The sequence below is a fragment of the Cryptomeria japonica genome, chromosome 1, assembly GCF_030272615.1.
Source record: "Cryptomeria japonica chromosome 1, Sugi_1.0, whole genome shotgun sequence".
Lineage (NCBI taxonomy): Eukaryota > Viridiplantae > Streptophyta > Pinopsida > Cupressales > Cupressaceae > Cryptomeria > Cryptomeria japonica.
The window spans coordinates 507,770,236-507,835,108 of NC_081405.1; the positions used below are offsets into that span (position 1 = coordinate 507,770,236).

The 64,873-nt window shown below is 37.0% G+C and overlaps 1 protein-coding gene across 6 annotated transcripts; it reads right to left on the bottom strand.

The window, feature by feature from the left end:
• Window positions 1-20,764: 20,764 nt before the first annotated feature.
• LOC131052235 (chromatin modification-related protein EAF1 B) lies at window positions 20,765-58,685 on the bottom strand. Of its 6 annotated transcripts, XM_057986853.2 has the most exons (24): window positions 58,368-58,685; window positions 49,915-50,166; window positions 49,758-49,812; window positions 49,565-49,659; window positions 47,772-49,194; window positions 47,509-47,631; window positions 47,069-47,335; window positions 37,264-37,449; window positions 36,943-37,026; window positions 36,734-36,776; window positions 36,051-36,652; window positions 35,890-35,943; window positions 31,812-31,869; window positions 31,477-31,703; window positions 31,129-31,182; window positions 30,933-31,013; window positions 30,561-30,698; window positions 30,155-30,271; window positions 24,703-24,785; window positions 24,326-24,547; window positions 23,820-24,237; window positions 21,682-23,655; window positions 21,310-21,537; window positions 20,765-21,112 (listed from the first exon to the last, which is right to left on the bottom strand). In XM_057986853.2, the coding sequence occupies exons 2-22, from the start codon at window positions 50,001-50,003 to the stop codon at window positions 21,790-21,792; spliced, it is 6,285 nt and encodes a 2,094-aa protein (XP_057842836.2). In that variant the 5' UTR covers window positions 50,004-50,166; window positions 58,368-58,685; the 3' UTR covers window positions 20,765-21,112; window positions 21,310-21,537; window positions 21,682-21,789. The 6 variants fall into 6 exon arrangements, with proteins under 6 accessions (XP_057842836.2, XP_057842839.2, XP_057842838.2 ...); XM_057986856.2 differs by lacking the exon at window positions 20,765-21,112 and having other exon boundaries at window positions 21,149-21,537; window positions 36,946-37,026; window positions 47,772-49,173; XM_057986855.2 differs by lacking the exon at window positions 20,765-21,112 and having other exon boundaries at window positions 21,149-21,537; window positions 47,772-49,173.
• Between the last annotated feature and the right edge of the window lie 6,188 nt (window positions 58,686-64,873).

Sequence of the window (64,873 nt, forward strand, 5' to 3'; positions counted from 1 at the left end):
TAGTAAGAGGCACATGAATCAAACTGACTAGAAGAAGAAATAAAGACAGGTCTCAAGGCCACGAAGATCCTGAGGGAAGACTTCAAAGAGCCTCAAAGAGATTTAATCATTATGCTTAGCAGGGCCTTTGGCAAGCCTGATTGCAAGCATTTTCATATGTGGATGTTCCAATTCATGACCACCATTTTAATAGGGAAACAATACTTTGACTGGCTGCAGATCCTCTCCAACAATATCTGCAAACAGATGAAGGAAGTCCAGCATACTCAAAAGTTCTTTTTTACTTCATATGTCATCAAGGTAGCTGCTAGGGCTAGAAAATTTCCAGGGTTGTAGGTAGAAGGTCAATTGGGAGAGGAGGAAGGACAGAAGAAGATATGGGGGTGTTATCTTCAACTCACTCTAGCCAAAGCTAAGACTCACTTCAAGAGAGTGAATGATGCTTTCATTTTTTCGATAATAATCAAATTGAACAGAGATGCGGGATATCAGACTAGCCCGGAGGCCATGGCTATCATTCGAGAGTGGGCATGTTGGTTTATCCAAAACCAACGCTCTACTTACATCCGGGCTTGCCGATTCATAGGTAACCCAATGCTCCTACCCCGGTATTGTAATGATAGGATAATCTTGCTGGAGTATGTGAGGCAACTGGTGGGCCTCCAATCACTGTTGTCCTCAAAACATAAAATAGGTATCGATTTCTCAGTATCTATTGGATACTTTGCATGCTCTAAAATACAAGTGGAAAAGTTAGCACAACAAGAACTCCAAGATTTGAACTTAAAGGAGTATGACCATGCTAGGGAGTTCTATGATCCCTACGGGAAACTTAAGCAGGCTATGCCTAAGGCATACGAGGGGCACAGGCCCAGCTTGGAAGACTTTTGGGCCAACTTGCAAGATAGTTTTGAGGTCAAGAGAAAGAACTATAATAGATTATATGTCCAATAGGTGAGATATTTTGGTATCGAGACTAACCTCCCTAAAGACCTGAGGGATGATGGAGAGTTACTTGATCCAGTTTATAGGGAATCAGGGATAGATAAGAGACCCCTTTCCCCAATAAAATGGTTTGCAAGCGAGAAAACTAATATGGAAAAGGTCTCCCAAGTAGTCATCGATAGGACCAAGCAATGGTTATGCCAGAGGGTAAGGCCCAGCGTCTCAAAGAAAAAACAAGAGGAATCCACCTCAAGGGTACCTCAATCAAGGGGCCATAAGGAGTACACTCGAAAGACAAAATCAGCCTCGAGGTAAAACACGTCCACGGACCCAAGTGAAGAAGACAAGCATCAAGAAAGTACTGAGGATTTACTAAAGAAACTCCAAGAGAAGATGAGGGAGTCTGAACTGTTGAAAAAGGCTGCAGACCTGGGAGTGACCGACGGATTAGGAACGGTACCACTAGCCAAAGTTCTTCCACCTAGGACGACTATAGGGAGCACTGAAGGAGAGGGTACCCAAGAACAAGAAGAGAATGTACAAGCTACTGAGGAGATACCCGCTCAGCCACCTTCAATAGTGCCACAAATGCTCTAGGCACCACTGCTACCACACCACCATTAGTCAATATATTTGTAGGGCAGCCCGGAGTGCAAGGCTTCACATCTACCACTGAAGGAATGAAAGTTAGAAACATCGAGTCTGATTATAATCGGGAAGAAGAGGATCTTGAGCAACAACGGTCGTTGGAAGGAGAGAAAGAGGGGGATGAGACTGAAGATATATTGAATGAAAGACATATCCTAACCCCTCAAGATCAAGAAGACCTCTTCAAAGATATAGCCGCTAGGAAAGGAGAAACAAAGGCAGGCGAGGAAGAAATGGTGTTCAATGAGGAGGTCAGTAGCAAACTAGGAGAGTTGCACAAACAACAAGCTCTCCAAGCCAATTTAGCTCGTCAAGTTATACCACCTCAAGACACTGGGCAAATGGAAGCAGAAGAGAAGATAGGGGTTCATGTCATAACTTCAGATATAGTGTCACATCAGGTTGATAAAGATGTAGATATACCACAATGGCTAGAGTTTACCTTCAGGAAGAAAAAGAGAAAAGCAGAACTCCCAAAGGTCACTCTACAGCAAGTAATCACTGAGGAACCACCAAAGGATAAAAAGCTAAAAACCATCCATCATTTGTCAAAAATAGATTATGGTAAGGTGATTGCAGATGTGGCAGTTCCACACAAAGTTGAAGGATGGGTTTCTCCCAAGTATCAAATATCCCAGGTAAATTTGGGTAACCAAACCAAGTGGGGAGAGCTAGATACTTTGGAACTAGCCACAAGTGCTGTCAGAAGGCGCGTTGAAAAGGAGCACACCTCGAATATGGAGATTAAGGGGCAACTTGGGCAATATAAATAGCTCCTGATTGAAATGAGTAAACCTCTAGACTCTTATAGAGCTGATGACCTACCTTCAACCTCATCACTTCCAGAGGGAGAAGTAAAGGCACTAGTAGAGGTGAGACAAGTGGTTGCTGCCACCAAATCTTGGACCCAGGTAAATGCAGCTAAGATTAGGTTGTTCTTGCAAAATATAGTAGAAATATACTGTAAGGCGGTATAGGTAGGTGGAGCTTTGGAAACCAGTTCCACATAATGGGAGCGGAAGGCAAACACTTTCAATAAATAGTTCCGAGTTTTGAAAAAGATATTGCGGCTGGGAGAAGAGATGGTAATAAAAGAAGATCTCTTAGGAGGTGACAGCTATAAAAACTTACAGTCCTATGTATACTTTTTGGAGCTGAAAATTGAAATGTTTCAGCAGTATATCAAGGATATGACTGAGATTCGGGACCCTCTCCTTAGGGAAATTTTGTCATACGATAATTTTGTAACGAATGTGCTAGGACCTTTTGGTCTCACAATGGCTGATATGGGAATAATGGACCAGCAGCAAGTTTTGAATCAGTGGGATGCATACGAGGAACAACACCTAAGACCTACGGCCCAGTTTGATGTCGCCCTTATGGACAAATACACACATCTGATTACTCAGTGTCAAGAGGTGGCAGACACGGTGAAGGAGTTAGAGGAACAGGGGACACATGCAGATGAGGTTTTGAAGAAGTATAAATTTAGAATCAAGCATGTAGCTAATTCTCCAATCTAAGTGGTTGCATGTATAATTAAAAATTATAAAGCTTTTACCAATAAATAAGGAAAAGCTTTAATTTCGTATTTTTTAGCTGCAGCTCCTACTCGAGTTCCAATTTTGAGAGAAATTCTGCATGATTATGAAAACGTGGCTCACCTAGTAGGGTCTTCATAGTGCTCATGCAATCCCCATTTTGTAATTTTTAAGTGGAGTGTCAAGGCAGAAACTTGCAAGTTAACTGCGACTCCTAGGGTCAGTTCTTAATTTAGAATAGAGTTATTTCCTAGAAAGTAGGACAAGAAACTCTATAAATTGGAGATTTTGATTCATTGTTAAGGGTCCGCGAATTGATTATTTGAGGTCCAATTAGAGATTCCATTTAGAGGGTCCCAAATTGATGATTTGTGGCCTACTTAGAGATTTTAGAATATTTTGCAGATTGATTAAGAAGTTTGAGTTATTTTGTTACACATTCATGGAGATTAATATGAAAAGCAGCTTGTAGATTGCCTGGTCTACGTTTATATTCTACCAAATTGTTCTGTGTAATCTGGTAACGTCTATTATTTTGAGTTAGCAACGTGGTTTAATCTTTTTTGTCTATCACTTTATGAATCATATTGCACACGTCAGTGGTGTATGAGAACTATTGTGATAGGCCATATTGTTGATGATTTTTATTTTCATAGACTTGCGAAATTGATGATTTTGCAGGTTTTCTGAAGGTCTGTTGTTGAATGCTAACTTGGATAATATTTGATAATTGCTTGGATTGTAGGGAACTAATTGAGTAGTTCATTAAGTTGACATTATATTGGTCTTTATTGTTATTTTCTTGTTCCCCTTTACGCTTCGTATTTTATTTCCTAGAGAATCTTAAACGATAAAAATACAAAAAGAGAGGAAGTGCAGTTATCCATAACCAGCGAGATTTAGTTCTAACCAACAGGCCCCTTTACAGGTATAACCACATCAACCACTGAGCTACCCATCACCGTCGAGACCCGACTATAGAGACCTTGGAGTAGTGAGTTCTTCCGGACTCGTTACTTTTTAGGAGAGGTGGTGAGTGTTTTCATAAACTACCTGACTGTTGGTGAGTGTTTGCATAAACTACCTAACTGTTGGTGAGTGTGTCAAAACACCCATCAACAGAAACTGGTGCTAGAAGTAGGGCCAAGAGTAATCCCCTCGTTGGTGAGCCACATATGGTACTCCCAGGAGACAGATTGATGCCCTTTACCCAACCTAACCTCAACAACGAGCAAGACGATATTCTTACCCAACTATACGACTTTGCTTGGGATAGTACAAGAAATTACAACCATTGGTTACAAGTACAACAAGTCTTAGACAACGAGAGACAAAAGGCTATACGTATAGAAGTAGAGGCACAAAGACAACTCAATCCTCATGTGAACCCATGAGAAAATCCACAACCACCTCCTCAACCAGAAAATTGAGGTACTAAGCTAGATCGTATATCATCTTTCTCTCCCAAGAGATTCCACCGAGTTCTTAGGAGTGGTTCTTCACCATCTGACTTAGTTGAATTAGGGCCTTCCACTAGGAGGAAGAAGAACAAAGCTAAGAAACAACCCTCAACATCCTCACCAATACAGTCATCCATACCCAACATAGGAGATCAACTGATTCCTAGTCCTCAGCCTATTGCTACACCTTTTGTGACTCAACGTCCACCGTCACCACCTTCGATGGCCTACTTCAACCAAGATACCACACCATTAGGAACCATACCAAGAGGTATACATGACCTACCTAGAAACCTAGATAAATTTTGCAGCAAATTTTACAATTTAGGGGGACGAACGGTTGATGAACATATTGAAGCATTCAAAGATGTGGTTGTTCGTAATCATATTGAACACCAAGATGTAGTATATAGACTCTTCCCATATTCACTTCCCAAGTGAATACAATTGGTACTTAACCTTACCTGCTAACTCCATCACAAGTTGGGACCTCTTGGAGAAGGCCTTCATTGATCAATTTCGAGTGTACGTAGACCCCAAGACACTATACCATCAGTTCGCTTCTCTTAAGAAATTGCCAAATGAGCCATTAACGACTTTTAATACTAGATTCCAAAGGGCATTCAAGAGGCTACAAGCCCCTTACCAAGTAGTGCCTAACTTAGCCATCAACTCATATCTAAGAGCTATTGACCCTTGGACTACTATGTTTATTAAGAAGAGTGTTCCTCAAGATCAAAGGGACACCTTGGCGAAAGTCTTCACATTAGCAATTAGCATGAATCATGAGCTGAATCAAACCCCGGGAGGGATCGGATATAATTTACCTACAAGGGTGAATCAAGGAAACTATAATCAACTCCCAGGTGTACCCTCGTCTCTCCCTATAGGTGCCCCAACGATGAACCCCGTGCCAATCTATGCACCCCAACCTCAGCCGAATCAGCAGTTTGTTGCTCAAGCGTCGACTTGGTAAAATGGTACCGATACCGCCCCCACTCAAACACAATAGGTTGGTCAAGCGCAAGTTGAAAATCAACAATTTGATAACATTAATCCAGTGAACCAACCTCCAACTATGGCTCCTGAGAATCAAGGATCCCATATATCCGTTGAAGTAGAAGCCTTAAAGAAAATGATCTCACAGGTTACTTCAGACTTGAGCCAGCTAAAGATAAATCCTCCAGGAGGGTATAATCAATCCCAACCATATAATAATCAGCGGAACTACAATAACCAGAACCAAAATCAAAGGTACAATAACAAACCTTATAATAGGCAGTGGAATACGGGTCCGAATAACGGTGGGGTGAACCATGATCACCCGAACGCACGATATAACCCAAACCACACACAAAGTGTTAACCTTGCTGATATGAATTTGCTAACAAATTGGTGCAGGTTGCATGACACAGCTGCCCATTCTGAGGTTAATTGTGCTCAGTTTGAGAAAATCATAAGAATTGCTCAAGCTGACTCTCAGCCCAAAGATTGTTCCAATGATGAACCTGATAAAGTTAATACTACCATGCTGGTCGATACTTTCCTGTGTAAAGAATTTCAGGCTGAAGTTGAAGGTAAACCATGTGTATACGATGCTCGGGCCTTTCAGACCAGGAACAATTACAATCTTAGGATTCAAGGCAAGGCTCCATTAACAGAGCCACCTCCCCCGACGGGCAGGTTTGTACCTCCTGATGCTAATGCAAGCAACAACCCTCGTCCTCCTTGGGATTTCCAAGGAACACGCCCTAGACAAGCTCAGGGGCAAGATTATGTTCTGAAAGGATCATTTGATGTTACTAAAGAGATGGAAAGGACTGCCACCACTATGTCCTTAATGGAATTATTGAGATATTGCCCTGAATAGAAGAGGGCTCTCCTTAGGAAATTGGAATTATTAGAATCACAGAGCAATGAGGTTAAGATGGCAGATTTTAATGAAGTCAACACCAACATCAGTAGTGATGCAATAGAAAATCTACCATTTTTACTGAGTTTGAAGATATGTGGGAAGAATTTACATAACTGTTTGGTAGATTCAGGAGCTTTAGGAAATGTAATGCCCTACTCTATATGTCAGCAGCTCGGACTTCAACCAATACATGCAAATAGTAAGGTGGTGCAACTGGACAAAATAGAGGTTAACGTCATCAGAGAATTGAAAGATGTATACATCCAGTTAGGTGTTGATCCCCGAATATCTCATTATATTGACATTCAGGTAGTGGATATTCCAGAAGTATATGGGATGCTCCTTAGCAGGGATTGGTCCAAGACGTTGGGAGGATATTTCTCAACTTGTTTTACGTACTTATGGCTTCCATGGAAGGGGGTAAGCAACCAGATCCGAATTGATAGTGAGCCTAAATTGAAGAAATTAGTAACGGATTATGGTGCTCTCAATGAAGTGGTGTTTGCTGAAGTGAGACCAGGAGTTTACAGGGTCAATGAGATTCTTACTTTCTCTGCACCAGCTCCTCTTCAACTATTTCAAGCCGACAAGACCGCATGTAGAAGGCGGGTCAAAGAGTTTGCTACAGCAGTACAACAAGGAATGTGTTTATTGGGAAACACTATGAAGATACAAGAGTTGTTGCTTCCGAAGTGGTGTCGAATACACCATGAGGAGCACTCAGAAGTTTCATGTATCCCATGTCAGAATGAGATTACAAAATTGATGAGTCCAGTTCCATACGAAGAGGATGATCATATCATCAATATGGAGGAAGTTCAAGGTTTAACTTGTGAAAAATTAGAGCCCTAGATAGTTGACCCTGTAAACAAGACTACCTCACCTAAAGAATACAGACAGGATATTCTTGTAGTCGAGATTCTTAAAAACGAAGAGGAAGATATTCCTGTGGAGCCTAAGAAGGAAGAAACACAATCCAAACTTCAACCTCAATCGGAAGAGGTTGTTCCTAATATTGTTGAAGTGTTTACGCAACCAGAAATTGAACAACCTCAATTATCACAAGGTCTCGAGCTTGAGAAGCAGCAATCCTCTCTGAACACTAACTTGATCATTGACCCAAAGGTGAAAAATATGAAGAGACCAAAAGATGAAATATGGTTTTTAAAGTTTGATGGGTCAAGATCCAAGCAAGGCAGTGGAGCCGGCGTAGAGTTAACCAACCCAAAAGGGAAAACCCTTTTAGCTTCTTACCTACTCCAATTCCCCTGTACTAATAACATGACGGAGTATGAGGCCTTAATTAGAGGATTACTTTTTGCTCATAAGAAGGGGGCAAAATGTTTGAAAGTGCAAGGAGATTCTGAGTTAGTGGTTAAACAAGTGCGAAGCCAATATGCATGCCACGATAAAAGGTTAGCAGCATATTGAAATAGAGTGTGGGATCTGACTGAGGATTTTGATGCTTTTGATATTCAACTAGTATCTAGGAAAATCAACGGAATACCTGAGGCGTTGGCCGTAGCTGCCAGTACATTAGAACCAGTAAGCCAATCCCCTTTAAAGAAGTTCTCGGTGGAATTAATCTTTGTACCTGCTATACCTGACAATATCAAACATTTCCAAGTCTTTCGAGATGATGCCCACATTCTAGCCTCTCTCGCCAATTCAGGGGCTTTTGAAGATTAAATTATTGATGAGGAAGACAAATCGGATCATCTTAACAACGCAGGTAATGTGGATATTTTGGATTTACCGACTAACGTTATTCCTAAAGGGATGATCACCCTGGAAAGACTTTTTGATTCAAAACCTAGAGTAAAAGAGAGACTAACAACAGATTCAGATGCCAGAAAATACAAGCCCCATAATATTGGTCTGGAAGGACAAGAGAGAATTGTCTATATTGGGAAGATTTGCACTCAAAATGAAAGAGAAAAACTGATACAGATCTTGAAAGAGTTCATCGATGTGATAGCATGGGGGTATGAAGATTTAAAGACATTCGATACAATGATTATCACCCATGTGATTCCCCTAAAACCTAACATAAATTCGTTTCGGCAAAAGCAACGTCTGGTCAATGCACTAATAGAACCCTTGATTTTCAAGGAAGTACAAAAGTTACTTTTCGTTAAGATTATTTTTCCAATACGACATTCTACTTGGGTTGCTAATTTGGTACCAGTGCAGAAAAATAATGGCAAAATACGACTTTCCGTGGACTTTCGCAATCTCAACAAAGCCTCTGAGAAAGATAATTACCTGCTCCCTTCTTTGGATGAAGTATTACAAATAGTGAATGGTTCGCAAATGATGTCGTTTTTAGATGGTTATTCAGGATATAATCAGGTATTGGTAAACTATGAATATTGTATGAAGACCGCATTTATGACGAAGTGGGGAACGTATGCGTACAAAAGAATGCCATTCGGGTTGAATAATGTTGGGGCAACCTTCCAGCGAGCGATGGATACAACCTTCAAAGAACTGATTGGAAAATACATTATTATTTATATGGATGATTTGACGATATTTTCCAAGGTCAGAGAAGATCACCCAGACCACCTCCAAAAGGTATTGGAGAGATGTCGGAGATATGGGATTTCCCTTAACCCCAAGAAATGTGTGTTTGGAGTGGCTGAAGGAAAGCTACTTGGCCACGTAATCTCTGAAAGGGGGATATCTATAGACCCAGATCGGGTAGAAGCATTATTGAAGTTACAAATGCCCGGCAGTAAAAAGGAGATGAGATCTTTCTTTGGGAAGATCAATTTTGTTAGAAAGTTTATTATTGGGTTTGCAGAAATAGTTAAGCCATTAAATGAAATGATGAAGAAGGATGCTAAGGTTGAATGGACAATTGAAGCAAAAGAGGATTTTGCCTAGATCAATATATCCATCACCAAAGCTCCTGTACTAACTAGCCCTGATTACACACTGTCGTTTTACATATATTCTTTTGCTTCGCTACACTGAGGAGCGACTGTTTTGACACAGAGGCAAGCAGGAGACGAGAAGCCTATTGCATTTATGAGCTCCCCTTTCAAAAGTGCAGAGGTTAGATATTTTGCTCTTGAAAAACAGGCCTTTGCATTGGTAAGAGAAGTCAAAAAGTTTAGGCATTACATCCTGAGGAGTAAAATTTATGCGATTGTCCCTAACCAAGCAGTGAAGTCACTACTCATGCAGTTCGACCTGGGAGAACATCAAGGGAAATGGATGGCAATATTACAAGAATTTGACTTAGAGATGCATCCAATGAAGTTGGTTTGAGGCCAAGGATTATCTCAGGCTATGGCAACCGACATCCCTCAAATCTAGTGCCAACAGTATACATTGAAGTCATTCACTCAGGACCCTTGGTACACGGACTTGGTATTTATATTGCTGAATAATAGGTGTCCTAAGGGATTGACAACCACGCAAAGACAAGCATTAAGGCTCAAAAGTGTTAATTATATGATCAAGGATTCAGCACTCTATAGGAAAAATTATGAGGGTATCTACCTTTGATGTCTTGATCATCGAGAAGCCCATAATATGATTGAGGAATTTCACGGGAAATATGGTACAGGTCATGGATCAGCAGATGTCACTACACATCAATTCTTAAAGGCTAGATATTATTGGCTTAGCATATTTAAGGATACTCATGATCATGTTCAACATTGCCATACGTGCCAAACTGCAGCCTCCAGAGAAAGAAATCCTGCTATGCCTCTCCAACCGGTGTTTGAGGTAAGACCTTTTGCTCAAGGGGCACTGGATTTCGTAGGTGTTATTAACCCTAACTCATCTGCAGGACATAAGTTTATTCTTACAGCAACAGATTATTGTACTCGGTGAACAGAATCCATTGCATGCCGAAATGCTACTGCTGAGGTGGTCTTGAAATTTATTGAAGAACATATCGTCACCAAGTTTGGTATGTCGTTCGCTCTAGTATGTGACAATGCTTTTACTTCTGCACAGTTGATGCAATGGTTATACGAATATAAAGTGATATTAAAATTTGCATCCAACTATTACCCACAAGGTAATGGGGTAGTTGAATCCATGAACAAGAACATCCTACATGTCATCAAGAAGCTACTTGAGAAAAACCCCAAGGATTGGCATAATCAACTGAGATACACCTTATGGGCTGATCAAACCAGACTAAAGGTCGCCTTGGGAACTTCTCCATATTACCTTGTCTATGGCCAGACCCCTGTTTCCCCAATCAACTTGCAAATACCGGTCCTCCAATTAATGAAAGAACTTGACATTAATGATCAGGTAGAGGTTCGCCTCTTAAATTTATTAAGACTTGATGAAAAAAGGATTAATATGCTACAACACTTTGCCAAGTACCAAGTCGTTGTTAAGCGATGATTTGATAAAAGGGCCAAGGTGAAGGCTTTTCAGATCTCTAACCTAGTCCTGTTATGGGACAAGGCCAAGGAAAAGAAAGGTGATCATCACGAGTTTGAAATGTTGTGGTTAGGTCCTTACCAAATAGTTGAAATTCTAGGCGAGAACACTTTTAGGTTGAGCTCTTTGACTGGAGAACTAGTACCATTGCCTGTCAATGGCCAGTTCCTCAAGTACTACTTTGAATAAATCTTCAATGAAGCTTGACTTGTTGTATATAGTAGTTAGTTGTTTTCTTTTTGGTGGTGCTTCGTGTTTTTGGGCCTTGTTGTGTGTTTTCTTGTTTGTTTTGTTTTTGCTTGTTTGTTCTTTTGTTTGTTGAGTCAGGGTATGCATGTTTTATTCTCATAGATTTTAAAAGGAAATAGGTATCCTTTGCATGACATCTTGCCAAATTTTGAGAGACTTCGACTCTCTGTTATTTATGACTTCATTGTCATTTGGTTAAGTTTGAAACTTTTGTCTATACTTGTTCAAAGTGGTATATAATCATTTAAATATGATGTGAGATTTGACCTTCAATTGGAAAAGGCTAGCTTGATAAACTCAGCACTAACATCACATTGAGATACATCAGAAAGTTTTATGCGATATCACATAAACTGGTTTTCAAGTGAAAAATCCGAAGTCAAGGCGTTTCATGTTATCCATCGTGGCTCCCAACCCAGTTATCGAACTTCAATGTTTGAAAGTTGCTTAAGAGATTATTGAAGAAAGAAGTCATTCTTTATATCCTGTAATGTTATATTCAAAAGAGAAAGAAAAAAAAAAGAGAAGAAATGATCCTCTTAAGAAACTCAAGTGGGTGTTTCAAGTAATCTCCACCGGGGCTGGACGCCTGGCTGGCAATGGAGCATTGTTTGACGGGAACCAGAGGTATCTCTGTCGAGGCTATAGACACCTGACTGGCAGCAGAGCTATGCCCAGGATAACCTTGCGCGAAACACGGTTAATGACTTCACCTATGTAGCTTGCACCTAGTTTCCTCTGATTATCTGCATTATTGAAATGATGGAGTAACAAATCATACACACATACTTAAGAGTTAATCATGCCTATTTCTCTTCTTGGTTGTTTGATTCATTGCTTCACTCATCTTTTTCTCTTATACATCCTTTTGAATGATAATAGCCTTAGGTGTCAGGTTAACCAAAGGTTCTGAAGTTCTAAATTGCCTATAGTCATTTTTCCCAAATAGTCGCCATTTGTTATGCCTAGCATATCTATTTCCCCATTAGTCTCCTTAAGTCAAAATGCGGGCCCCCTTTTTCTTTTTTTGGGTCCTTTTGGTTTTTACCTCGGAACTCCGGAGTCCCGGAGTCCCGAGGTCCCTTTTTTGGTTTTTACCTAGAAACTCTGGAACCTCGGAGTCCCGAGGTCTTTTTCGGTTTTTACCTCGGAACTCCGGAGTCCCGAAGTCCCGAGGTCCGTTTTGTTAACGACCTCAGTGTTTCGGAGTCACGTAGTCCCGAGGTCGTTTTGTTTTTTACCTCAATATTCCAAAGTCCCAAAGTTCAGAGGTCGTATTTTGCTTGCCTGCTTCAAAACCCCAGACCCTCGGAGTTCCGGGGTAGGGTGTTTTCTTTTGAGCTTGGAATCTCAGGACCCCGGAGTCCCGAGGTTGTGTTTAGGGCTTTCGTACAGACGGGTTCGGGGAGCTATAAATAAGATAATGGACTTTTTAAAAATTCATTTTGTGCATTCAGAGCTCCTCCTCCCTAGCTCCAAGTTGTGAACTTTTGGACCTCCGAGCTTTCCTTGGCATTTTTAGGCGTTTCGATTCACTAGGATGGTGAATTTTCTTGCCCTTGTTGTGATTTCTAGGTTAGATTTCCTTTCCTTTCTTTTTTGTTTGTTTTTCTTTCGTTTTTGTGTGCCTTCATTTTTGTTGCATGCCCTGGTTTTGAGCCTGGAACCCCGGATCCCCGGAGTTCTGGGTGGCCCCATTCCATGAGCCCGGAACCTCAGAGTTTTGGGATTACCTTTTGCATACACATAACCTCGGAACCCCGGAGTTTCAAGGCTTTTCCAATTGTGCCTAGCCCGGGACCCCAAGACCCCGAAGTCCCGAAATAAATCAAAGTTTATGCCTAATATTGAAGACTAAAGATTTGTGTTTTGCTTGCAGGTGCGAGTGGTTAGATGGACTTATCCTCTAGCAAAAGAGGCCAAGAAATTGATAGACTCCCAGCCACCATGAAGTATCATTATCAGGGACAAGTATATGTTTCAAAGCTGGAAGATCAAGTCAGATGGGTCACAGATACTAAAATAAGCCACATAGAAATTGAGGATATTAAGACTCGGTTGGACAAACCTAATCTGGAGGCCCTCCATCGAAGAATCAAGAGGTCCGGCCTAGTTGAAGCCACTGTTTTCCCACAGTCAGTACAGGCACCAGAGTTCATGATGGCCATTGCCCCATTCTCTAACCCAAAAACTAGAAAGTGCACAGATGCACAAGGAAAGACAGTCATAGACTTGTCTCCAAATATGCTTGGATTCGTCTTTGGAATCCCAACCAGAGAGGAAGTATTTCTATTGACCGAAGAAGAGGCGTTGAAGGCATGGAATGACAAGACATCAACTAGTAAGAGACACATGAATACAAACTGGCTAGAAGAAGAAAGAAAGACAGGTCTCAAGGCCATGGAGATCCTGAGGGCAGACTTCAAAGAGCCTCAAAGAGATTTAATCATTATGCTTAGCAGGGCCTTTGGCAAGCCGGACTGCAAGCATTTTCATCTGGGGATGTTCCAATCCATGACCACCATTTTAATAGGGAAATAATACTTTGACTGGCCGCAGATCCTCTCCAACAATATCTGCAAACAGATGAAGGAAGTCCAGCAAACTCAAAAGTTCTTTTTCACTTCATATGGCATCTGGGTAGCTGCTAGGGCTGGAAAATTTCCAAGGTTGCAGGTAGAAGGTCAATTGGGAGAGGAGGAAGGACAGAAGAAGATATGGGGGTGTTATCCTCAACTCACTCTAGTCAATGCTAAGACTCACTTCAAGTTAGTGAATGATGCTTTCATTTTTCCAATAATAATCAAATTGACAGGAGATGTGGGATATCGGATTAGCCCAGAGGCCATGGCTATCATCTAAGAGTGGGCATATTGGTTTATCCAAAACCCACGCTCTACTTATATCTGGGTTAGCAGATTCACAGGTAACCTAATGCTCCTGCCCCGGTACTGTAATGATAGGATAATCTTGCTGGAGTATGTGAGGCAACTAGTGCGCCTCCAGTCACTGTTGTCCTCAAAACATAAAAGAAGTATCAATTTCTCGGTATCTATTGGATACTTTGCATGCTCTAAAATACAAGTGGCAAAGTTAGCAAAACAAGAGCTCCAAGATTTGAACTTAAAGGAGTATGACCATGCTAGGGAGTTCTATGATCCCTATGGGAAACTTAAGCAGGCTATGCCTAAGGCATACGAGGGGCACAGGCCCAGCTTGGAAGACTTTTGGGCCAACTTGCAAGATAGTTTTGAGGTCACGGAAAAGAACTATAACATGTTATCTGTCCCACAGGTGAGAGATTTTGGTATCGAGACTAACCTCCCTAAAGACCTGAGGGATGATGGAGAGTTACTTGATCCAGTTTATAGGGAATCGGGGATAGATAAGAGACCCCTTTCCCCATTAAAATGGTCTGCAAGCGAAGACACTAATATGGAAAAGGTCTCCCAAGTAGTCATCAACAGGACCAAGCAATGGTTACGCCAGAGGGCAAGGCCCAGCGTCTCGAAGACAAAACAAAAGGAATCCAGCTCAGGGGTACCTCAATCAAGGGGCCATAAGGAGTACACTCGAAAGACAAGATCAGCCTCGAGGTAAAACACGTCCACTGACCCGAGTGAAGAAGACAAGCCTCAAGAAAGCACTGAGGATTTACTAAAGAAACTCCAAGAGAATATGAGAGAGTCTGAACTATTGAAAAAGGTTGCAGACCTGGGAGTGACCGACGGATTAGGAGCGGTACCACTGGCCAAAGTTCTTCCAGCTAGGACGGCTATAGGGAGCACTGAAGGAGAGGGTACCCAATAACAAGAAGAGAATGTAGAAGCTACTGAGGAGATGCCCGCTCAGCCACCTTCAACGGATGCCACAAATGCTCCAGGCACCACTTCTCCTACACCACCATTAGTCAATATATCTGTAGGGCAGCCCGGAGTGAAAGGCTTCACATCTACCACTGAAAGAATGAAAGTTAGAAACATCGAGTCTGATTCCGATCAGGAAGAAGAGGATCTTGAGCAACAACGGTCATTGGAAGGCGAGCAAGAGGGGGATGAGACCGAAGATATATTGAATGAAAGACTGATCCTAACCCTTCAAGATCAAGAAGACCTCTTCAAAGATATAGCCGCTAGGAAAGGAGAAACAGAGGCAGGCGAGGAAGAAATGGCGTTCAACGAGGAGGTCAGTAGCAAACTAGGAGAGTTGCACAAACAACAAGCTCTCCAAGCCAATTTAGCTCGTCAAGTTATACCACCTCAAGACCCTGGGCAAATGAAAGCAGAAGAGCAGGCAGGGGTTCATGTCATAACTGCAGATATAGTGTCACATCAGGGTGATAAAGATGTAGATATACCACAATAGCTAGAGTTTACCTTCGGGAAGAAAAAGAGAAAAGAAGAACTCCCAAAGGTCACTCTACAGCAAGTAATCACTGAGGAACCACCAAAGGATAAAAAGCTAAAAACCATCCATCATTTGTCAAAAACAGAATCTGGTGAGGTGATTGCAGATGTGGCAGTTCCACACGAAGTTGAAGGACAGGTTTCTCCCAAGTATCAAATATCCCAAGTAAATTTGGGTAAGCAAACCAAGTGGGGAGAGCTAGATACTTTGGAACTAGCCACAAGTGTTGTCAGAGGGCGCGTTGAAAAGGAGTACACCTCGAATATGGAGCTTAAGGTGCAACTTGAGCATTATAAACAACTCCTGATCGAAATGAGTAAACCTTTAGACTCTTATAGAGCTGATGACCTACCTTTAACCTCATCACTGCCAGAGGGAGAAGTAAAGGCACTAGTAGAGGTGAGACGATTGGTTGTTGCCTCCAAATCTTGGACCCAGGTAAATGCGGCTAAGATTAGGTTGTTCTTGCAAAATGCAGTAGAAATATATCGTAAGGTGGTACAGGCAGGTGGAGCTTTGGCAACCTATTCCACACAATGGGAGCAGAAGGCAAACACTTTCAATAAACAGTTCTGAGTTTTGAAAAAGATATTGCGGCTGGGAGAAGAGATGGTAATAAAAGAAGACCTCTTAGGAGGTGACAGCTATAAAAACTTATAGTCCTATGTATACATTTTGGAGCTGAAAATTGAAATGTTTCAGCAGTATGTCAAGGATATGACTGAGATCTGGGAGCCTCTCCTCAGGGAAATTTTGTCATACGAGAATTTTGTAACGAATGTGCTAGGACCTTTTGGCCTCACAATAGCTGATACGAGAATAATGGACCAGCAGCAAGTTTTGAATCAGTGGGATGCATATGAGGCACAACACCTAGGACCTGCGGCCCAGTTTGATGTCACCCTTATGGACAGATACACACATCTGATTGCTCAGTATCAAGAGGTGGCGGACACGGTGAAGGAGTTAGAGGAACAAGGGACACATGCGGATGAGGTTTTGAAGAAGTATAAATTTAGAATTAAGCATGTAGCTCATCCTCCAGTCTAAGCAGTTGCATGTATAATTGAAAATTATAAAGCTTTTACCAAGAAATAAGGCAAAGCTTTAATTTTGTATTTTTTAGCTGCAGCTCCTACTCGAGTTCCAATTTTGAGAGAAATTCTGCATGATTATGAAAGCGTGGCTCACCTAGTAGGGTCTTTGTAGTGCTCATGCAATCCCCATTTTGTAATTGTTAAGTGGAGTGTCAAGGCAAAAACTTGCAAGTTAACTGTGACTCCTAGGATCAATTCTTAATTTAGAATAGAGTTATTTCCTAGAAAGTAGGACAAGAAACTCTATAAATTGGAGATTTTGATTCATTGTTAAGGGTCCGCGAATTGATTATTTGAGGTCCAATTAGAGATTCCATTTAGAAGGTCCCAAATTGATGATTTGTGGCCTACTTAGAGATTTTAGAATATTTTGCAGATTGATTAAGAAGTTTGAGTTATTTTGTTACACATTCATGGAGATTAATATGAAAAGCAACTTGTAGATTGTCTAGTATACGTTTATATTCTACCAAATTGTTTTGTGTAATCTGGTAACGTCTATTATTTTGAGTTAGCAACGTGGTTTAATCTTTTTTGTCTATCACTATGAATCATATTGCGCACGTCAGTGGTGTATGAGAACTATTGTGATAGGCCATATTGTTGATAATTTTTATTTCCATAGACCGTAAATTGATGATTTTGCAGGTTTTCTGGAGGTCCATTGTTGAATGCTAACTTGGATAATATTTGATAATTGCTTGGATTGCAGGAAACTAATTGAGTAGTTCATTAAGTTGTCATTATATTGGTCTTTATTGTTATTTTCTTGTTCCCCTTTAGGCTTCACATTTTATTTCCCAGAGAATCTTAAACCATAAAAATACAAAAAGAGAGGAAGTGCAGTTATCCATAACCAACGAGATTTAGTTCTAACGAGTGGGCCCCTTTACAGGTATAGCCACATCAACCATTGAGCTACCCATCACCGTCGAGACCCGACTATAGAGACCTTGGAGTAGTGAGTTCTTCCGGACTCGTTACTTTTGAAGAGAGGTGGTGAGTTTTTGCATAAACTACCTGACTGTTGGTGAGAGTGTCAAAACACCCGTCAACAATTCCTATGCACTTATTCAGAGATATGTTTTGATATATTCATCTATAATATGCATATATTGGGCCTATTCATGCACCTATACCTAAACATTATGTTACCCACTTGAATTGATTGCTTCGATGTCTCAGATCATTTCCACAAAAAGTAGGGTTGACTACACATATTGATTTGACACCTAAATTTCAAAAATCAAATATAAATTGGTCAACTTTCCATCCATGCTTTTCCTATAAAGGGCCAATTAAACACATTTTACATAATTTGTTACTATGTCCTTATATTTAAAAGCATTCAAGTGGATGCATGTATCATTTACATTATATGAGCATGTTAAGAACACTTCCCTCGGTGCACTAAAGCAAATCTAGATCGACACTTCCATCTTGCAACATTTGAACAGCTAAGATCTACTATTTTCAATCTTTTACATACCTTTTTAAAGATTGACCTAGGAAAACATGTCCTCTAGCAACATATTAGTAGCCCTCCAAAAGTACCTTCAAATTCTATCAATCCAAAATAGAAAAGAAAGCATAGATGAATCAAGTACAACAAGAATCAAAGTCGTGCATTGTGTCAAACCATTTCTACAAATCTAAGTGACTTTTGTAGGCAAAGATTTGACCTTAATCCGTAGACTCAATCCACCAAAGTGTAGATTTATTGTTCAAAGTCCAAGACAAGTTTGTCACAAATTTAATATTTTCAACCATAAGGCTTATTGAACCACATTTAAAATAATTTTTTGGACATCATCTTCATATCTAAAATGAAGTGTCTTATCTTTTGCATTTAATTTCGTAATTTGACATTTAATCTTCCAATTTTGTGGCATTCGCTACCCACAACTTTACTCTCTAGAATAGTCATGTTTTTTATTGTTTGCATTTAATTGAGTGGTTTATATAATAATGTTTAGTATATAAGGGAAAGGACCCAGTAGTTGAGCACCCTAACTTTGCGCTTCTCAAAATCCTACATGAAAATTTCAAATCACACTCATTTTTTTACAGCAGCTTACTTGGCAAGTCCCCTTCTTATAACTAAGGTTTCGGGGCCACATCAACATACTTTTTGTCAGTGCCCAAAACAGCCCAAGAGAAAGGTGAGACCAATAGTCGTGCATAAGGGTCCCCATACTTGTGCAGCTGACATGGCATCACACGATTGATTGTTTTTTACAACTAAGGGTACATTTCATTCAATTATGGGTATTAAGTCACAACTATTGGTGCAATATTGTCAAAAAATTAGACATTAAATCAACAAGTATGGGTACTAAATCAACAACTATATCACAACATTTGAAACACGCTCAACTATTGAGTCCTCCCCCCTAGGTGAAGTGGTTCTTCTCCTTGAAAGTATTCTAATTTTTTAATTTCGAAAGTGAAATGAAACTAAGGAGAAGAAAATAGAATACCTAGATGCACAATGATTACACGGTAATGACAAATTCTGTAAATCAATATCAATATTCCTGCAAACAAAATTCGAACATGGAATACTGGTTGACATATATTGACCTTCATTTCTTTCACTATTTTTGACCAGTGGATGACTTTAGATGGACGAGTTTAGATGTATGAGTTTAGAAGAGATTAAAAAATTAAAATGTAAATGTTGACCAAAACGCCATTGATCAACTGACTGAAGACATCATGGATCTCTCACAAATTAGCTAGTTTGTGTTCTTTAAAGGGCTTTTTGGCTAATGATATATATGCAATTTCTCTATCATGTGGACGGTTTCAATTTATGAAATTGAATATGTTATTTGTTCATTATCATTAAAAATAAAAGATTTATGAATATAAGAAGATTGATTTAAATCCTGATAAAACATCACCTAGTATGAAGATATCACTAAAATAAGTCTATCCATCCAATAATAACGGACGTACATTCAGCTAAAAGAAATGTCTTCTACTGCATCTCTGATGACGTGATGTGAATGGACCAAGATCGTAATGGCAAACTGAAATGTAAGGTGACTAGCTTACGAGCAAGACGTTCATTTCATTCAAAAATACAAAGCATGCAAGAGCAAACAAAATATTCTTAAATAGGTGGGTAATTTTGAAATTAATCAGAAATTTAACTGTTTGGACACCTAAGAAAAAACCACAAGTAATACGTGGAAATGTTATTTATGAATAGGGATTGACATTGTATATGTCAAGTTTAAAAATTTTAAGGTCACTTCAGGTTTTAAAGCCATAAAAATCTTCGCAAATTTTTAGCATGCATATAATAGATGTAGACAATCAAGGAGCATATTATTGCATGCACAATTACTGCATGATGCCACTTCATAATTATTTACCCGAACAAAGCTACGAAGGGCAGAAGGCCGAGATGAGATGATTATGTAGACCCTGGAAAACATATTGTTTATTAAATTGAAGTTCCCGCCATTTTCCGGGAACTGATGCATTCTACAAATCCCTACTTATAAGCCTCAGCTAATCAGTGTCATAATGTGAATAGATGATATATTGTTTAACTAAGCCAATTTGTATATAAATTTTTCATAAATCAGTGTCATAATGTGGACATGGAGCATTATTAAACTAGGCCAATTTGTGCATCAATGTCACAAATCAGTCTTATAATGTAGTTACGGAAAATTGAATACCGTCTTATATATAGCAATCTTGGAAAAGCAGGTGCAATGATCTTTAACAGATTTGCAAAATAATTATTCCCCACAGTACATTGGATTGGTGGGATGATAAAATATATGCTCGTTTGTCTATTCTGTTAACATGGCTTGATAAAATAATTAAATATAGGCATTAAAAATGGTTGACATTTATGAAGTAAACCCTTAAGAGCAACGTGATCTGTAAGACTTATCCAAAGTGTGCTTTCTTCTTTTAACATCCAATGATTGCTGAATGCAAGGCTAGAGCCTTTTTGCTCTCAAAGATAATTTGCCAAATGTACAGCAGCTATTAGGAGAAAAAAACATATGCAGAATGAAGTGAATTATAACATTTATAAACATTAGACAGGATTAAAGAAGTTAAGAATAAGAAAGCGTTACTTTCAAGTCTTGTTATGCAAAAATCAAACATCTTGCCACTCTCTGCATTGTCGTTATGTTGTTATGTTAGTTTTGCACCAATGTCTCAATTTTTGGGACAAAGATGTTACATTCGTCGGTAATTAAAATTGTTTTCTAGATAGAAGTATAATACTACCTACGGACAAATACGCTTGAAATGATATGTTAAAATCACGTAAAACCAGAAACTTGTATGCAGAAAACTATTTAGCAAATCATAACTTCGGAGAGACAAACAACAGGTAAAACCCAACTGCCAAGGACTCTTATCACCTTGCCTCATGTAGACTTCAAAGAGCGTCAAATCCTGGATATTCAAAAAGAAAAATTTCTTCAATGGAACTTATTGCATTAAAAAGGGCCCAAAAGGACTTTTGAGCTTCCTATCGATTGAATATTTGTATTGTAAAATTTACAAACTACCTTGACCAGTAATGATTATACAAAAATAAATTAAAAGTGGAAACAATAATCCAACCGAAAAACAAAATCCTTCTGGATCACCTGGCTTAATCCAATCTGCATCCAATTGAGGATACATCTTTACAAAAAGGGTGCATCTTTACAGGAGTCCTATTCGACCAGATTAAGTTCAACTTAAGATACAAAGAATGACAGAAATACAGCATCCCATTACTGCAAAAAAGTCCTGAAAACAGTGCCTGTAGCAGAACTGGTAATTGTTGCCTGTGAACTCCTCCAAAGAAAATGTTGAACATGTGCTAGCCTTAGCTGTATTTTCAGCACAATACACAGTTAGACAATAGAAGAATTAATGAATTGCTCATCTCTCACTATCATGCCACTCAAAAGGAATTTATAGTATTATTTTCCAACATCAGGTAAAAGAAGTGCTCATAACTTTAATAGATGTACCTGTACAATATGGTACATATGCTTGGGGCCACAATGTGGATCACCTGTCTTAGATAAAGAACTTCCTTGATACTGAAGCTCAGCACCCAGACCAGCTCCCAATCTCATTTACATTGGTCCAGAAGTTGGAGGGTCAATATATCCACTTCCTAAACTATTATGAATAGAACTCTGTATCCCATTGTGAGTTTGCCGTTGCTGCTGCTGTTGTTGAGACATTGTTTGCTGGGGCTGCCACTGAACACCTATTTGTTGCACTGGTGGCCTTGGCCCTATTGCTGTATGGGATCCAGCATTGTGCCCATGAACTTGACCAATTGAACTAGTATACTGTCGTTGGGGAAGTCCTGCAATATTTGTTCCAGAAGCTAATATACCAGATGAAGTGGTTGTTGATACCGCAGCATTTCCATTTGTTGAGGTGATCAACATCCCAGATGTGCTGACAGTGGGAGATATCTGGGTACCCGAAACACCATTGTGATTATTTAAGCTGTAAGGCATGCTTGTTGTTTGAGCCCCTGCTTTCCACTGTACTGAATTTACAACATTATTGTTTGAATGAACAGCATCGGAAAGAGATGCAGCAGGACCTGCAGATACTGTACTTAAAGGACCTCCCACATTGGATCCAACCTGAAATGTTAAATGCCCTTGTTGAGATGACAGCTGAGATGAAACCTGATCCTGTTGTGGCACACAGCTCTTGCTGGGCTGAGGTGGAGGTTGCAATCCAACATCAGATCCAGACTGGCGATGAGGTAGCTTTCGATGGGCAAGCTGCTGAGATTGAATTGACTGTCTTTGTTGTTGGGACGATGAAGATAATGACATGGGAACAGAACATGATTGTGCTTGACAGGAAGGCATCTGTTGCTGCAATTGTGCCGCATTTGGAGAAGAAACTGATGCTTGTTGGTTGTCTGTGGTTAAAGAAGCTGAAGGCTGTTGTTTTAATGATGATTGTTGCATAAATCCCTTTTGCTGTTGGGAAAGGGCCAAAGTCTGAGGCAAGCTCACTGGTATCTGCCCAGGGACTTGTCCTTGTTGTCCTGACATTGCAGACTGTATTAGCTGTTTCCCTGGCTGAAGTGATCCAGGACCATGAAATACCCTTTGCCCAGGTACTAATTGCACCATTTGATCCTTTTCAGGGTGTTGATTTCCAGGTACAGGCCCTTGAGGTCCATTAACTTGACTGATATCTGCAGAAATATTCTGCATTATCATGCCTCCCCTCTCCAAACCTTTCGACACTCTATTTTGCTGCTGCTGCTGCTGACCTTGTTGTAGTTGGCTTTTTTGTTGCTGTTGTGGCTGTGCTTGGTGTTTTAGTTGTTGTTGTCGCTGTTGATGCTGCTTCTGCATCTGATTTTGTTGTAATAGGTTTGACTGGCCAGCACCCTGGTAATTTTGTCCTTGTGTCTGTGGGAGACTCGGTTGCCGCTTCTGTGCACTTTGTAAGACAGAAGTATTCATGGCAGAAGGGCCAGATTGCTGTGGTGATTGATGTTGCAAAGTTGGGGGTGACTGTGTTTTTGACTGCTGTTGAGCACCTGTATGTTGTTGCTGAAGCACATGTTGTGGTAAAGAATGTTGTTGATGAGCGTTATTAGGGACAGTCGATATTGCATGTTTGGCTTGTGGAGGGTGTGGCTGTGATTGTGGCAGTTGTGAACCATTTGAAACATAATGTTGTTGCTGCATAAGTCGTTGACGCTGCAATTGAAGCATGTAAGCCTGACTATGGCTAGCATTTTGCAATTGAGAGTTCTGCAAATTACTATGTCCCTGTGGCATCTGATGCTGTTGATGCTGACCAGTGTAATTCTGGGTTGGAGAAGAAGCCATCTGGTTAGAGAAAGAACCATTTAATGTACTGTATGGAGCTGCAGCCTGACCATTTCCCTGAGCAGGTTGGATCTGAAGCTCTTGCATTAGCATCTGTCGCTGATCCTCTGGAGACTGGCTAGGCTGTTAATCACAAGGGAAAGAAAAGAGAATGCAGTAAGACAGTAGCAAATAATTTCAATCTAAACATGAAATTAAATCCATAATGACCCTTAATATCACAATTTCTTCAGGTGACAAGTTAAATTTTGCACAAGTCAGATCTTCTATAATCTAACACAACTCACCCGCATCATCTGCATAGAATCTCTTGATCGAGGGATCAAATTCCCTTGACCAGAAATAGCTCCAGAAGTTACTGTGCCAGTAGTTGACAATCCAACGCCATTACAAGGAAGTATATTGTTTATTCCTGAAGAACCCAAACTCATAATTCCAGGTGGTCCAATTGCCGGATATCCAGGCCTGGGCAATGGCATGCCTCTATTAAGCACAGGCATCAATCCTGCAGCATTCCCTCCTGGCAGCATCCGAACCCCCCGATCATTTGAGTTAGGTAAGCCCATTGGAAGACTTGCTGACATGGAAACACCAGGAGTCTGCAAGTTTCTTGCGGCGATCAGTTGATTATACTGTTGCATCCGTTGTTGTTGCTCATCCATTTTAACAGAAATAGGCCTTCCTGATGAAAATCGCTGCATATCCCTATCATGTAACAATGTATATTCAGAATATGGACACAAACAGATAGAAGACATAAACGTTCATCTAACCAAACATCATTATGAATCACCTTGAAGCTCCTGCTACATTTAATCCAGACGATGAAGCCACCAAATTACCACCCAGTGGCAGGCTACTGGGGCCTTGCAATGAAGGAATGCCAACAGATCCAGGCTGTAAAGGTGAAACTGTTCCTAAAGAATTAAGCATGCCACTATTATGTGCTCCCTGGGTTGGAAAGGCTTGTGGTGATATTTCTGTACTTGAAGGTTTATCACATAGATCTAAAGGCCTTGATACAAGAAAAAGTTTGATCGTATTAGAAAAAACAGACAAAGAAATAATTTCCTTTAAATTATGTGCATAACCATAGAAAAAATGATAATAATCAATTATTTTGACAGCATTTCACATGTCTAGAATCTGTACAAAGCACCATCCACTCACGTAAACGTCCCAGCTATATTTTGAATTGCCATGTGATGTGAAGGATGTATTGGAGCACGTTGCTTCAGTTCTTGATTATCATTCTGCCAAAAGAAGAAGAAAAAGCCAAAATCAAGCACACTAAGCAAGCAGAAATGCACATTAAAATTACTCATGCTCCATATTATTATAAGAAAGGAACTTACAGGCAAGAACATATCAAAGGGGATCAAGAACAGACATGCCCACATGATTATATCTTGATCATCTATGAAATACAAAAAAGTAAAAATTGGAGAGGAGTAAACCACACTAACAATTTTAACTTAAGGCTGCAATGTCATGGTCAAGACAGCTTCAGAAAAATAAAGCAAAACATAGTTCTGACTTCTGAGAATCAGCAAATCTAAAAGAATTATGCCAAGTTCGCCAACTCTAGCTGACACAACTTTAGAGAATCAGCACTGAATAAATAAGAGCTATGAAAATGCCCCTTCCCTTCTTTATTCTAGCATCTAAATTCTTGTTTCCAAGCATTCACAAGTTTAAACAATATTATACCGGAGGTAGGACTCATTTCTAGCAATGATGGGTGATTTTGTTCAATTCTTGGATATTTTGATTATATTTTTGACTAATTTCATTTTTCAAGTCTTGCTGAGCTCATACTAAATTTCTTGACCTAGTTCAATCCCACAGCAGTTCTGAAGAAGCAAATCTCAATGCCAAACCACATATAATTTTGGATCTCAAACTTTCACAGAAATCTTGGTCAGAAATATTCACTACGAAGACTGCCTATCACATTCATTTATATGGAAAGTTTAAAGTTAAACAGTTAATTTCACCATGATATCAAAAGCATCTTTTACATGGTATGGAACCCTATTAATGGAGGTGAAAATGTAAATATTTAGGAATTAGCTCTAGTAACAAGCTTTTTTGGTCTCTAGGATCTCCATTCCCATATATAAGCTTATTTGGTTTTCACATATGAGAAACCCATATAGCAAGTATGCCTTTCTGCTTGCTTGCACCAACCTAATAAAGGACTAACATAAATGGCAAACAGAATATTTAATCCTTGCAGTTCACCACCCACATGAACATGAAAAATGATCCTACAATCAGCTACACAACCTCTACTTAAATGCAAAACAAAGAACAAAATTAGGTAGGCATAACAGAAGGGTAACTTACACTGCTCAGCCCCATTGTCATAAAAGCACAATCATAACAGGATCAGATTAAATAATCTCACTGTTGATCACTTGTTAGAAAGTTATTAGATTTTGTTTATAATTTAAGATACACTATAAGGTCAAACTGTCAGAGCTTGAGAGGTTGCACAGTATAGATTCTTTCTGCTACATTGCTAGGGCTCAGCAAGTCAGAAGCCTCAACTTGAAGACTAGGTCAAGTCTGACAGCTGAGACTTGTGAGTTTCAGCAGACTCACAAGTTTTAGCAGTCAGTCTTGGTTGGAAAAAGATTTAAAAAAACAAAAAAATCAATTTGAAAAATTCATTTTAAAAGAATATTAAAACATTTATGATTTATTCATATATTATATCTTTATATTAATTGCGAAGTTTTTGCTCTGTCTTTCCACTGAGTCCAAGTACGAGTCACAAAACAGCTTTCCAAGTTTTCAGCAAGTCCAAGTCTTAACACTATGATTTATACACTACAGTTATTTTGTTATTGTAAGCAAGACAATGACTATATACACTGACTCGAGAATTTGAGAGAAAAAATTATGTTTACAAATACTACTTTCTTAAAATATGATATCACTTTAGTTATATTGTCTTCATTAACATGATGGATTTCCTTTCTGCCAAAAGCCCAAGTTTCAATGGCAATAAATGAACTGAAACATAATTTTACAGTCATCCAAATACAAATAAGAATTGAAGATATAAAAGAATAAAAATAAAAGATTGGAAACAGGTTTAAATTCAGTATATACTTGGCAAGAATTTCAACATTTTTATACAATTAAGACGGCTAACTTAACCGTCTAACCAATTACTAGGTGAATTCAACTATTTATCCATTCTGTGCATCAAGTTTGATGCTTTTGAAAAACTGAAAAGTGTTCTACATTAGTTGACTAAACGGTCTAACCATTTATTACCACGTAAATTTTAACAGTGCATCCATTCCATTCATCAAGTACAATGTTTCCAAAAACCCAAAGGGCATTCTACTGTGGTCAACACTGGAATGCAATCACACAAGCCTCTAAATTGTTTCAGATGAATTATAATCTTAACAGTAATTCGATGTATGGAAACTCTGCACCTGAATTCCCATTTGCAAAATCTGAGCTGAAATCTAGAATCTCTGTAATAACTACAATAAAACCAAAACTGAAACTAAAATGTGAGTTAGAAACTGGACAAAACTATCTCAAACAACCACAGAAACTTGAAACTAAAATTCTGTATGAAATCTATATATAATTGAAATCTTAACCTACTGGAACTAAGAAAACCTTAAACTTCTTAATAACTGAAGCTGAAATTTATAAATCCTTCAAGGCTATAGAGTTTTGATGTTGCTGAAAATTGTCTCAGACATCTCATAAGTTGAGGACTTTTATGAGAGGTATTTGACACCAGCTCGGGCTTAAATATTCAAGTCAATGCTGCACTTGGCCCAAAACACCATTCACTGCAAACTGGTGCAGAAATTCCATCCAAAGAATAATCACACGATGACATCTCTTAAGCCTTGGAGTGGCGTCCCAAGGGAGGGCTACTGCTCCTATTTGTATAGCACAGGTAGCCCCATGAAACATATAAATTACTGTAACCGCAGATTTTAGAATCTTCTCTAAATTGGAGGGTTATTTTTAGAAGGAAGCTTTCTGCTGCAGCCAGCAACTGGGCTAATAAGTTTGCAGAAGGATTTTTTTTGTTAAGGCCTTCAGACAAATAACCATATTAGTGTAGTTTAATTTTACACATAATTACCAGGAAACTCCATTATAGGAACATGAACCATGCCCTGTTATACCCATGATTTCTGGTGATCGTTGTCTACTCATATACCCAAATCTCTATGTTACCGGTTGGCTGCTGTAACTTAGCGGATCCAGATCCTGGTCCGCTACAGGCAGGGGTGTGACCAGGGTGGGAGAACCCATGAAGAACCCAGATTTGTTTTTTTGCAGAACCCACAGTGAATCTGGCAGAAAGTGACAATTTTTTAATTCCTTTTGGCTCTTTTCAATTGTTCAAGACATTTGACTCTGATTTGAATGCATCCTGATGATGCGTTTCCCTACTAATCATGCATTGCCCTCCTGATTATATAGATTTATTCATATGGCCGTGGTAAAATAGGCCCACAAGCACGAGAGGTCACAGCAAGGGAGGGTTCAGTTCACATGCAAAATCCCACAAAAGCAGAAGGATTAAGTTAGCATATTCGATTTCATTCTATAGTGAGTACCGATTCAAGCAGTAGGCAGCATACACTATTTTTTACCTTGTGTAATTTTTATTTTTTGGTTGTTGTGATTGAACACTTGTGTAATGTGATCCTTTTCCTTGGTGAGTAGCTGATTTTTTTGTTTGAAAATTTTTCGTTTAAAATAAAATTTATTTTATTTTTTTATGTAATTTATGTACTATGGCAAAATATAAACTTTAATTAGTTATTTATTTATTAAATATAAAATTTATTCATAATTTATTATTATAATATATATTAATTTTATTAATATTGTATAATATTTATATATATTTCTATACATAAAAAATATTAAGAAATATGTCTATTTTTGTTATTAACTTGTTAGGCTGTAAATAAACTAGTATAGATATATCTATCTAAAAAAAGCCGAGGAATACATCTTTTTGTATGGACAAATCCAAAATGAACCCAACCCCCAGATTTTTTGACCAAATCTGCAAACTGAAACTCCAAACCCGAACCCAAACCAGTACCAAGATAGGTAGCTTACTTATTTTATTAGCATCCCCATCCCCATCCTGGCACCCATGCCCCTGCACCTCCTGGTAACTATAATTTATATGATAGTATTTTTTCAGACTAAAATTTATTATCAAAAACCCTGGAAAGCTTAATCTTGCAGAAGGTGTTATTTTCAATGGAACTATGTAACAGCAACATATTCTTAAAATTCCACTGCAACATCTGCTAATAAAATCCAGAATGCACCCTCCGTGGGGCCACTAGGTTAGACCCTAATTACTACAACCATTCCATGCCTCAGGGTCTACTTGATGTCCCTGTTATCCCAGATATCCAAGGGTCTTGGGGACTTAATTGTCCCTCTTATTAGGATAGACCTCTATTTGGTTCAAAAAAAAAAAAATTAAGTAAACTTTAAGGAAAAGAAAATGCTAGAGATCTTTAAAAAGCTAAGAGGGAGCAAATTGTCATTGCAAATTCAGCATATTATATTTAGTTTATAGATTTTAGTTGTTTTTGGTTTATTAAGTTCCTTAATAGCCATCCCCCTACCATCTTGAAATTTGTGAAAAATTTTGCCATCCCCATATCCTTACGTTTTCCCATCCTGGACTTGCAGAAACTTCATTTGTAGATACTTTCACTTTATACACATGTGAGACAATTATTTCTTATACACCAACCAAAGCCTATTACCCTAAATACAATGAATCTAGACATACAATCCAAAAAAGTGCTTTTGTGCACCCATGAGATAAAAAGATGGCTCAGTGAGTCCATTGCCTAAAAAGGCGAAATGGCCTTGGAACCCTGAAAATGGTCTCCCTATTATATAAAAAATAGTAACTTGGGCACACTGACTAATAGATATATTATGCAAAGCAGACAACCAAAAAGGTTCATAACAAGATGTTGAAACACTTTCCATTGTTCATATCTCAATGAACAATTTTCTCAAAAAGATAATATTGAAGTTCCTGCAGTATAACTTACACTGAATAGATTCACCCTGATGCAGTACAACACACAAGGTTTGTGGTATATTATTATTGCACCAACATCTAGCTTCACTTCAAATTTCAAATTGCTATGTTAGGGCATGTGCTAATTATAATAAAAAAATAAATAAAATTAAAATATAGCAGCTACAAAAGAAGACATAAATAGAAAAGGAATAAGTGCATGAAGCTTGTAGATATATATGTATTCTGCCTTACAAATATAATAATGATATACATTATTGTTTAAAGTTGTCTGTCCAGGTTGAAGATTACTCTTCACAAGAAATGTTTAATCAATAATCTTTAACACCAAATAGAAATTAAATGGAGGCAATCAGAATTTCAAAATGCTACAATCAATAAAACTTCACTCTTCCCAGGCATGCCTATAAAACTATACCCTTCTCAGGCAAGGCTATAAAACAATGTGCTTCACAGGCCAAGGCTACATCAAGTCACCATGGAAACAAATGTCTACCAAAAACTGACACTAATTATAATTCTCAATCACTAGGAACAACTGACCTGAATCTTCCGGACATGCTGTTGTTGCCCAATCTGCACAATTTTCTCAAAATGTGTCTTGAGTGCTTCTTCTTCCATTGGGCCTTGCAGGCGTTGGAGCAATATTCTAGCACTGCCCTGCATAGCCAAATTTTAAATATGAATTCTTTGAAGCATATATTAGGGAAATATATATAGAACTCAAATTTTCCATATCAAAAATGTTTCTTTGCTGGATTTGTTTTTTCTTATGTTCAAATGCTTGGCCTACAAATAGCTATACTAATACAAGTTACACTAATATCTTCAAAAATATTATAGCCTACAAGTCATTAGATTAATACATGTTCAAATAAAACCTAGAAACATATTATCATCTTAATTCATAAGATGCATCCATAGCAGTAAAGGTCACTTAGGATCATGCCTTTGGAATTCCAGGTAAAGTGGAAGGGTAAGGCTGAGAAGAGCCAGAATCCTCTGGACTGTCACCACCATCTCCACTGGTCCTCTCCATGAGACTTTTATGGCGTTCTTTACAATCTTTTGGTTTTCGAAAAATGCACTGTTGAGATCAAATTTTATGGGCAACATCCAACCAAGAACAAATCAATTTCTTGATTCCAGAAAAGTTTGTAAAACTACACACCTATAAATCAACACTGCTGCTCTTCAAGTTCACGACTCATTTTTATTTATTCCTATGTAAGCATGATAGATCAAACAAGCAAGAAATAGTCAATCCCAAGACTAGGAAATCACAAGAGCTTGATATCATAAAGCAGAGAGAAGTTGTCACCTTTATTTGCAAGCTGGAATTTATAATATCACTCACAAGTTCCCAATTAGGACCAACATCATGGACCAAAACAACAAGTGCCTGAAAGAAAACACATTGGCAGGTAAGATCAACTACAAGTACAGCATAGATGTTAACCATACATATTCAAACATCAGAAATTTCTTTAACATCAAGTAGCCAAAAATAACATCACCTGATCTTCAAATGTCGACCACGCAATGCCTTGTCCTGTCTGATTGGCAGCAGCCTGCACAGTTCATAGAAATGTACAGAAACATCCAAATATAATCATATCCCTTGCTCATTAGGTGACCAGCAGTCCAGATTAATATTTCTTAGAAGCTTTGAAAAATTTACAAACCAGAACATCAAAGCATATGTAAGTATTTTAACCATTGACATGGGCATGCAATGTTTCTCTTTGGCCTACATGCCAGATGAAATTCATTGATTTTCTCAAAAGTGATCAACAATTACTTTAAATTTTAAAATAATAAAACATCTATAAATCGTATATGATAAAAGCTTGCACACTGCTTACCTTTGGCGTTTTATTTTTCCTGCCTTTGTCCCGATTAGTTGAGATTTTAATGGGCTTACTAGAATTGGACATATTGCTCATTTGAGATGCACCCGGAGATGGTGCTGATATAGTTGCAGGTGCCTGTGGAGACATATCTGAGAGTTGCTTTGAAAGTTTCAGTTTCTTTATACCTGCTTGACCAGCAATTCCTTGTGAATTTGTCATTTGATGATCCAAGGAAGACCCTGATCAAAAACATGTGAACTTAATGATTTAATTATTTCTTAGTATCATCATTTTCTATGGTATGAAAACAAATAACCTACAAAATAAGAAGAGAAGAGAGAAGTTACCTAAAACAGTGCTTGGAAGAAATACTTGAGTTTCAAGTTTCCGTTTTGTTTGTTCTCTCTGCACATGGAATAAATATTTTCACATTGGAGATTCCAATTTCGAATAGGATTTTGAATATGATCATATAACCATAGCCATTAGAGAAGATCATTGAATTTTGAATTTCTCCATATGTACAAAAAATCCATGTTCAAAACACTTTCCAGTACACCAAAGACATTTCAAAAACATCTTGTTACTGACAAATTAGAAATTCTATAGATGGGTTATCTTGCTTTGTACAAATCCTAGAAGTGAGAATTCTCTTTCACACCTTATTTAATATGATCTCAGGTAAATAATGACAGTACATACTAAAAAGAATTTTGTAAGTCCTTAGGACACACAAGAGGCATGCTCAAAAAGACCAATTTTGACATTCTGCAACACTAAAACATGTGACACATGGAAGGGGTCAAGATCTTTATAGTACAATCTCCTCTTCTCCCTTATTCCCAATTTCTGTTACTAAAAGTTATCTAAAAAAGTTGCAAACATAAGAACCACATATACATGGCAGTTAAAATTTTAATGAGACATTATTCTACAAAAAAGGTTTTGTATGCTAACATTAAATACAGCACAAATGCAAAACATATGTTCATATGCGTGAACTACAAACATTAGGCACAAGACATTTCCCCTTGTTAGGAAGAAACTCTTCATATTTCCACATAAAAGTGATATGAGAGGATCTACTTAGTTTAGTGAGGCAAGCTTCATCCTCAGCTGACTAAGTAGGTTCTAATTTCCCTGTTTTGGGTGGTCTACATATTGAGGGTAGAAATCCAGAATGGTATCCGGCATAGTTTTAAAACTCGTGGACTCGACACGGACTCGTGAGTCTATTGGCAGGCCGAGTCGACTCACCAAGGACTTGCGAGCCGATTCCTTGTGAATCCTTCCCAAGGACTTGCGAGCCGAGTCCTGGAGAATCCTTCCCAAGGACTCACGAGTCTTTAACCTGCACACGCGCGAGTCTTTTACTCGGACTCGCAAGTCTTTCGCTTGGACTCGCACGACCCAAAAAGCACGCCCAGCAAGCTAATAAAGTAGTGTTGTTTTTTACTTTTTTCAGTCATCTACCATTGTTTCTTGGTGAAAACAGGTTTGTAGGGTTTCAAGTCAGTCTCATTCTCTTCATAAGAATATATACATGAAATATAACATTTAAGTATAAGAAAGGATTATACTTTAAGTTATATTTCATGTATATATTGGCAGGATGTTTGAGAGTGGTTTCAGATCTCTAGGAGTTATAATGCAAATTCTATGTTTTAGAAGATCTTTCAAATTTTCAGACAAGTCAAATTTCAGTAATCAGTAGGCTCCTATTAGCATTCTCTCGCTCTCTCTATCTCACTCACTTATCTGCCCTGAATTTTAGACCTATCTATCTCCCTATCACTCTTCCTCTATCCCCTCTCTCTACCACTCTCTATCTCAATCTCTCCTCTCTCCCCCAAGATCTAGACCTATCACCATATGTAATTTTGTAAACATTTATAAACTTATGCTGCTATTATACATTTTAAAGTTTGAAACTATGAGTATGAATGATGAAATTGCAAATATTGAGTGTTTGGAGATCATATGACATGTGTAATGTTTCAATTATGGCTCTTATGTTCTCTAAATGCATTAATTTATTTATGTTTTTTTTGTAAAACTACGGTTGTTTTTTTTTGCCTTGTCCTTTCGTGAGTCTTTCACAAGTCCGAGTCCAAGTCCAATTTTTTGGTTTGCCGAGTCTGCGGCGAGTCCAAGTATTAAAACTTTGGTATCCAGGGCCCAGACAAATTGCACCTCCTCTTCTAGCTGTGGTGACTCTTACTTTCATGCTGCCAAGATTGACTACATCATTTAAAGGTTATTTCAGCTGCAATGATTACACAAAGCATTGATCAAATTTTCAAAGGATAGCATGTGGACCGTACCTAAAAGGATCTAGTTAAGTTTTGGTTTATTCTAGAACCTTTATAATTGTATATTGTATGTGTAGCCAAACTATGTATCCCAGCTAAATGATGAGTACTTTGAGATAACGTGTTGATCTATGTTCCACGGCATTTTGGTAACCGGTGTGGGGGCACAGCAGGGGACATGTTTAATGGGACATCTCCTAGAGGGCCATTTTTAGGGGATGGCAGGGGACAGATGTATATATATCTATATATATCCAAAAGTCTCAAAACATAAAAATATAATAGTCTATGAAACGCAGCCTCATTTGGGCTATCAATATCCTCTACATCATGCCAATCTCTTCAACAACAAGCAACCTCTCACAGAGAAGAGCAAACACTGAGAAGAAGAAAGAGAAATATGGTGGTTGGGTTAATATTTTGTTTTGTTTTGGTTTTAAGTATTTGTGGCATTTTAGGGTTCAATTTGTGTCTTTAATGCCTTTGTGGGCCCTCCAAATCACTAAAGGAGCAAAAAAACTGGTTTTTAATTACTTCTCATGCCTGGAAGTGTTCTCAGGCGCAGAGGACGGCTCGCTGTTTCCCAGACGGCGAGAGACATTTCCGACATCCCCTAGCCATCCCGGGGACGGTGAGACGTCCCCTAATGCCCAGGGATGTTTCTTAACATTTCCTGGTAATTCTCAAGCATCAGGGATGGCAAGGGGACGTCCCCCCGTCCCCAAAATGGCTAGGAACGGGGACAGGGACAGGGGACAGTGGACGTGTCCCCGTGTTTCCTTGTGTGTTGTCTATTAGTTAATGTAGCTGCTAGGTACTCTATACAAAACCAACAGCTTGATCTTGCTCCTTTCACTTAACTGGAGGAGAAGGATTGAAGCAGGCAATTAAAAAATTCAGACTTAGGCACTAAGACACATCAGAAACTTCAAAAGATTGATTTGAAACCAAGCGAGACATGCAATGCTGTCATAAGTGAGATAGATGAAACAGACAAATTTATCCCATAGCTTATTGGACAGAAATATATACACAAGGCACAGACATTAATCCCATATTGACTCAATTTGTTGATTGCTGTCTCAATTTTCAGTCACCAATTGAACATTACAAATCACCGATTTGCAAGCCATTTGCATGCATTCAACTGTGTGCCACAGAAGCCTATGAGAGAAGACACAAAATCTTATCATCTGCAGAAACAAACGATTATTTTAATGACAACAGCAAAAAAATATTAAGAGCATAAATATTGGTATTACTAGTAAAGAATATGACAGCAGAATCAATGGTGACTAAGTTGATCAAGCAGAATTGAAACACATATTAGAGCTTAAAATGCTACTGTTAGCTTAAATCACACATTAACACCTTAGGTTATATTCAACTTGCTTAGATGGATATTATAGATATTAGATATTTAATTTGTAGATATTACCCTAGAGTCCCTTTTATGAAGGAAATGTCCCACACATTGGAGAGACTTCATGTGAACATTCCCAAAACCTGTCTCCATCCTGCCATCCCCATGGCATCCCCCATCCCCAAAACTTGGTAAAACCCAAACACATCTTATGGGAAAAATATTGACTACCAAGATTGCAAAACTGAGGTAAGCTTATCTAACCCAAACTCTAAATAAATGTAGGTTTGTTCTATTTCCCTACATTTAAATATCTTAATAATAATAGCATCTTGTTTGTCTTAGGATTCACACAATTATAAGTGAATTTCCTTGGTCAACAATTTATTTTTATTTGAAACTTAAGAACATACCATGCATTTGAACTACATCAGAGGCAAAATATGGCAGATAAAGTATGTTCAAAATTTTGTTAACTCTGTAACATATCATTGCCACAAAATTTTATCATTTTCAATATCTGGCATACTTCAATATTGCAATAGAATTTATTATTCTTCTATTACAATGTTTCTTTATAGACATTCACTCTCATAATGCCAGAAGAAATAACTCCCCAAAATAACAGCAAATGATTTGATTCCAAAGTGCTTAATCTTGACCTTGAAGTTACAGTGATTTTTCATCAGTAAAAAAAGTAATTTAACACAATATTCATAAGCATAGGACTGCAATGAAAGATAATAATACCTGATCAAGCTGAGAAGTAACATCTTGTTGCCACTTAGGTTCATATTCCAGGCCCTGCACTCACAACAACAAAAAGAATAGATATTTAACAAGTAAATCAAAACAAAACAAGGTAGCAATCAAAGTTAATTTCATGGAAGCAACAGAGCAGTGTACCATACATTTCCAGGTAAACCTAAAGTCCCTGCAGTATCCATGGCAGTTGAAGAGGGTCCCATACCAAAAAGCTTTGACTTTTTCTTTTTTTTAGTTTTGAGAGAAATATCTACACCATCAGAATGCAAAGACTTCCCACAAGTGTCAATATCCATACTTTTCCTAGATTGAGAACCTTCAATTAATGTGTTGTACTCCTCTTGCAGAGAGCTTGTATCTCCACTAGAAACATCTGTCTTGTTTGCATGACCAGATGCTCCAGTTGTTCCTCCACTAAGAGATCCTGCAGCACGTTGTCTTGCAGCTATCGTTGAACTACGAATGCGCTTAGTTGGAATAGGAGCACCAGCATTCAAATTGGCAGAGGATGCTGTTCGCTTTCCATTCATTGTTGTTAAAGGGATACCTGTAATTGTTTCTGCCATGTTCCCTAGTGAAAATCCATGGGATTCTCCTGAAGGAATTCTACCATGTGTCTTTGGCATCTTTATCAAGTTTTTTCTCCTCTTACGAGCTTTGGTAGCTTTGCTACCCTCAAAAGCACCTGGTAAATATTGTGTTCTCAATTCGTCATCTTCACAAAAGGCTCGCTCTCGAGGAGAAAAACCTGAACAAGAACCAATGTCTTCAGCATACTCAGATAGTAAATATTTATAGATCACTAATAAACCAGCGCTGGCTTCATTACCTGGTTGAGTATCTGCATCAGTCCAGGCTTCCATGCTCTCCTTCTGCAGCATCCCATTATTGTTATATTCAATAAGAACTATTATTTGGGAGAAACTTTTCACTATTAAGAACAATAGGGAAGAAATGAAATAGTGGCTGAGAGACAAATGATAATAAATATTACAGAAAATGCATTTTTAAGACTGAGAAGGAGATTCCAATTCTTACAACCTCAAGGGATGCCCAATATGATTCCACAGAATTGCGATATAGTTCCATTGCCCCACAAGGAATTGTGTAGAATAGACTTTCCTGCAAATGATTAGATTGCCATAACTGTAACTTAGATGAATGGTTTGCCAAGAAACAAACTCTTGCATAAATTACCATGACTGGACAATTTGTCTTTTAGTAAAGTTTTAGAATATTGCATACCTGCAAACAACCTCAAATATTGTGCTCAGTTCCAAGATGATACTATATAACATATCTAATGAATATTATTTTGCAAACATGCATACAAAATAAAGATCCAAGAGCATTACAAACCTCTGGAAATTGGTCTTCCCAAGATGGTTCCAAAATGCCAGCATCCAATAATCGCTCAGGAGTGGATGGAGCCTCAGCTTGAACTGTATTATCACTATCTTTCATATATTTCAGATATCGAATGGCATATTGCTGCAATGGTGATACATCACAGGACTTTTCATCCTCAGGTTCCTTGTTACATTCCTGCATTAATGACTTTATGCCATCAAGCGAAGAAAAAAAGGAAGCTTATAACAATAACAGACTTAGGAGCACTTGATAGAGAAATTGTTGGTTCTTTACAATACCCATAGTGTTATACATTTCATCATATTAATCAACTACATGTGTAAGTGCATGACCCTCAACGTGAGATATAATATTTCATCATATTAGTCAGCTACATGTGTTAGGGCATGACCCTGCAAAACATAACAGCAACTATAGGTAATCTTATAGCAGACTCTAGAAATGAGAAGGAAAATATGCCAAATCAGTCAGAGAATTATGATAAAACCACCCAAGAGTCAACCCCAAGAACAAATGAACCAGCTTTCCTATTTAGGGAGGAATCATCAAAGGGAAGTGAAGAAACAAATATTCCCAGCACAAGGGAACTTGCTGCAGAATATGCAAGACTAGATCCTGAAATAAAAAGGAGTATCCCCTTTTCTGAGTTTTGTGAAGCTGATGCAAGGAGTAACCATAGGAAAAGAAGGGCGCAACCCAACCTAGAAATACAACACAAAGTGGCAAAAATGAGCATCCCCAACTTTGATGGATCCGGGAAGCTCACAGCACATTCATGGATTCAAAAATTGGAAAACATACCTCACTTTTTGTCCTATGACAGAGAAAGATGTCATTACATTTGCCATACTACACCTAGAAGGAATGGCACATAATTGGTCGCATCATGGCCTAGTACTCAAGACCACAAAAGTATTAGGACCTATAATATCTTCAAGAAGAGACTCATTGAGAGATTTGACCAGACTCACCCCCAAAAACATTTTAAAGAGCTAACAAGAATAGAGGAACTCTTGAAGACTACATCACAGAATTCCAAAGGTTAGCTGTTATGGTCCCTGGAATATCTGAAGAACAACTTACTTATTCATAGAGGGCCTTTCGGACTCACTCCATGGGTTGGTAAGTGCATTTGATCCAACCACCCTTCATGAAGCAATCTTAAAAGCTGCTAGACTTAATGCCAAATCAAGGGACAAATATCATACAAAAAATTAACCCTATCCCCGTCTATCTTACAATGAAAGAAAGGAGCTCATGAACAAAGGTATATGTTTCCACTGTAAGGAAAAATGGAAATATGGACATAATTGTTATCGAGAAAAATTTAAAAGACGTCAAGAAGACCCAAGAGAAAAAGGTTTGTGCTTCAAATGAAAGAAAGAATGGAGGCCCAGACACATATGTGAAAGCCAATTATGTAATATAGAGGCAATGTTCGATGATGAAACAAAAGGAAATACAAGTAAGAAAACAAGGCACAATGAAGAAAATCTTAAGAGCATCCAAGCAAAGACCATAAACAAATGGAGCTTTATGGAGGAGCCAATCTAGTAATTATGGCGCCCTTACATCCTCAAGGTCTATGGGGCATATTATGCAAATGTTTGAACTTTGAAGCATTTATGGAGGAGACAATGAAGAAATTTTACGACAAATCAATGAGCATACAAGAGCCAAAGGATTGGGGTTAGGCCCACTTTCTGACTCAAGATGAATTAGGAGCAAAAGGATTGGGATTGGGCCCACTTTCTGGCTCGAAATGGATTAGGAGTAAAAAGGTTTGGGGTTAGGCCCACTTTCTGACTCGAAATGGATTAGGAGTAAAAAGGTTTGGGGTTAGGCCCACTTTCTGACTCGAAATGGATTAGGAGCAGAAAAATTGGGGTTAGGCCCACTTTCTAGCTCAAAGATGAATTAGGAGCTGAAGGATTGGGGTTAGGCCCACATTTTGGCTCGAAATGGATTAGGAGCAGAAGGATTGGGGTTAGACCCACTTTCTAGCTCAAAATGGATTAGGAGCAGAAGGATTGGGGTTAGGCCCACTTTCTGGCTCGAATGGAAAGACGAGTTAGACCCATTGAAGGAATCTAGCATGTGTATTTGTTTGTATACTCCGTGTCTGCATATATTCATGTGTATACTTTGAGTATTTGTGTATGCTTCGTGTCTTTGAATATCCATGTGTATACTTCGTGTTTTTATGTGTATACTCCATGTTTGGCATATCTACTACATGAATATTTATGATTACTGATTTCTATCATCATGAATTCTTTTTTTTGTTGGCCCAGAACATGAGAATAACAAGGGTAAACCAAAAGAGATGAGCTAAATTAGGAAAGGACATTACAATTAAGGTCTTAGATGTGTGTCATGCTTCTAATCCTTATCTCGATATATGATAGGTCATTGTGTTTACATAAAGATCAACGTAGCACTGCGAAAGGGCATATTACGAACTAGACTCCAAGATCATCCCACTATTGCTTGAGGACAAGCAATTTTGGGAAGGGCGGACTGTCATGTCCCCTTGTTGAAATATGATTTAATAATAATAATAATAATAATATGATTAAAATTTAGTTAAGTTTAATGAATGGTCAAAAGGCATGAAATGAAATTGTGACTCCCTCAAACATGAGAAATAAAAGGGAGATAAGAGAGCTTCATTTGGGATGAAAAGGGAGGAAGAGACTCAAATATGTTGAATATTAGTTAGGGAGCAAAAAAGAAAATGTATGTAGACACCACCCTTGAAAAGAGGGTGACTGTCTAAGGAGACACAACTCTTCAGCAACAAGAGAAACATATTTAAGGAGGGATGTGATTGAAGGAAAAGGAGTGGGAAGAGAAATTGGTAATTTGGATCTGAAATAGTAAAAGGCGTCCAATCAGAATTGAACATCTTCAGCAAATAATAAAAGAGGAAATCAATCCAGACTGGGAAAAAGGTCACATCAAGCAACAAGTGCGAATTAAGATCAGACTCATAACAGAGCAGTCCTAGATTTTTGATATCGAACTGATAAAGACTTTGCTGATTATTTCTGTGAAGCAATCGGTCTCTGAGAAGAACATCAACAGATAAAAAGATTGTAGCAGCCGATAAAGGAATACACATTCCAAACTGGCCTAAGATCATCGACTCCAAATAAGTTCAGCAATCAGTTAAAGAAGACAACTTTTAGAGCAGATAAGCAGCGGATACATTATCGAAAATCAGATTCTAATCCGATTCAGATCTGTTACATCCAACATCTAGACAAATTTTAAGTTAAGCACTAATAGGGGATATTACACAATATCTCATTTCCAGACTCATATTACCACTTGCATAACCAGGTCTTCAGCTTTAGCTGAATGAGTAGCATTGTCCCCTACAACCCATGAGGATAGCTCAGTCAACAGTTATCAGCTTCTAAAAATAACTTCAGAACTGCTCTTTCCTGTATCATGTTTATTGTTCCTTACAGGCCTATACCTGTTGCATTTAATTCTTATTATTTCTTCGAGATCAGATTTACAAGTCTCAACTAAACCTGCTTCTACATAAATTGTTATTTTTTCTTCATTCTGATTTCTTTCAAGTCATGGGTCATGTTATTGTGAACCAGATATTTTTGCTGTCCCATCAACCTTCTTTGGGAAATATAATCATTGTCATAAACTCAATTTCAACTTGAAATGAATGCCAGGAAAACAGTTTGGAGTCAATCACAAAAACAATGTAATATAAAAAGTGATTAACACCTAGTACACCAGTTCTTCCAAATTCTATGCATCCTCCTTGGGACGTCAATTTCTTACTTCTGCCTCCATTCCCTTGTCTCACATTTGAATACTTGTTCTGAAGAACCAGAGGCATTTTATATGTTCATTTTGACAGAGAATCATCGATAGTTTCTGGCATGCAGATAAAACTCCTGTACATATAAAAATCCATTGCTGACTTGATCAATAAAATATTCTGGTGCATCCTTGCAACAGCTTCCACAGCTTCATCATAAAAAATGTTTGCAACAATTTTGGAACAATTATCAAAAACTGAAGAGTTCAATTTCTGTTTATCAAATTCAATATTGAATAGAATTCAATTAAGGAAAGTTGAGATGGAGGAGGAAGAATACTGGTGACTGATATAAGAATAACTGGTCAGACAAAAGTTTGGAATTGTATTGAGATGGAGAACAATTTTTCACTCAGTCAATACCTAAAAGCAGAATCGTAAGTGTACCAGATGTTGAGATTCAATTTTGAATCCACCATGGAATGTACAACAACTCGAATGAATCCAGAAGTTCTAATTTAATTAATTTGAAAAAATTTATTGCATGAAAGCATTCCATTTAGAAATTGACATGGCATGGTAAAAGTGCAAATTCTTTTTAATTACCAAAGTTTAAAAAAAGAAAACATGAAAAGCCATAGTAAACAGCAAAAATGAGACAATAATCACTATTAGTTGCAACAAACTGTGCCAAAATAAGCCCAAAAAAATTAAGTAATATATAACTGAAAAATCTGGTCCAAGTTTGAAAAAATGTTGTTTTGAATAATCTTATTTCACTAATGACTAATTACTAATTAGCAGAATGGAGTTTTATTTACTCTCCAATTTTCCTGGTCAATTTGCAATGCAGAAGAGCATAAGAATCACTCCAGTACACAATTACTTGTGATTAACCACAGCTCTTTCCCAAGTAATGCTTCTGTTTTGTTTATGATCATAAATTTCATCCCATGAATTTCAATAAATGCATAAATATTTGTATTTACAAAGCCTGAATCATTGTGATTATTTGTTGGTGGGCCTTTACTCTTATTGTTTTGACTTATACGTTTACACCTCATATATGGTCCCTTTATGTGCTACATAATCTTTAACTTTTTAATAGTACCATCTTAATCACAGGTGTGCATTGGATTTTCATTACAATCTTTATATGTCTCCCAAATAGAACATGATTTGTTGAGGGAAAAATTTTGAAAGCTGATACAAAGATCCATAGTTTAATGCGAGATGTAGGAAATATAAGGTCAAGAAAATTGTCCAAGAGTAGTCAGAGCTATCAAAATTCCCCAATGACTACTTTATATCTTTTTAAATTCACCTTTCAATATTCATCAACTTTAACACCTATACTTTCCTTAATAGAGAATAATGGAAGGACAGAGCAACGAAAAGCCCCTTGCTGGGTGGCAAGCTCAACTTTGATGGAACTCACACAGTTCAACTTCTCCACACTCTCATCAGAGAATGAACCTAATGGATACCTTGATCACTGCCTACCAAGGATTATTTCTATTCAGTATCTTTCAATTGAGCAATGCATAAATCTGAGCCAGGGTATATGACACTAGAATCCAAGCTCACATTCTCAATTGCCTGGCAACTTTCTGATTCCCTATCAAAAGCATTTCTCTGATACCAACATCAAGAAGCCCACGGAGCTTTTCTTTATATCATGACCAATATGGCTATCAGTATATATTTATTGTCTTCCATCTCTAGTATATAGAATTTTCAGAAAGAGTTTTACTTTTATTTAGAGGTACAGTAGAATTTTAGTAAAATATGGAGTTCAAATAACTCACTCTCACTACATTATATCTAATTCATGATACTGGCAGCGACTTGATGTGTTGCAGAAGAACTCCATATATCAAAAGTGAAAATATTGTACATAAAATATCTGATAGGAGATTCAGTAAAAAATCAAGGATTGCAAAATTTTAAAAAATGTTTGCAATTCCAGTCAATTGTATGGCTACAATTTTCTGCATGTTATTCTAGGAATTATGCACTTTTCATATGACAGAACTGATGGCACATATTTCAGGAGGCTGCATGAGAGAATTATTGTGATATGATTGCACCCTACTTAAAGGATTACCAATTCCAGTTTAACCATTAGTCAAGCTCAAAGAAGTTATTGGGCAAAGTAGATGACTTAATTCAGAATTAATAAGGATTTTTTCGTAATCACTCTAATACATTAAAAAATAATGCTAGAACTGTCATTAATAGATTTGCAGCAGCACATGTTAACAGAATCAATATCAGTCCTGTTAATGGGCTTCCTCAGGTTAATCCAATTAGCCAAGATAGGGACAGAGTGGAATGGTGAAAACCAGATCAAGGATGGATAAAAATCAATTTTGACAGTGCATCAAAAGGGAATCCGGGCCCTTCAAGAGCAGGTTATGTGGATTGGAACTGGAAGGGTGACATTATTGCCCTTGGTGCGAGATGAGTCCAGGAGGGAACAAATAACGATGCTGAGGCCAAAGCAGCTCTGTGGGGAGTTCTAGATGGCCAAACAGCTTGAGGTTTCTAAGCTTCACCTTGAAGGGGATTCGCCGATTATAGTGAATGAATTAGTTAAAAGGGAGGCACCATCGTGGAAATTAAATAAATACATAAAAATATTATTAACAGAAATAAATGATTTTAAAAAATTTCAAATCACACACACCTTGTGGGAGGGTAATATACTAATACCGTTGCGGACACCCTGTCCAAGATGGGGATATCATTAAATGTCATACGAGCAGAGGAGATTTGGGAGGATTTTCAAGGGATAGAGATGTCGTACGATGATGAGAGTGTGCCGGCGTTTTGGAAAGAATGATGATTTTTAGTGGCTATGGAGGGCGGTGAGCTATTAAAGGGACATCCTACAATGTTTTCATTTTCCAAAGCAAGGTGAGCTGATAGTGAACAGAGGTACGTAGAGGCTGGTGAACTGGTGCTGCAAGGAGAATATGGAAGCAAATTTCTCTATTTCATCATCTAAACAGCAACTAGCATTTATGGGTAAGATTTCTAAGAAGAGGTTGTGTGGTATTTTCAAGTTTGAGGACCCAATAATTGTCCAAATTCTGGACATATTGCTGGGGGAGGACTTCATGAGATCTGAATTTAGGTTTCGCACTAATGTTGATGTTGTTTCAAAAGTGTCTGCGAGGGGTTTAGAATTGAGTAATAAGGAAAAGGTGGAGTGGGTACTCTGTGCTTGTGTGTTGGAGGTTTACCTCTTCGGCCTTAAGTCTTTGTTGGTGAAAGGGCTACGGAGAAATGTGAGTGAGGGCATTTGCACAAGTGAGGAAAATGCTGAATTCCGGCCCTTCATTCTGTGGCAGGATGGTGAAAATAGAGATGAACAGAGGGAGGACACCCTAATCGACTGGGAGAACCTGAAGGAATTTGTGCGGGGGAAGGAGATTGAATGGCGGATGGCTCATGAGGGGAAAATGAAGCAGGGTCAACAGAGCCTGAAGTTTAAAGCTGAAGACTGCTGGGATAATGGTCCAGGGAAGCCAAAGCTGCAGAGGTCCAGGTGAATGGCGCCGAATGGGAGATGAAACTGGTTTCTTGTTGTTGCTTGTCTCTGGTGTTTGCCCCGTTTTGAAATTATGAGGGGCTTTTGCAATTTCATTGCATATGTCTGATTGGTCCGGGGGGTTTAGCTTAAAAAGTTTTAAAAGTTTACAGGGACCATTTTGTTCCATGGTCTGGTGTTAACAGCGGCAGTGGTGCAGTGATATGTTTTTTTGTATATGTAGCTGATGAAATATACATGGTATGGGCTGTATGGGTGGGTGGCCGGTCTGTTGGGTGGTGTTGTTTTCTGCCATGGTGGCTTTTGGACAGTTAGACTTTGAATGTTTAATGTAATACTTTATTTCCAAAATTAATAAAATCATATATTACCAATCCAAAAAAAAAACAGAAACAATATCTCTGATGCTTTGCAAAAGACAAACTCTTTTATATGACAATGTTATTTAACAAAGAGAGAAATGTATAGGAATATTTACTACTACATGAACTAGAGTGGGTGCCACGTGCATTTTATGCAACATTGTTGTATTTCTGAACCCTGGCTGCTATCACAGGAGGCATTCAACTTCAAACATTAACCAGTATTAATTATTGTGGTGGACATTAAGGATTGTTGAGAAAAATGAATTAAGATATGTATGATGCATCACACCATACTAAAATAGTGAAATTAGCTCTTCAAAACCTGAAATATTGCAGCACAAACAGAAAATATAAATATCAAAGCAAGAATGATCCAGCTATAGAAAACTGGTATGATAAACTCAAAAGATCACTGTGAAGAGAAATTTGATCAATATTTAACAAAATAACTCTTCTTTTCCATTCTTAAGAAAAAATATTTTAAAAAATGCTGCCAGAGGGAATCCAAGCTCAAACATTGACCAATACTACTTTTTGTGGTTAACATTATTCCACATTGTTGAAAAAAAAGAATCAAGATATATACAATGCATTGCACCATTCTCAAATAGTGAAACTGAGCTCTTCAAAAACTGAATGTTGAAGCACAAACAGAAAATATATATATCAAAACAAGAATGGTCCAGCTTTAGCATACTGGTATGATAAATCAAACAAAGACTGAAGAGAAATTTGGTCAATATTTAACGAAATCACTCTAATTTTCCATTCTTAAGTAAAAAAAAAATAATTCTTCCTTGCTTAAGCAAAAAGACCAAGGCAAATTGGAGTCAAAAGTAATTTAAAATGGAAATTTTGTAGTCTACAAGAACTATTATGTAATTAAAATATTGAACAATAAAAATCAATAAATAAACTAACCAGTTGCCCCATCTTGGTGTGTAAAGACACCCAGTCAACTTCAAAAAGTGGTCACCATTTTTTCTTTAATAAAAAATGTTTCCTCTCTTATTCATGCAAAGAAAATTCAATTCATAAAAATGGTCATTCAAACTCGAGGAGAATAAACTACCAGAAATGAAATTAAAATGACTTCAAATGGCAAATTCAAATAACACTCAAGCATTATGATTTCCTTCAAAACGCATTCCAAAACATCTACCCTCCTGACTAAGTAGTAGCTGACATCCCTATGTACATGCAAACTTGATAAGTCTATTTTGGCCCTCCTTTGCACAATGCAATGACGAAACATGCATATTTAGAAAACATGTCTGCCATTTCCCATGAACAATCATGTATCAAGTAAAAATGTTCATTTGCATTCTAATTGAAATTGCTGAAAATTTACATAAAGCACAAACAGCTTAAGAAGGAACCAGCTTGTAATTAGTGTAGTAAGGCACACAATACAGAGCTTAATGTTAGCTGACTGGGTGTCAGTTTAGTAAATTATCCTATAATAGGAATCACAAAAATATGTACTTTATTGACTTAAAATGGATAAATCAAAACAAGAGAGATTTACATCCCTTAAAGACACTCAATACATGTGTTCACAGCCCAATGCTGGCAAAGCCATACAAAACTGATTAAGTGTAGTATACCTACTAGGTACACCTACTCTGATAGATTGTTTTTATGGAGATTAAGTGTCATGTTTGATAGACATGCCCCATCAAGGTAATAGGTCACATCACTTTGTAGCAACCATTAATAACTATTTGAGCTTAATTAGGTCTATAACATGCCCTCCCATGTTAAAAGGGCTTTGATCTCAAAGTACCACAAGGATTTGTATCAAGAAAAGCCGTTCTCTAAACTTAGACAATATTTGTACAGCCAATGATTTTTATAGAAACATTTTTCATTTCTACAATGAGAACAAAAGACAAAGGTAATGGATCATTGGTCATTCTTATGGATCATGCAGTGAGGCAAATAGCATAAAGAATCAACAGACATATAAATTATTAGTATACAGTACAAATACAGTGAACAAAATCCCTTGTAAATGGCATATCAACACAAAAGACAGAATATTGTCACTTAGTAAGGGAGATGGAGTGTGTAAGCACAAACCAGCATTATAACATCAGATTCATCAATCTCCTTTTGAACAGCTTCATCATTACTCATTTTCTTCTGTGACATCAAAGAAGCCCCATCATTTCTGCAGCATATCAATGCCTCAGCTGCCTGCCAGAACTGAATGACAGAAGTTGCTATCTTACGAGCCCCTTTCCTTTGTTTCTTGTATAGTTCCTCTTCCCGATATTCTTCATGTCCAATCCTTTCAGCTATTTCATGACTAAACTGAGCAGCAGCAGTCAATTTCCACCTCCTTTCCTGTAGACATCAGATATACACAGCTTTAGAGAAGCATGTACGAACATGTAATGCACCTATTTATTAGCACAATTGATTCCTCCAGTGGCAGCAGAGATATTAAAATTTGATTATAATTGAAATAGAACTCTCAATAATTTACGCAACGGCAAAACCATTATTGACCAGTAAACCTGCATAAAATCATTTGCCAACCACTCCATCTCTGCAAGAACAAAATCCCAGTGGGAGTCTCTACGTGGAGGCTCCAGAAAAGGCTTTGTTTTAGCCAACTCTGCATTCTTTTTCAATCTAGCCTGAACATTAATAAAATCTCCATATCAAAAAAAGGATCCACAGAACAGCTGACAATATTAAGATTTAGTAGTTCACACAAAATCAATAAAACTGAGATACTAAAAGAATCCAAGGATGTCCTGAAAACTTCAGTACTTACCTTGAGGTGTTTGGCTGACTCCAAAATGAGATCTTCATGTGTCTTCTTAGCTGTAGCTGAAAGCGTTGGTTTATGACATTCTGCTTCTGCATTACCGCCAGAATTCTTCCCCTTCTCTAAAGAAAGATTTATTCCTGAGTGTTTTTTACTTGGCACACTCACTCCTGATGAAGACTTTGACTGTTGATGTACAGCCAATTTTAAAACGCTATTGACACCCCCAATTTGCCTCTCTTCCTTATTTTCCAACAACTGTGAAGAATTTCTTACTTTTACATCCTGATTAGTTGCAATCCTTGGAACTTCAGTTTGCATTGATGTACTAACCAGTAAACCTTCTTCAGTCTTGACCAAAACATCTGAGGTCCCTAAATGTTTGTCATCAGGTTTGGAGTTTCTTCTCCTCGTATGCAGATCAGTACAACTTGGTTCAGTAGTTTCCTTTATATTGTCGATACTTCTACTCTCTGGCATCCTCTCAGACATCAAAGTTTTGTCATTTGTAGCATTAGCACATTCATGAGAGCCAAGATTCTCCTGTACATGAGCCGAAATGGTTCCTAAGGTGTCAAATTTACCCACATCAATTGCAGTTTTAAATGAAGCTTTATTATTACATTCTATTTCAACTTTCCCTCCCTTATCACTTTCATTTACACAACTAGGGGTTCCTTTATCAAGACTCTGTTCAGCAATAACAACATTCTGAACAATTTTATCTGTATCCGCTGTATCACTTACTAGGCTTGAACATTGATTTGCATCATCATGTCCCACTATTGAAGTTACAATATCTATTGGAACTGCATCCTGGTTAGCATCAACCTCTGAAGAACATTTATGATTTTCAACTTTATCAGAACATGTAGCATCCCTACAGCCAGGATGGCTTCCTTCAAGATTGACATTTGCATCATCCCTAGAAGCTTCCTGCCTCAGTGGCACATCTGAATCAGTTTCAACATGTTTTTTCTGTGTAGATGTTTCAAGCATTCCATTCCGATTGAGTGAGGTGGGCTTTGAAGTATTATTTGATAAAACATTACAAGTTTTGTCTGCAAGCGTCTCAGGCTCTATATCTTTGGCTTCCCCAAGGCCTTTGATACCAGCAGCCAATGTTGGCGATTGATCACAGATACCAGATTTTACAGAGTCCTTTAATGATGCATGTCCAATATGACGATTTCCTTTAGGTCTGTTTCTTCTTGCATAGCCCTTCACACCCATGCGAACACCTCCAGAGTCTTCTGATTCTTTTATATGAGTTTCAGTGCGGCTGCCCTCCACATGGGATGTCTGTCCTTCCTGTGCAACATTTACTTTCCCATCGCACAAAAAAGCACCTCTTTCAGCATCAACAACTTCAGTATCACCAGCAAAATTGTCTGCTGTGTTCAATCCCCTGCACAGGACAGTCCCAAGACTTTCATTGCTTTCATCAGAATCTATATTTCAGGAGGCATTCAAGGTAAAGCTATCATTTGCTTCACGGAAAATTATAATTGAATGCTTTATTGGCTAGCACAAATGTTTATGCTATACAAAAATGCCATGTTACACCTTATAAATTGAGTTTTAGTAAATAGCATCGCTAGCAGAAGACTTAACAATTAGCATTGCTGGTATAAGGCAAAACTGGAGAGGTGATAAGCCTGAAGAAAACCTTGTTAAATACGAGCACGGGTGTGTATGCTATACAAAAAATGCCATGTTACACCTGACAAATTGGCTTTTAGACAATAGCATAGCTAGCGGAAAACAAAACTGGAAGAGGCAATAAGCCTGAAGAAAACCTTGATAAATACTGCTCAGCCAGTGGATCCGTTGGTGATGGCGAAAGAAAACGAGAGGTTGGCTCTCCAAATTTAAAATCCAGGGGATTCCCTCCCTGAAAGAAAAGACAGAAATGTAAGCTCAAGCAGACTGAATTATAGTCAGTAAACCTGATGATAGAGATGACAAAATTAACTACATATTCATATTTACCTTCTCCAAAAACTCTAGCTCCCTTCTACGTTCTTCACGAACAACAAACTCCAGCCTGAGAGAAAGGCAAGCATTTCTCTAACATTTCAGTAAGACAGAAAACATGGTAGAGGCATTATAAGGATGTGAAGTACCGGACAAATTGAATCACTGCTACCTGAGCTCTGCTTGAGCCTTCTCGATGGCTGCACGGCGTGGAGAGGGTTCACTATCTATACCCACCCCACCACCGACACCTCCGCCCATGGAACCTTTTTCTGCATTGACCACGTGTTCAAACCCAGGGTTGGGTACAGGATTTTGTTTTCACTGATGTTATGCAGTCCCCAAAAACACACTAAAATCCCGTTCCATGTATTCTTGTACAAACCCTCACGGCTCCATCAATTAGCAACAGAGGCTTGATCTTCTAAAATTATCAAATGCAATAAATGTTAGTGAGAAGAAAATAATGTGTTAAGAGCAGTCAAAAGTGAAAGGAAAATCACACTTCAAGTTAATTTGGAAGATATAATAATAGACTGGCATAAGACGTCATAGATGAGACTGCCCACAACTAAAACAAGCATTTTGAAGTTGTTAATCAACACGTACAGACAGTCAGCAAATTATAGAACAGGGTTCTCTACATCATTTTTAGATCTTCAATAAGTACACCAAACTCAAGTTAGACCATCACCCTCATACCCAATTACATAAGAAGTGTTCTCACAAAACTAAAATAGGAATCCCTCCACACCCACCAGTTAAAGTCATTCCAAGGCAACCAGCAATGCAACTCATCAAAACATCTTGTTTATGATTTACACCAATATTAAGTTTCCATGTGCATTTGCAGGATGGTCTCCATGGTAGCATGATTTAAACTTCGCAGATTAGGCGGCAATGGCTGTAGATGTCAGACCAATTGTAGAAAAGTTTGTTTGAAAGGCAGACTTCATATGTTCTTAACTAAAAAAAATAACATTTCAGTACAACACATAAGCTCCAGAAACTAGACCTATCTAAAAGCTTTCCAATATAACATAAATCACCAAAATCTGAGATCTGAAAGAGAATTAATATGAACAAATATTTTGGAAATCAAAAATTGTGAACGTAAGCTTTGCTTCTTTCTAATGTTGCAACACTTTGTATGCATGGGTGAGAACAGACACTTTGTATGCATGGGTGAGAACAGACAACAGGTACACAATTTTGACAATTATTGCATATCACATGCTCACAGTTGGCCATTCAAGCAGACACAGACACATAAAAATACACATGAATATACACCTAGATACATGTTTGTGTACCATACATGTATATGTACTGTACATTTTGACAAATCTTGAATCATATTCTTTAATCTAAAAACAGTGAATGGGAAAGTCATCTTATGAGTCCATCAACAAAGTCTAAAGATTTTTGCCTGCAAAAACATAACCCTTTCCTACATTGAATAAATACCTCCCCTTGCAATACCACTAATCCTCTTTCTTATTTTCTACTAAAAATAATATTTGTTCAAAACTTGTTTTGTTCTCCTGAAATCTACACCAAGAACCTGCAGCAAAATGACATCCTCCTATTTGGTGCTTGTGAATTCTTCTTTCGTGCTCCAGGTTTGTTTTAAAGAGTTGCTATGTATAAGGCTGGAACAGAAAGGAAAAATTCCGATTCAAATTATCAGCAGTCTTTTGACTTTTCATATTTCTGAAACCTCCACAAGGTATTCTACTTGTCTAGCATTATCTCATATGCCTACATCACGTCATCTTTTCCATGTATAAGGTGACTACATTTTGATGGTTCTCATACACAAATCTTTTCACAGTTTAGTTCCTTTAGTGTGTGCCATGTTATTCGGCTCTATAGATTTAGACTTGGTGCATTGCGTACTAAATTCTAAAATCTATTTATCTTGCACAACAAACACTAATAAAAATATTGTTCCTACCAGCATTCCAACTCTTTGTACAGCTTGGCAAATAGTGAGAGAAAGGCCCCCATTTATATGATAAATATGCTTCTTGGTGATTTCATGTGGATATGAAGCTTTCCATTTCTATATAACCATACTAGAGGGACTGTATTTTTCCTATCATTAAGGTCTCATTTCAAAGTTTCCCACTGCATCTCATCTTTTAGGACTACATCAAGTACAGATGGTTTGCAGTCAACGCAACCAACTTCTAGGAGCAAGAGAATAAATCTTATAGGAATCATACATAGAATCATGTTTGATGAACAAAAAATCATTTCTTGCAAGCATGATTATTGACGTTCACAATAGAAATTGGCTATAGAAAAGGCTTTTTGCTAGTTTAAAAATCTTCATTCATTGTAAAGCAAAAAGATGAAACCACCATTCTTATTTGATATAGACCTTAATTATTGATAGAATATTTTAATTTGCAAAACCCTCCACTTATATATGCTTATATGATAATTTCATTCTTTATCAAAATGTGATTTTACAACCATTGGTCCAGTTGCTTCCTGTAATACAAACTAAATTTTGATATACTTTCAATGCATGTAGTGAGGGCTGAAAATTCATAAAATGGTGTGTCTATGTCAAGGAGTTTAAAACATACCCTAGTGTATGATTAATGTAAAACCATCAAACGTGGATGCTTAACCCTCAATTCACAGATACTTTATAGTAATATTAAACTTTTAAAAATCTAGAACAAGAAGAACCATGATAGCTAAAAGTAAAAGATGATTACTATATGCTTAGAGTTGCAAACAATTTTATATTCAAAAGTATAAACATGTTTTTATAAGAAATTATAAATCATAATTGTTCAAAACTTCAAAGTATTCATCAAGCTGATTTTCTATAAGTTCATATTTTCACAACATAGGAAAAATGTTGATATTACACTAAACGGCCAATATCAAACAAATTAAGAAATTTATTACTGTTCAATTTATATTAAAATTATAAACAAATGTCTTAAATTTAATCAATCAAAAAACTTAGGGTTTACCTAAAGGTAAGTCTACAGAAGCTAAAAGCATACACTTTGATAGGTTATTGTGTTGTTCAAAAGATGCAAATACATTTAGGGTTTGCATTGAAGCCACTAGACATCAACAAGAGGGGATATTTTAAAGGCTAATATCATCAATTGGCTAATAATTGGTTTATTTGAAAATTTTAATCTCAACAATTAAATTTCACAAAAATCATTATCAATATTGGCTAATAATTGGTTTATTTGAAAATTTTAATCTCAACAATTAAATTTCACAAAAATCATTAGCAAAGTCATTAAAATTAACAAAATTTACTATATTGATTAATATTTACAAGTATTGATAATGAGTTCTATGCTTTTGTCAAACACTAGAACATAATATGTATTTTCCTGCTTAGTAAAATGTATCGATTTTCAAACCATACTATAGTAGTTAAAGAAACATGTTTTAATGTTTTCAAATTTCAAAAACAACAATCATAGCAATTCAATATAAGTTTTGCATGCAAGAACGATTCCATAATCTTATCTATTATATGGAAAGAAATAGCTATTAGAACATTATAATCCAATTCAATAACATAGCTACAAACTTCACCCAAAAAATGATTTATAGCCATTTTTACTAAGAAATACAATCAGAAAGAAAGCAAATGGAACTTGTGCATGAATGGAATTAGTTAAACTTAATAGGGGATAGAAGAAATACAAAAAAACATAAAAAGAATAATCAGATGCAACTCAATCTAACCCTATTTATTAAATGAAAGCAACAACTTACGAGAGTAATACTAACATATAAAGAAAGCAATATGATCATCAACAAGTATGAAGCACACTCGTTATTTGCAAATATTTTCAAATCTCGATAAATTTGCAAAATGGTGTAATCAGAGGAGGGATCTATGCTCAATCCATGTGGAATATCCCAATAATTTCTCATAAGAATTCAAAAGAAAATAGAGACAAACACCTTTGTCTTGTTTGAAGTGACACTTGCAATAAGGGACACAAAAATGCATAATCTATATTCCATGAGGACACATCCCCTGGAAATTTTGATGCATGAACATCTACAGGTGCAGGGCAATCCTGCATCATCCAAAAATATTATTTATTTTATTTTTGTCAAGGTTAGGGGGAATAAAAATAAATGCAAGCATCTATAGGTCTCCATGTACGTTGGAAAGTGTCCAAGGGGGCAAAGGGGGTTAAAATTATTTAATATTTGTGACCTATGCCAAATGGCAATTGTAATTTTCATGAGGGGACACATTTTCATCAAGGGGAGTGAGATTTCCAAGAGGCAAAAAGAATACCATAAATTGGGGCTTGGGTTAGTTATTTAATCATCCAGAGTTATGGATCATCCAAAGTGGAATGGATCATTAAAAATAGAGCAATATTTCGAAGTTGAAAACAATTCTCCTTCATTTTTGAGAGTTGAGTAGTGGTTCCAGCTTGCAGGTCTTGTAAAACCCATGTGACTAATTATTTGTAATTTCTAAACATTGTTTTTTCATCTAGCAAAGCAATAGAAAATCCAGTTATTTCTATTCTTGCAACTTTTGGAATATTTTCTTTGTTATGCTATGTGTGAATGTTGAGTGCAGTAACCCTCATCAAGTGTAACAGAGCAAGTGTGTGGGTTAGTAGGGGAGACCCCTACATCAAATTTCCACCTATTCTTGCACTTGGGACATTTTAGGGATGCAAGGACAAGTAGGAAATGTCTTCAAAGTCGTCCCCTTCGATTAAAAAAGAAACATTTCTGGTATGGTTAAAAAATCATAAGAGAAAGCAAAAAAAAACAAGGTATGGCTAGCCATTCCCTACAACCTGGCCTACATAAGTTTCAATTTAAAACACCCCTACAACTCTTTACTACAACTCTAAACCTAAAACAAAGAAGAAAGGCACTAACCCCTAAAGCAAAAAATCCCTCATTTGTCTTTTTTCACAGTGACTAAAAACTATTGCACAACAACTGAAAACTATTGCATAGCAACTAAAGACTTTTGGAATTAAAATTACTCTTTTTTGAATTTTTTTGTTTAGAAATACATTTGCTCCTTCAACTCACCTATCGTGAGGTTCATTAGATATACTAAAACAGACTCTCTTAGTATCAAAGAGATTTAGAAGACATTTGACAAAATGCTTGCACAAATGAAGCAAACCATTCATAGCAAGGATCTTAATTTTGCGATTATATGGCAAGCATATCAAGCCATCTTAATGTGTCAATTGAATACTATGAATACCCCACCTCATATGGCAGCCTACGCTCTAAATACTAACGATATGCACTAAGATCGAATATAGTGCCTCTTGATGATGATGAGGTGAAAGAAGTGATAAAAAAGGCCATTTAAAAGATATATAGCAATGAGGAGACAACCATACTTAAACAAAGTGGCTTGCCTTTGTTAATCTTTGGGGTCCACCATTTATCAAACCAAAAGTGATTTGGATCAGCTGGTCCTACCGAACCCTGACCTCTGTTGGCCTATCGCTGAGGCCAAATAGGGATGTATTAGCTCAATCTAACCCTATTGGATAGAGGACATTGCATGGCAAGCATCCACCAAAGTTGTGGATGCTTGCAACTCATCTCCTTTCACAAATTGCCAGTTTAACCATTGCAAAGAGGAATTGGTCCAGATACAATTTCAATCAACTAAGAAGAATAAGTTTACCTCTCAATGAGTTAAAAATTTAGTGGTCATGCATAGTGTCTTGCAACTTCAAAACCAACAAATTCTTGATTATTGGCAATCTCCAGCTATATGATGGGATGTTGATCCCAAATAAGCCATACAAATTCATGAGGCATAGGAGGGATTGATTGGGGTTCCATTGAACAAGGTAGTCCATCATTTCGAAGTGACTCTAATTCAATCTCTAATTTTGATTTAGGTGAAGAATAGGCGGATGCATGGCAACAATAGATCTAGTTGTCCAAACTTTGTCACTTGTAGTTGTAGCCTTTCGGCCTTTTCATTTTGTTGCATGTGCACACTGATAAAGACAATTCAAATAATTCGGCACTGAAATGTTGTTAATTTGTATGTTGACTTTTGTGAATTATCAGTTCAGCTCTATTGAATCATAATAAGGTTATATAATGAAATTTATTTGAAATTTCCTATATTTTTTAAATTCCCTTATTTTTATTTATCGTCCCCCAACATCCCCTAAAAAAGTTATCCCAAAAAGGCATCCCCCTTACCAAAAACTTGGTAGAACATAGATGATAACATATGCATTGCCATGTCCAAGGGGTTGAGCTTAACTGGTTAAAACACTGGGTTCTCACTGTGGAGACCCAAGTTCAATTCCCAATAGGGACATCTCAAGTGGAATTCTAAGTCATGACTCTTGGCCTTCCATAGGATGGGGAAGGTCTTGGGGTCAATCTAATCAAACATAATAATAATAATAATTCAAAGATATGTAATGGGGATGGGGCCCCCTACTGTGTCCCCACTAGTTCATAGCTCCAGTCAAAAGCTATTTAGGCTTCGGCCAATTACCGATCAAAAAAAAAAACATATGCATTGCTATAGAGCATCCAACACATTGAACAAGTTAGCTCTCTTCCAAGTGCCACATTGGTCCAAATATCAAAATCAATTTTGTTTTGTAGGTAGCAAGGACAACGCTTAGAATTGTTGAGGCAACTAACACAATGGTTATCATAACCAAAGTGTGGTAGCAAAATACCTCCAAATTGAACAAAAATACTCATTTTCTCGAAAACAAAGCTGCCCTACACATAAAACTCCCAAAATCAAAAGTTGTATGTAAACAAAATTCTACGTACTTTGGAATATTTTGAAGAAAAGAATTCCACTGTGTTTTATATTTTCACCAGGTCTTTTTGCTCGAATATATTTCCCATTTGTTTGAACCTCTCACGTTTCATTTTTGTATTAACAAGGATATTGTGCTCTAGAGCATTATTTGTCTCTGCTTCAATAAACTCTTGGTACCAGAAATTACACTCCATTAAGTTCCTAAAAAACCATTCGCAACATAATCACCAATTACTTACCATAAGTATTTAATATATTTGTAGTAAAAGTCACATTTGAGTTGTTAATGTCAGTATTATATGGTTAACCAATGATATTAAATATTGTTCCTAGTAGTTTCTTTTTGTTCCTTGACGGTAGTTTTAGCTAGTAATCTACATATCTAAGTTTGGTTATTTTGGGGCCTCGTTTACCTCAAGATTTGTTAGATAGAAGTTTGATTTCACTACATTCCATCATCAACTATATATCATGGTCCAACAAAATAGAATAACGACTTCTTTCAAAGCTCTAGATTATAGTATGTAGCCAAAAAATTGTGACTTTTTAGTTTATGATATGTTATACAAAATACATTTGTATAGTATTTATTTTAGTGAGGGCCCCGTAATAAGATATGCTTAAATTATCTAAAAATAAAATAATAAGTGGAATCGTTCTTGGAAGTAAGGTAACTAAGATAGGTTTTATCTTTTAAATATTGTTGAGCTTAAACAAGTATTTTAGCTCTTTGTATAGTAATTCGATAGACAAACTCCTTAACATAGCTTTTTCTAAATATTGTTACAGATTTTGCAACACTTGAAGTCGTTAAGGCAAGTGGCTAAAAGATAAGCATAGTGGGCATATACAAGTTCTACTTGCTCACACTTGAACCGTCGATTGGTTCCTGTATTTCCACTTCAACCAGCACAATAGAATCCATACATGCAAATCACCAATTAATCAGCAAATGTCCACACTTGAGATGCTTACCAGTAGCCAACCCTTGCTTAGAATTATAATAGCTACTGCAGGTTTAACTTTACGTCCTAATTGTTACATTGAGATCAAACAAATATTCAGACTGCTAGTCCAGCAATTCAGTGACCGAACCAGTAAAGATGCCCCCGACAACTAGGGCAGCTGCCAACTGGAGGTTAGAAACTCAATTTCAACAGTCATGTTACAGTTCCATTTATAATACAATCAATTGCTATAGACCAATATACACGAGACTTCATCGCCAGAGCAAGAACAAGAAAAATGCACTTCCGACTTTTGTAAGTGGGTTGCAATTTTCATCGAAGACTCATGATGTCAACTCAAATGGACAAGTTAGAGTCTCATACGCCACTTCAATGTCATACACAAGAGTAACGTGGACTCTATGACCTAGGGCGTGCCCTCAAACACTGCGATTCCAATTCCTCGAGTATACAGCAACTATCAGCCAGTGGTCACGAGTTCAATTCACAGCACAAACGTAGTCCAAGCCGACGAGTACACGCATCCCACGATAACGAGCTGGAAACAGAAAGCCCTAACTGAATGCATACAAAAATCACCAATTCGAATACTTGAACCCAAAAAGAAATAGCTAAAGCAAACACTCGCTCTACAATCCTGACGCAAAAAGCTCCCGGAACACGCATTGCACGGCTCAAGAGAAGGTCAAGACCCGAAAACAGCACTAGCTCAAAATTTCCACCGTGCCCTAATTTTAAACTAGAAGGAAATTTAAACCCTCCAAAGCAAATTCAGACATGAATTATATCGAAACAAGAAAAACTAGGAACGAGCAAACATCAAGTTTGAGGCAAAATAATGGTTTCACGTACCTTCGAAAACCCTAGCAGTGAAACAAGCTCAAATTTTGAGTGAATTTGCCCGCGATGTCCACGGCCGGGGATACGAGTGTACAGATCGAAGAAAATAATTAGCGGATTTGCTCAGAAATAAGAAAATTTTGAAGTGATATGCGGGGATTTTCTTTTTTTTTTCCTTGGCTGGCGGGTGCATGTTAAAAAAGCTCTGGTTTGTCCTCTGAGTGAATACGCGGGAGTTGAACCCGTGATTTCCTAATCGAGGCTTTTTGTTTGTGAAGACCTGAAGAGGAATTTTGCCCTTGTTTTATGAGGCACTATACTGATTGCGTGGTGGATGACCTGGAGCCTATGCAGCTCTTTTTATAAGCTTTGGGTGGATTAAAAAATCAATCAAAACAAATGAGGTTGCCACGAGGATAATTTTGCCAAAGGTTTTGGGAAAAAAAAAATTTTAATAGCCCATGTCAGGACTCCATAAATCCTTTTTTTTTTCTTTTTTGTGGAGTTAAATTTTAAGGATTCAATATATTTGTAGAAGGCAAATGTGATTTTTCTAGTAGTGTAGTAGGTAATATTATTGCATTCATTTTTAATTAGTGATTAATAATTTGATTTTTCATTAATTAAAAGTGATTATTATTTTTTAAATAAATTTATTTTTTATAAAATTAAGATATATGTTTTTTAATTTAATAAATTGTAGAAATTTTTTTATAAGCTAATAGCATTTGTGTGATTGCATTCTTTTGTATTAAAATATAATTAAAAGTTTAAACTCAAGAATATCAATCCAATATATTATGAGTTAGTAGATGGTTCTCTATCTTATCCAACTACATAGAACAAAATGAAGCAAACCATACCACAAAGAGAATCCTCCTATTTGTAAATGGTATTTTTTAGGACATTTATTTTGTTCTCAAAATTACAAATTTCATTTAAATGGGTGTTGATATCATCCCACAAATTTATAACTCGAAACTCCAGTATTAACCAAGACTTTGACACATAAAACATTAAAGAACGGTGAACTAATTATTATGCATATGAGCAAAGATTTTAAAACAATTTATTGTTTATTAGTACGTGTCGTAGGCAATGTTATTGTATTCAATGAAACTTGACTACTTTCTAATAAATTAGTTTTTCACCAATCACATTTTATATTGAAACGCAATAAAATGGTTAGTCAAGATTAATCATCAACATAAAATTAAACCATTTAAAAGCATTATCAAGGAAGATTAGTAAACAAGAAGCTAATTAGGAAATGAACTTCCCAATGATGCTCCCTTACGTTAGCTCTTCCTTGTCCTCTTCCTCTCCAAGATCCTACTGCTGTGTGGAGTATGCCCTTAGTTTGAGCACTAGCCCAATGGGATGCCAAATGGAGGATGGGAGATGATTGATTATGTCAAGTGTGGATGAAGCTTGCGAATGAAGTGTTAATGTAAACTAGCAACTCCAACTAGTGGAAGAGCTAAAACATCAAACAAATCATTCAAAATCTCTGCAAAATAACAATGCATGGATAACTCTCTCCCTCAACAATGAAGGAATGAGCCCTATTTATAAAAAAAATGAGCAAATGAAGGGTTGAGATTGAGTTGATTGAGGAAGGGTTAGGATTGTTTAAGGAAGTGGTGATCCTTAATCCATGTGCTCCCCTTCAAGCCAATCACGTGTTGACAAGTGTCAACAAGGGAAGGCTTGAAAGGAGAGGGACAAAGCATTAAATGCTTGAAGATACATAAAGGTTACCATGGGTGGTTAGGTTAAAGGATAAAGCTTTTATCCAAGCGGTAAAGGAATGTGCAAGGGTTAAAGGGTTAGATTGGTCAAAGCCTTTAAGGCTTGAAGGGACTCGAGGGTTATTATGCTAATAATAGGGGTTTAGACATGATTAGGAGAAGGGTTAGTGTGTGACTTGCATTTTCTAGAAAGTGCAAGTGGGTGAGGGATTTAGGAATTTAAATAAATATTTATTTATTTAAATGTGGGGGAGGGTATTAATTAAACAAATATGCTTTATTTATTTAATTAATTGTTAGAACATGATTTAATGAATTAAATCAAATATGCTTTATTTATTTAATTATTTGTTGGAACATGGTTTAATGAATTAAATCAAATAAATTGAATTATTTATTTAATTAATAGGAGAAGAGGGTTAAAATTAATTAATTAAATATTAATTTAATTAATTTTCAAAAAAGAAGAAAGGATTAATTAAATGTGAATTTAATTAATAATTAGATGAATGGTAATTAAACAAATATGAAAATTATTTAACTAGATTGATAGAAATTTAAAAAAAATCTAAAATTAACGTATAAAATTTTTAAGTTTATAATTTATAAAATTTAATTTTCTTCAATTCTATTGATTAAAATCATATGATCTTACAAGAGCATTTTTTCTATATGTGAACAATTTTTAAACCATCTATTGCCCTCCATTATCCATAATTTATTGCTTGCAATATTTATATGTGTAAATAACTAATCAAAATATATTTCTAGAAAAATTTCAAAATAAATTAGAATTACTTTTATCTTTATATTATTGAAAAAAATTAAAATATTAGTTTAGATTTTTTTCAATAAGTTAGAATTGCTTTTATAATAACTATTATTTAGTTATATTATTTTAAAATATAATTTATTTTTAAATTTAAAATGTATATTAATTTATCATGATATGAAACTCATAATACCATTTGAATTTATATATGTAAAAAATTAATAATTTTGAAATACACATTAAGTTATAGTTTTTTAATAATTTATATTATAAATTTAAACTAGAATGAATATTCTTATTATAAGATTTTAAAAGCAATTACTTCCCATTAATAAATATCAATATATAATAATCAATTAATTCAGTAACAATCATAGTTAAAAATAAAATACTAATTGAGATTTTCATAGTATTAAATTAATTTTCATACAACTTCATATTATGTTTTCTAAATACAAATAAAAATATTTAATGTCAAATAATAATTCTACTATTTTTATGGTGCATCCAAAGGCAACTCAAGTCCCTCAAGTGTGGTTTACATTGCCCGAGATTGGAAGGGCAATACTATTGCCCTTGGAGCGAGATGGCTTCCAGAAGGAACAAATAATGAAGCAAAGACTCAAGTGGCTCTCTGGGGGGTCAAAATGGCAAAGAAATTAAATGTCTCCAATTTGTACCTGGAAGGGGATTTGATGATCATTGTAGATGTGATCATCAAAGGAGAGACACCCTCATGGAAGTTGGTCAAAGTTATTAAATTAATTTTAAAATAGACAAATTTGAAAATTATAAAATCTCTCACACTCTACACGAAGGAAATCATGAAGCACACTCTGTCCAAATTGGGATTACCATGAAATAGTATGCATTGTAAAGAGATATGGGAATATATGTGTGTGAATGAGCTTGTGTACAAGGAGGAAGGTACACTACCAAATGAGGGAGGATGATGAATTTGAGTGGTCGAGGAGGTTGATAGGATTTAAAACGGTACGAGAGGATTTTTTCCTCCTTTTTTTGCTTTCCTCTAACAAGGTGGTGAGCTGGTGGTAAATTGTTTGTAGGTCGAAGAAAATGGAGGCAAATTTTTCTATGTCGTCGATAAAATAGCAACTTGCATTCTTGGGTAAGGTCTCGGAGAAACACATTTCTAGGATCTTTAAGTTTGAGGAACCTACTTTTTATATAGATTTTAGATTTGTTGCTTGGGGAAGACTACATGCAATTAGAATATAAATTTCAAACCAATGTAGATGTGGTTTTAATGGTGGTTGCATGGAGTTTAGAGTTGGGTTCCAAAGAGGAGACTGAATGGGTGCTCAGTGTGTGTGTCCCAGAGGGATATTTGTTTGGTTTGAAATCCCTACTGGCAAAGGTGGTTCCTGGGAAGGTGTATGACCAAGGGCATTTGCACAGGGAAGGAAAGTGAAGAATTTTGTCCCTTCAACCTATGGAAGGATGGCTTGGACAAGCAAGAAATGCACGAAGAAACTTTGATGGGTTGGAAGGGCTCAAAGACTTAGTCTGGGAAAAAGAAATTGAAAGGCACGAGATGTGGGAGTTGAAGATGAAGTAGAAGAGTCATGGTTCAGATTTCTAGCTAGAAGACTTTTGGGTGAACAGTCCAGGGAAGTCGTGACTGTGTGGACTAGGTAATCAAGGGTGTGTTGGGAGGGCAAAATCTTAGCCTTGCTTTTTTTATTTGTATATGTTTTCAAAATACTTAATATAAACTATTAGTAGGATGTAATTTTGATAGTTACCATACTATAGATGGTCATTTTGTTTCATGGCCTCGTCTAGGGGAGTGGGTAGCTTTGTAGTCTTTTTTGAAGACTTAAGTAGCATTCAGAAATTTGATGAGAATGGTGATTTGGGGGTTTTCTATGTTGAATTTGGTGATGTTGGATAGTATTTTTTTGAAGCTATGTGTAATACTTTTTATTTGAAATCTTAATATAATCATAAATTAGTGATAAAAAAATAATAATTCTACTATTTTTTACTATCTACGTGAAAAAATCCAATACTAATGATAACAAACAAATTAAGTATTAACTATGCTACTCAATATTTATATTACAATACTAAAAGACAATCACTCGCAACTACATTTTTAGATTTATTATGTATGAGTATTCTAGTATGTGTGTGCGATTAGTATTAATTAATTATATTTGATATATTCAATAAGTTTAAATTTAAATATAACATTTAGTTATATTATTCAATACTAAAATATTTTTAGTCAAATTTAGAGTATCTGTTTATCTTAGATTATATTGTGCTTATGTTTTATCATCTAGAGTAGACATAGTCATGATCATGTCCCTTTATTTTCAAGTTCAAATTTCTAGTCCTAAATAATTGTTACCCACCAATTAGTGTGTCAAAGGTTTTAAATTATGTGTATCAAGCTTGTATTTCAAGGCATCAACTTAATTCATTCTAAAATAGTAGAATAACACGACCTCACAATCAACAAATAGGACAATGTGTTTGCATTTTAGTTGCTAACACTTATAAGTTTAATTGTATGATATTCTCTCTACATTGACATCCAACATTCATGTTTTATTCCTTGTTTCAAACATTATTGAACCTATCCTAAGTCTTGGCTACTAATATTGAACTCTTCCTCTCTATTGTAGCAAGCCCCGATGATGTATTTTAAAATTGTGCTCAATTTTCCTCATGCAAATATACTATAGGTGTTGAGGAAAAATCAACTCTATAGCTCCCAAGGATCACCTGCATGCAAACCTATCACATAAGGAGAGAAGCAAAAACAAAGCTATGGAGGCCAGAATTCAATGATCCAGAAAAGAGGAGTCATATTGATTGTGCAAGTATAATGCAATACAATTACTTAAATTACAAAGAGAGAATCCTTATAAAAGGATACTAGAAACCCTAAAGGAGAAAACCCTAAAGAATTATAAGATGCCTAAGTTTAGCTTAAGTGTAGAGTATAATAGACTAATAATTAAATAAATAATTATTAGCCACAACATGATAACTCTAACACCCCCCCTTAAGATGAACTTGGGGAGTAGCTAAAAACAACTAAGGACTAAAAAATGCATGAAAGTAACAATGGGTCTCGGCAACTAGGCCTGATGAGGTACCCAAGTACAAAAGATCTCTCACAATTGGAGAAAAAGAGAAAACCTCATGGGAAAAACTCCTCTCCTAAAGAGAGAAAATACAAGTGAAGGATTGAAGAAGCCTCCAAACAAGAGAATGTCCCAGAAAAAAGGAACAAATGAGGAACATGAAGAACACCATTGAAGCATGAAGCTGCAAACACTATCAAAAAATAACTATCGATCTGAAGAACCTCCACTGAAATAGAAGATGATCAAGTAGAGAAGACTGTAATCTGCATGAGTGCCCTCAAATAACACTACTCGAATTAGATGGCAAACAAAGGCAAACAACTGAACTTGAAGATACAGATGGCAAAAACACCAGTCTGAAGAGTTGATCAATCGAAGATGGAAGGTTGCCTCCAAAAATAGGAATGAAAGAGTGTCCATATGGTAAATGATCCATCTCGCCGAAATGCATAGGTAACTAGCCACTGCATCCACCTAGTACATAGGAACAAATATTGAATACATAGCTCACTCCAACGAACCAAGGAAGCATTAGAACCAACAATAAATAGGAGAAACCCGCCCATAATGCTAACAAGGGAGAGGTGATAGGTACACTGAAACCGAATGCCAAGAAAAACTGCATAACGAAGAACCAGGAACATTGAGAGTGCAATAGAAAGTACAAACACATATAAAGGCTAGTGTCATGGAAGGAACACTCACTTGACACACATCATGAGGCTAATGTCATGGAAGGAACACTCACGTGACAAAGGTAGATGGTAAACAAAGGCAAACATCAAACCTCCCCGTGACACTTTATAATGGAGTGCGAGTACAATAAGGAACAAGATGTGCAAGATCCCAAGCATGCAAAGCATAGTGGCACTT

Excerpts from the sequence above, each read along its gene's own strand:
- LOC131052235 (XM_057986853.2), bottom strand. The coding sequence starts at position 50,003 with ATGGGCGGAGGTGTCGGTGGTGGGGTGGGTATAGATAGTGAACCCTCT. Across the intron at positions 49,813-49,914 it reads AAGGCTCAAGCAGAGCTCAG|GCTGGAGTTTGTTGTTCGTG; the intron begins GTAGCAGTGATT and ends CCTTTCTCTCAG. Across the intron at positions 31,704-31,811 it reads TCTTCCAAGCACTGTTTTAG|GGTCTTCCTTGGATCATCAA; the intron begins GTAACTTCTCTC and ends GTTTTTGATCAG.